Source organism: Nelumbo lutea, chromosome 4, assembly GCF_056320005.1.
Source record: "Nelumbo lutea isolate HS-2025 chromosome 4, American lotus-T2T, whole genome shotgun sequence".
NCBI classification, from domain to species: domain Eukaryota; kingdom Viridiplantae; phylum Streptophyta; class Magnoliopsida; order Proteales; family Nelumbonaceae; genus Nelumbo; species Nelumbo lutea.
This window is the reverse complement of record NC_142687.1, coordinates 18,847,025-18,919,113: the sequence shown is the minus strand read 5'-3', so window position 1 is coordinate 18,919,113 and position 72,089 is coordinate 18,847,025. Positions and strand designations below refer to the sequence as shown.

General features: G+C 38.6%; 2 protein-coding genes and 1 long non-coding RNA gene across 7 annotated transcripts in view; 1 reads left to right on the top strand and 2 right to left on the bottom strand.

The window, feature by feature from the left end:
• The window catches only part of AGO7 (Argonaute family protein), a 4,430-nt gene extending 590 nt beyond the window's left edge, over positions 1–3,840 (bottom strand). Inside the window, exons 1-3 of one of the 3 annotated variants that reach the window (XM_088982335.1) lie at positions 3,088–3,840; positions 1,162–2,395; positions 1–1,053 (exon numbers count right to left, since the gene is read on the bottom strand). The exon at positions 1–1,053 is cut by the window's left edge and continues 590 nt beyond it. In XM_088982335.1, coding sequence (XP_088838461.1) covers positions 1–1,053; positions 1,162–2,395; positions 3,088–3,427 — 2,627 coding nt within the window. In that variant the 5' untranslated portion in view covers positions 3,428–3,840. Of the gene's footprint in view, positions 1,054–1,161; positions 2,399–2,545; positions 2,943–3,087 lie in introns of those variants that run through there. The other 2 variants (XM_088982334.1, XM_088982336.1) reach the window with 2 other exon arrangements.
• A 9,028-nt stretch (positions 3,841–12,868) lies between these two features.
• Positions 12,869–61,588, bottom strand: LOC148854352 (hyperosmolality-gated Ca2+ permeable channel 2.3-like). Of its 3 annotated transcripts, none has more exons than XM_088983781.1 (12): positions 60,895–60,944; positions 59,506–59,861; positions 58,197–58,592; positions 49,480–49,635; positions 47,462–47,525; positions 46,095–46,304; positions 42,396–42,590; positions 41,021–41,319; positions 34,706–34,982; positions 31,607–31,882; positions 29,350–29,583; positions 12,869–13,351 (listed from the first exon to the last, which is right to left on the bottom strand). In XM_088983781.1, exons 3-12 carry the CDS (start codon positions 58,475–58,477, stop codon positions 13,190–13,192), a joined length of 2,154 nt encoding a protein of 717 aa, XP_088839907.1. In that variant the 5' UTR covers positions 58,478–58,592; positions 59,506–59,861; positions 60,895–60,944; the 3' UTR covers positions 12,869–13,189. The 3 variants fall into 3 exon arrangements, with proteins under 3 accessions (XP_088839907.1, XP_088839906.1, XP_088839905.1); XM_088983780.1 differs by having other exon boundaries at positions 59,701–59,861; positions 60,895–60,940; XM_088983779.1 differs by lacking the exon at positions 59,506–59,861 and having other exon boundaries at positions 60,895–61,588.
• Positions 61,589–65,505: 3,917 nt separating this feature from the next.
• On the top strand, positions 65,506–71,074 carry LOC148854351 (uncharacterized). The gene is made up of 5 exons (XR_016094768.1): positions 65,506–65,965; positions 68,668–68,748; positions 69,584–69,700; positions 69,771–69,953; positions 70,395–71,074. It is a non-coding gene; the product is annotated as an uncharacterized LOC148854351 (long non-coding RNA).
• Positions 71,075–72,089: the final 1,015 nt, after the last annotated feature.

Sequence of the window (72,089 nt, the reverse complement as noted above, 5' to 3'; positions counted from 1 at the left end):
GCAGAAGATGATGAGTCATCAGTTTCATTTGGGAACAACCTGGTGTGATGCCGCTTTTGAACTACAGTGAAGGTGATGGTAGGCTTATAACCTGGGAACCTAGAGCAGGCAGCTCTAATGGCCTGCAACTCTTCCTTGAGCACTCTATAGAACTGGGTCTCACTCACCCCATCTCTAAAGAAGATAATTCTCTTAGGAAGTTTGTTAACTTCTTTGCAGAAATCTTCCAGGAGTTCCCACACCATCTCACCAAGGTCCTGTATGATTTCTTGTCGATGGGTCTGAGATCTCATCCTTGAAATGTACTTGTTTGCTGCTGGCCAGTTCATGCTGCCGACAACAGCAGCAATGGAGGGGCTGAAATCATCCAGCGGGTGTGGATGGGTCACGTCAGCACCCATAAATATTGCAGGATCATCAGGCCCAAACAGCCTTGGTATTTGGGAAGGTAATGAATTGTACAAAGCCACAGTGCATCCTCCAACCTTGGCATTGATCTTCAGAGCCAAATTTGCCAGAAACTGAGAATTTAACTTACCAAGGTTGGGGTATAAGCAACACTGGGTCACAACCCCAATGCCTGTCTCGGCAATACGCTTCAAATCTGCATATCCTTTATGCTTTCTCTCCATTACACATATCAGCAATTGGAGGCTGTTCGATGATGCTCTCTGGATTTTCTGGAGCTTGGATTCCAATGCAGAGACACTGTTGAAAACTTGCATTGATTCAAATTGGGTTTTAACGATTGCGTTCTTGTTGAGAAAGATACCCAATTGCTCGCACCTTTGCGAGAGTTGATTTATGAATCTTGGAATGCTAGCCCTCTGATCTGGGGTGCCCCCAAAACTTATCAGAGCCCACCTTTCAATTCGTGTTCCTTCAAAAACATGGCTCTCTAAAAGGTTCCACTGCCGGTCATGGCGGGATGGGATTAGATTTGTTAGATGACCGCGGTCCCCAAGCTTCAATTTGGGAGGTTGAAGGACTCTCCCCATCAGCTGGGTCATCTCTCTTGAAACATGCAGCTTGAATTCACTTTCATGGTCGCCGCTGTCAGTGGAAAACAAATTTTTTATTGCTCAAGTTAAATTTAGGTCAAAAGCCAGAAAGAGAACTGAGGAGAATTTTTCTTATTTCTTCGACAAATTTGTTAATTACCTTGTTGGCCCAAAGGAACCTGCCATGACTCCATTGATAATGGCTTTTCGTTCTCTTGGCCTCTGGCAGCCCATCTTAAGGATCCTCGCTGTCTGATCATCCGAGAGTTTTCCAAGAAACTTCTGCCCTTCGCAGACCACACAGAGCTCCATAGGCAGGTAACACGGTTTGCTCCTGCTAATTTGCAAGCAGGGCAAATTCCTGAATTGTATATCATGGTTGTAATGATCCTTGAAGTAATCCACCAGTCTTAGATCTTTCCCATCCCTGTCCCTAAACCAGAGATTCTCTGTGGCTTCCTCAGTTAAGCTAAAAACTCGATAACGCTGATTAGTTTCTCTATGGCATACAAATATCCTGATGTTCTTCAAGGCCTTCTCGACTTCTTTTCTCTCCTCCCCGACCAAACCTCTGGTCTTCCGGTGGGAAAGGTCCCGCAGGAACTCAAGCCGCTTCTGCAAGTATGGAATTATGCCAATACTTTCATGGAAAGCTGTCACAGAGAAATCCACGTTGAGAGCGAGTCCTTGTTGGGTTGGTCTCAGACTTTGGAAGAACCCTCTCAACCCAACTGCTCCTCCTCCGATATCTTTAGCTCCTCCGATTGTGCTCGAGTAGAGTGACCTCCCCACAGGTATACACTTCTCTGTTGGGCTCTCTCGAAGGACGATATCTAATGCATGGAGGTAATCCTGAGGAAGAGGAGTCCAGTCCTCCCCCTCCTTGCTCAAGTAGTTGCTCAATTCCTGTCCATCCAATTTGGAAACGAGTTTGATGTTTACTCGGAAGAGTCTTGGTTCTTCATGCTTCTCTGTCGTCGTGCCATTGATCTCTCCCATCGGCCACAATGATTTGGCTGTGGGGATTGGTAGCCTAATGAAGAACTCAAGCTTGTCATATTGGAATTCAATGGGGCTATAGAGATTCCGTCTGCCGTCGAAGGCTGGATGAGCATCAGATAGCATTGCAGAATAGTCCTGCACGAGTTTCTTTTTGATCATGCGAGCTACTTCCTTGGAAGGATGTGGAGAGATGTCAACATCATAATGGAAAATTCGCTGAGAAGAATCAAATTGAACTCGAAAATGGTTAGCAAGCAAGGGAATTACGGCACCATCAACACCACCGGGATCTGGTCTTCTAGCTGCCATCATAGCCTGTGGTTTGCTAGCCATCTGCCCACTCTCATCTCCATTGCTTAGCTTCTCGGCTATCTGTACGAGCCCCTCTGGGACTGCTTAAACAAGGAAAGAAATTATATCATGACGGAAGAATGCGAAGTATCTAAAATGAGAAAAAAAAAGAATCACTAATGTCTGTTGAAGCAAGAACTTTAAGAAGTAATTTAAAAAGAAAAAAGAAAAAGAAAAGAAAGGCAAAAGACCTCGAGAATTTGAAGTTAGAGTTAGAACCCAGATATCTTCTTGTCAATATTCAAGTTCTCTTATTTTCAGCACTTCAGATTGGTGACATTAAAAGGGTTGCATCTCCTTCCAATAGAACTGCGTCATTCTTCCGTCCTTTATCTCCCAGAAGATAAAAGAATCGGGAAACAAGGAAAGAAAAACAAAAGTACAAAAGAGAAAAGACTTCCAATCTTGACGCAGTATGTTCTTTGGCCATCTTGAAAAGTATCTCCTTCCAAAGAATAGTAGCACGTTTTACCCCCTCGGTGACAAGAAAGAAAAACAAAAGAAAATGAAGAGGAAACAGGATAGAACGAAAAGAAAAAAACAAAAGAAAGAATTCCAGTTTTGGTGCAGCATGTTCTTGCCCATCTTGAAGAGATTCAGGCATTTGTTTTCACTTATAAAAGGAGTTCTTAGGTTGTCCTTATTACTCTATAATCAGTCAGCAGTAACTCGGTTTACAGACATAAAGAATAAAAATGAAATAACTGATCGAGCAATAAGATAAAGATACTACCTTGTGCAGCTGTTGAAACTAGGACCTGGGTATCGGAAGAGGTGGTCCGAGTAAATTTGTTTTGCTTCCTTGAAGTTTTCTGCAAATGGGCTTTCGATCTCAAGTTCTCGTTTTGATGGGGCAGTGGGGTTGCAGGTAGTGGCAGAAGAAGTATTGGAGGAGGTAGAGGAAGAAGGCCTGGGAATGCCTGGTACCGATTCTGGTAGGAAAACCCATTACGATAGGAATGATGTAGCAGGTGGTGTTGATATTGATATTGATTAGGTTCTGTGCTCCCCTTGAACCTCCCGGCCTTGGAAGAGCATTTCCTGTCATTTTTCGGCTCTTCCCTTTCTTCCATTATTTGATCGAGAGAGAAACAGAGTGAGAATGAGAGTACCAGGGATGATGACCATGAGAGATAGAAAGAGAAGTGGGGTTTAAGCTGCTGATTTTGTTTGTGGAAGAGGCTTCTGAGTTCTGAGGATGAGGAGCAGGACAATAGTAATTGAAGAACAGAAAAAGAAAGTTGGTTTGAATTTTAGACGTTGAGTTTTACTTCTGTCCAGTTCTGTAAAGTGGGTTGATGCTGTCAAATATAAATTCCGAGCGGAAAAGGGATGTCGGGGTCAACTTAAAAAGTTAAAACAGAGCATAAGGCTATACCTGCAAGCTGCAAAAGAATCCATCAAAACCGAGTCCTCCCCCGGCGGAGAGAAGGGAAAAAAAGGAAAAGGAAAAGAAACAAAAAAAAAAAAAAAAGAGAGAAAGTTTGAAAAGAAATTTGTCAAATTTGGATGTATTCAATTCAATCTGCATATCGCATGCAATGGTGGGGTCAAGATGCAACAGATCGAGGCTGTACAGACTAGCAGCCAAGGTGGTTCACCGGTGCCAACCGATAGAGTTAGAGAGTAAATCAAAATTAAAATCAAGTGAAAGCATACACAGCATTGAAGTAATTTTGTTGGAATCTTTCTTTTCTGATATCAAGCAGATGGGTTGTGTAACAAGTAACAACTGTATTTGGGGCATCTGTTTTATTGGATTTGGTGTTGCTGGTTGAGAGAAACGCCTCGATGATTTGGAGATCATCATTTGGGAAATTGCAAGGGCCAAGGGGGAATGGGGGATGATGCCCTTATTGCCTCGGTTTGGTTTTAGTTGGAAGGAAACAAAAAGTAGAAAAAGAAAAGCTATTTTATGACTTACTCTTAATTAAACAAAAGAAAGTGGTAACCTTCATAATTAAAAAAGAAGCACATCTCACCGTTTGCTCAAGTTCCATCTTACCTTACCTTCTACCAGTAAAAGACTATATATAAGCTATCATTCACTTTGCTATGGTTAATTAGTACTTTGTGATAATTAGTTTTTTTTCCTTTTTTTTTTCTTTGTTCTTGCTAAGCACTTATAATATGATGAAGAAGACCTTGTTCAGAAAGGAACCATTCTCTAACAATTGTCAAGGGTTGAATGGCTTAGATTGTCATTCTGAGAAAATGGAATCACTCTGGTGCTTGGTGCTTATGGACGCCGAAGCTCTTATGAGGAGTTGCTGTTAAGATCTTTGAAACTCTTTTTTATTATTGCTAATAATTCTCGAGGAAGAGTTAGCCAGGCTTGTAGTAATGTCTCTTTGCTTTTTTTATTAGTCTCTTCATAAAGGAAAAGAAAGAGGAGCTTTGGCCTAAAGGATAGTCATCTAGGCACATTAGGATTAGGGTTAGTTGAAATCAAAATCAAAATCTCTGGAATTGAAATCAGAATGGTCTTCCCCCTCCTCCCCCCTTCTTCTCATTTTTTTTTGGGTTCAGATGGGAATCAGAATCCAAATTGAAATCAGTGGAATAATTGGTCCCACACAATGAAAAACCCAAAATAGAGGTTTACTAAACCGCCTAAAGCCACTAAAATGTGGCCCTCTACAAAGACCCTTAAAATTAAAGAGAGAACTGTGACTTAAAATTAAGCCACTCCAATCCCTACACTTTGATGAAACAAAGAACCTTGCCGGATAAAAAGCGTATCTTCGTCTTCTGATTGATACTTGTTTAGCCCAATTTAATACTCAACCCAACCCGATGATATCAGTTCCTACTGTACGACAGGAAAACTACTTGCTGAAAAGAATATTTAAATTAGCTCCAGCCTCCAAGACTATAAGCAGCTTGTAAGTTTTAACCTAATGGGTTATAGGCTTATTATAGCTTTTTTTAATATTTATCCAATAAAAGCTTGCAACCTTGCATTGAGAGAACAAAGAGAAGAAATTGTAACATGGTTTGCAGTGCGGGGCCAGGGCTAACTCTTTTGGGAAAGGACATTGGTCGCTTATAAACTCAGTCCCCAATGCCACCATGTACTCATTATTGCATGGAAAAAAACAGGCACAATATTCTAAATATATATATATATATATGTAATATAGGATAAATTATTATGGCTAGTGACAAATACTTCCTCTAAGTCCAAAATCTTATCCAGTCCAATATGAGTTTATTGCAGATTGATCAGGTCCAATCCAATCTTATGAATATTTGGACCATTTTGGATCAATCCAATTCAATGTTTGGACCATCCAATCTGTTCAAATTGATTTTAATTTAAATTGGTACTAACTAAAATCTAGTATTGACACATGTGTCTTTATCTTTTATTAATGGACCAAATATTGGTTCAATCCAACCCAATCCAATATTAAACTATTATGGATGGACCAGGTCCAGTCCAATTCAATAAATACTTTGGACCATTAGATCTAGGCTGGTCCAACTCAATATATCTTATTGGTCTGTCAAATCCATCCAACTTGATTTTGATTTAGACGGGGTCCAACCCAAAACTGGTCCATTAACACCCCTACCCTTGACTATTAATAAGGGTGAGCATGGGTCGGTTTGGTTCAGTTCCATGGCAGAACTTGGATCTACCCTATAGGAGTCGGTTCCAAGTTTTTGGAACTGGAACCTACCCTATGAAGGTTCGTTTTAGGATCAGACCACCAAGGTTGATTCATCAAATTGGTTCAAGTAGGGTAAACCCCTAGGCCCTAGAACCAACATGGGTAGGAGTCGATTCCAAGAATTTGGAACTAGACCATACCTTGTAACAGATTGGGTAGGGTCAGTTCAAGGTCGATTCCATTTGGTTCTAGGTAGAACCTACCCATTTGCTCACCCCTAACTATTAAGTCCAATGGCAGAATGCGTTAAATTACCAAAATGTGCACTTAAAACTTTCTTTTATCTTTTTCTTGCACTTTTCTCGTAAATCCTAATTGACCAAAAATACCTCCATTTTCTCTAAACAAAATCTGCTAAAATAAAAACAATCATTTCACTAGCATAGGAAAAAAAAAAAAACTTCTCAAAATTTGTTATTTATTTCATGTCTTTCATCATCTTAAAACATAAAAAAATATCCACTCATTTCTCCAATAAATCAAGAAAAATCAAATGAAACAATGAATTTATATATATTAAAGGGAAACCTCTACCATTTCATTTGAATATTTGAATCCAACCAAAAACTTAAGAATCTATTAGAACAACTGGGAGGACTTCAATATTATATTTAAAAAATTAATAAAATCATAAATCATTCAAATAAATAAGAAGAGGATAATCTTAAAATTTAAATAATAAAAAATTTAAAGAACTGAATGAAAATATTTTTCAAAAGGGAAATTTTCTAAAACTCACCATGAGTTTTCAGCATTTCTCTTAAACTCACCACAACTTTTCAAAACATCTAAAACTCACCATGTCACTAACTTGACGTTAAACAGACTAACGGGTGTTAATATATTACCATTTTAGTATTTAGGCATGAAAAAAAGGAAAAAAGTTCAAAAAACATTTTCAAATATAAAATACATAAAAACATAGAAACTACAAAAATATAAAAAATTATAAAAATTGCAAACAAAATAAAAACTATTTTCAAATTATAGAAGCTATAGAAATTGAAAAACAAAATCAGAAAATAAAAATTGTAGAAAAACACCAAAAATCATAGAAAAACACAAAAATTGTAAATAAATAGAAAATGTAAAAAAAAAAACAAAAACTAAAAAAAAAACATTGGAAATTATAACAAAACACTAAAAATGCAAAAAGAAAAAAAAATTTAATTTAAATTTAAAAACTGAAAAGAACTATTTTTCCTCTAATTCACCATCCAAGAGTAATTTGGTCATAAAAATTGTTATTTATGCTGACATAGACACTTCTTTTAAGAAGCATTGACATTTAACAGTACACCAACATAAGATACATTTTAAAACATAAAAACTTACTGACATGGTGAGTTTTAGACATTTTAAAAAATTATCGCAAAAGTTCAAAAACGTCTTTATAAGTAAATATATTATCATGCTCAGGCACATTACATCCTCTTCAAACACAACACGACGCTGTGTCTTCTCGCCTCCCTTGGCGATCCTCCTCTGCTTATACCTCATTTATTGTTCCACAAAAGTTTCTAACTTTTACTATTGGGAAAGGTTCACTTATCCACTTTAGGGTTATGGGTCTCTTTTGTTTTTATTTAAGGGATAGAGATAGATAGGAATGTGGTGATGGGACACTTAATGGAGCCTAGATAGAAATTAGTAGCCTATCATACTTGAGATTAATTAACAACATAGATTTTCTCCTGGAATTATTGTAGGCTACTTGAGTTATAGAATTGGGCCGATTTTCTCTACACAGAGCTTCTCTTTCAACCATGAAGAACTAGAGGTATATCGTTGACATCTAAAGAAATCTTATATTGTTTCAAAGAAAATGAGTTATGGGTAGGTCATGAAATGGAGGGGGTTTATTGGAAATCCATACCTGTATTTTAGCGGGTTTGAGTAATCAATGTTTCCTTCCAATTCTTATGGGTCAGTCAGATAAAAGTGTGGACCAAGTACTGATCCCGTCGTATATGATTATTTTCCTTTGGAACCGATCCTTATTCTACCATCAAGCGTAAATGGATCAGCAGCTATATATGGACCCAACCTATGAGATCAATCTACGGTTTGGACCTGCACCTGCACCCATTTACCCCAATTTAGATATGGATGGACCTGACAGTACGGTCGGATCGGGTTGGCAGGTAAAAGCTAAACCCTAATTCTGAAATATTCAATTTAGAGTTCACCTATGGACAAGTCAATGGTTCAATCATTTGGATTAACTGAAAGTTACAGGTTTAACTGTCTGGGTCAATGCCAATTTGAAAAGAAGTGACATGACCCAACCCGAAAAAATTTTGGGTCAGGTCGATCAGGTTAAGTTGCCTTTTGACTCGGGCCACTACATAGGGGATCCAAACCCGCCTTTTCCGATCGGATTTACGGGTTGAGTTGAATTATTGCAAGGTCTAGATATTGGATCTAGAAGTGGTGGGTCTAATCCAGATCCAATCTATTTCATGCCCTAGATATGAACTATGAAGCCTTACTCTGGAAATAAATGAACTCAGCGTGGTAAGCGAAGTTTCATTTGACTTGTTAAAATAATTAGTTTCAGAAGAAGGATATATATATAGTTCCATATATAGCTAGCTAGCTATATCCTATATGGGACTATGCATCAAGTCTCGTGCCTCCACGTGTGAAATGAATGGAGACACATCGCGCTTTCTCAAACCCAATTACGAATTTAAAATTATAATCCTATCCTATTATAAACCTATAAAGAAAGGAGGAAGACAGACTCTACCTAATTTTAATATTTTACTGTTACATATGGTAGCTGCTAATTTTCTATTTCCGAACCAAGTTCGCATAGTACAGTTTTGCTTTACCCAGAAAAAAAGGAATCCAAGTGCGTGGTTTCTGCTGCCAATTTTGATAAAGAAATCGATGTATTTTTTTTTTCTTTCAATTAGGGGTGGATTCGAATCCAGTTGAATATTTGGTTATTTGATCTCAGTTTATTAAAATTGTATTAGATTTGAGTTTGATTCGAATTAGAGATTAGAGATTTGAGTTTGAGTTCGAGTTCGACTCGATTCAAAGCCCGTAAGTTTGAGCTCGATTCGACTTAGCTCAATTGCAAGCCATTTTTTAAATAATAAAAATATATATATTTTACATACAAAAAATTAAGAATTATAAAAACTATTTATTATATGTATATGTATGTATTATATATATATAAAAAAAATAAAAATTATTTATTTATTATGCTAGGCTCATGAGCCTTACAATCTGATCTTCACTGGATTCGAGCTTGGCTCAACTAGCAAGTAAGCCTATATATTAGACTTAAACTTGGCTTAAAGCTCGATTTAAATTGAATCGAGCTCAAAGAAAAACTCGGCTTATGACCACCCCTACCTTCAATTCAAAATTTTACACAGTTCAAAAATGTGAAAAGAAATCTTTTTTCTCGGTAAAGTAAAGCTCAAATACGTCAGGATTAAACGATTTTCTTTTCATTTACTTTGGCCTGGGCTATGTTGGAATTCTTTGGATCTAAATACCACGACCTGGGCCATGCAATGCAGCAACTGGTGACCTGCTATGCAAATGGCGCCGCAGAGAGTGAGCTCTGGCTCTAGGCAATCATCACAGGCATAAAAGGACTGATTGATCAGTTGGGCATCACAAGAGCTGTTATAATTTCTAATGCCAAGGATTTGTTAACCAAGATTAGAGGGACCACTGAAAACATACGTGAAGGTTCTTTTGGATCATTTCTTAACTCTATTGTCGTTTTATGTGATATAATTTAGCTCGTAGAGAAAGAACTTCTGGAACCAAGTTTTTTTTTGTCAGAACTCTCTCCCCTTTCAGTTCTGAATATGCTCTTTTGTACAAGGGGGATTAGTTTGTATCCGTGACTATTTTCAATGGATCCTCTTTATCGAAAAAAAAATAAATAAAATAAACATGAGAACTCTGCTAAACCTTCTTAAAAGTAGTTGAGAAGATTCAGATTAGAAAATATTCGTACATCTTTGAGCCTTATATTGCTCACGTTTTATAAGATATATTTATCATTACAAAAAAAGAGTATGTGTTTGGTTGCAATACAAATAAATTTGTATTAATGTAAAATTATGGCAGTGCAAATGATTTGAGTGTAAATTTAACCTCTTTTCATTTTAAAATTTAATTTATTTTGTTTGATTACAATATAAATAAAGTAAATTAAGACATGAAGCAAAATAAAGTAAAATCCAAAATAAAATTAAATAAAAATTTGTATTTTTTTTTTACATTTGCACTCCCATACATTTATACTAATACAAATAAATTTGCGCTGCAACCAAATACAGCCTAAAGATTTTAACAACATCAAATGCTCAACTATGATGCATTGCTTTCTCTCTGGTTCAAGTTTTTTGCCTAAAGATTTATCTGCATGAAGTGTATATATTGGGCTCTACATATTGCATGCTGCAGATGTTGCCTCTCTACAGTCTACACTAGAGGTAGGCATAACATTCAGATCAACTTTGTTTAATCCATGTTCTCGGAGCTCGTATTACAAGTTTTAAAGCATGCCACGTGTAATATATTCTGAGCATCAACGTGTATGAGTTCAAATCAGCCTCCCACAATGATTCTACAGTACATCTCTGCTGTGTATTGGGATATCTTCCGATGATATATCAGAAATGTCAGGAGATAATTCCCAATAACCGGCAGAGATATATTATGGAACATTGTGGAAGGCAATCTCTCAAGGTATCAGTCCCAACAGCTTCCTTGGCATGCGGAAAAATCGGAGACGTTTAAAGAGTGAAGAGTATGTGGGCATTGACGCGTTCATACTCTTGACTCCTGAAACGACAATCATGTTTGAAAGGTGCCACACTGCCACCCACCCTAGATTTGCTGCAAATACAAACATGAAGTATAATGGACAAAATACAAATGAGCACGCGAGTTTGGACCGTCAAACCTCGTAGCAGAGATTTGGAATGGATTGTATCTCACTGCCGGCCACTAGGGTTTTTTTTGAAGGGGAGGGGATTCTATAGGATCTCCAAAGGCAAAGAGCCAAAAACCCCATAAGCACTCTGCAACCAACGGGCCCAGCTATACATTATTAGGAAATATATTCTCAATGTAAGGCTGGACACTGCATGTCTTTCTGAATAAATTGTCTTGGTAATATATAAAACATTTTTTTTAAAGAAAACGATGATTTTCCGAACTCTTGAAAATCAGTAAATCACTCATTATGCAAGACTCGAACAGAAATGATTTTGATTTTTTTGCTTTTTACCCTCTAACAAAAGGGCACGTTGGAAAATAAACGAGATGTCTACTCTATTTTATGGTTTTAAAAAAAGATCCGGAAACGGAGTTGTTTTGGCCACCGGTTTCTGGGTTGATAATTTGATTGTCTGATTCGAACGGATGGTCCATTCTGACAATAAAAAATTAAAAAAAAAAGACAAAACCGTTGAATGGGTTCGACAACTTAGATCAACAGGTCATTGACTAATTTAACAGTTTTTTGCTAGGGACCGGGTTTGGGATAAAACAGAATTAATTGCCTGGATGGTTCGTGGGCTGAATGGTCCAACCATCCAGCTCAATGGCAGTTCAAAAACCATGCTCTACTTAAGTACTAGACCAACTCGGTACCTCGTAAATTTCATCTGCCAATGTTTAGAATGCAGGTTTGAGAAGAGTTTGACAATCCAAACAGACCCTGCTCCCCTGTTTTTCTTTTTATTAGTGGGATCATGGGGCTAGACAACCAGAGGGTAGCCCATCCTCATACCCATAACGAACCCGGATTTCCTGAAAGCAAAAGCTTTGAGAACAAATATGTCTAAAATCAATTCCAAGATCATCCCTATTCTTTACGATATCAATTACCTTAAATCATACAAATTGAGAAGTGAGAACCAATTCCTTAAGGCTATGTTTGGTTTGAAGGAAAAAGTAAGGAAAGATAAGGAAGCCTTTACAAATGTTGTATAGGTTTTCTTAACTTTCCCTTCCTTTCCTTACCAAAGGTAGCGTAAATGATTTTTTAAGAAATAGGTCGTAACAAATTGCTTATTTTCACGTGCCAGAGATTAGTTGATAGTGGCAACTTTGTTAATCGATTCTTTCAACCAAACATCTCCGGCCGTGAGAAGTTAGATAGGTAATTGTAATTCTCGTCAAACTTAAAAGTCAGGAATGAATTTGAGATATATTGTAATTTACCTACCCACGCTGTAATTTTTTGCCTAGGCTACGGATTCTTTGTTACAAGCGACAAGCCATTGATACCAAAGGACATACGACAGAGGATCCAATAAGCAATATGAGATTCACCTGCATGATACACATCACCTTTGAGCTACAGAGCTTATTCAAATCACACGGGCAAGCACTACCGTTATGAGACTGTTGAAGATTTGTTAAGCGCAACCCATCCTTTCACCATGGCAATCATTTGCAATCGAATCTTTCTGTTATTTGCCTTACATTGTAATGGTCAGAGCCGACCCCCTCTCCATATATTTTGAGTCACCTGCAAATGGATCAGGATCATTGACCATTTCTCTCTCTCTCTCCTTTTGTTTACTTCATACCTTCTCTCTGAATAGGCTTCTAATCCCTCTCCATGCGGTGCTTCAGCACTACAGCTCGATCTCGAAGAACCCTTCTCTCTTCTCAGAGGAGAAAAAGGTTTGTATCATTCTTCAGGCATTGTGATTTATGAGGATCACGTCTTTAAGAAGGTTAAGCTGTGGGATGCTACCGAGTACCGCCTACCGGTTCTATTTCTGTTCCGGCATTCCGTAAATAATAGTCAAAAGCAGCCAGACTTCGGCATTGTAGAGTGGCTTTAGTAGTACCCATCATGTTGGGCAAACTACGTTTTTTTCTCCTTAAAAAGCATACAACAATCTTTGGTTACAACTTACAGAGAAAACAAAAGCAATCGATCTTACTTTACTAACATGAAACATGGACATAATAGGGTTCTATCCTGTACAACGATGATATACAGAAAAGACAGCAGCAACCACATCATTCCAAGCGTGTTAGAATACACTTTTGATCGATTGTCCTGGCCACTATCATTACCACAAATCACCATGCATCTTCCACGGAAGGGGGAGTGGAGGATAGTCTGGCACAGGAAAAGGAAATCCCGTTCCAAACTCAAAATGGAGTAGATGATAGAAGGGGAGAATTATGGCTGTCACGATTTTCAGAGTACTGGATTGGCAACAAAGCTGGGTCCCGATAGGCAGTAACCAGTTTGTCAAGAAAATCAGTCATTGAAGCATCATTCTCGTCTTGTTTGTCTTTCTTTATCAAACTCTGCAGAAAAATCAATCTCAGTAATCAGTACAGTGAATGGGCCTTTAAACTAATGAAAATAGGGGTTGAGAACCTGGTAAAAAGAAATAATGCAGAATGATCAGAAATAATTATCTGACATGACCAGAAGTACGTTATTAGAATAACTACATTAAGGGCAGGGCATGCATAGAGATGAAAAATAGTTCAAAGACGAATGGCCAAAAACTACCCAAAAGCAACTACCGCTGTTGCCTAGACAAAATTAACCATGGGGGAGATTGAAAATGACCCTCGTATGATTAGAGATGGAGTTGAGCATCATCGTCATCTAAGCCTTGTCCCAACTATATGGGGTCGGCTACATGAATACTGTTTCAGTGCCCATATCCATCATCATCAGGAGTTAGCATGACCCTATTAATTATATCAAGAAAACTATGAATAGTAATGACCAACTTGAGACTTGAGAGGGAGGAAGTAATTGAACAGACTCATTAAAGGGTCATCACCCAATGATGGTCCTGGCTATACCCAATTTCTTGCACAGTGGCCTATCAGAAACTGCATTCCTATGCTTGTCGGTCTAAGATTTTACCGTTAACCCTGCAATCTGGGTTTCAAATCTATTCATTCTATTCCTTAAAATGAGCCATATGGCATCATACATCTAACCAGAAAATTTCAACAAATCTACTCCAAATAGAAGACTTACTGGACTGCAACCAAATTCATCAAGATCATAATTGACTAAAATGGGATAAAACACTCGTGGTAGTCTGGTTAATAATTAACTAAAACAAAATACCAAGTGGAAAATCAATAGAGCAATATTGATGATACAACTTTTTTCCCTAGTACCATTAAAAATGCATCATACACCACATATTTGCAACATCATGTCTCAGATCCCTCGTGTGTCACTAAAGGCTACACTATTTCAGATGTATGGTGTACTATGATGCATTTGTAAAAGGTACAAAAATATCTCCTTAGCATTTCTCAAGTAAATATTCTAGATGATCCTATCATTCTATCCTTCTTCAGATTAACCTTGTCCAAATGGCTAATAAGACAAGTCACGAGTCTCCTTTATTGCCAACTTCTAGACCTGCATCCAATAAAAACAACTGCTGAGTGAATTTAGTTCTAAATGAGAACCCTTTTTGTATCACTCGGAACATTTCCAATGACAAACATATGATGGATAGCATGTTGACCTTTGTGCAGAATAATACTATGCATCTTTAAAGCCATCATGATAGACTCCTAGGCCAAACCATCTGGACATCCACCTGATATTGTCTTCAGAGAAATATGATTAAAGCTTTCTTATCCCATCCCTTGACCACGTCTGTAATACATTCAAATTTTGTCCAATCACTCACTAAACAATGCACGTAGGGCTGTCAATGGACCGGATTTGGACTAGATCCATTCCAATCTAATAAGGGCCCACCAAGTCAAATCCGATCTAATCCAAATCTAATTCATGGGACTCCAAATCAATCCATTTGAATTGACAAGGATATTGGACAAATCCGACCCAATCCAAAAAAAAATGGTAGCAATTGATATAAAATCCAAAAAACAAATATTTTAGCAAAAAAACAGTAGAAAGTGCTGAAAAAACACAGAAATTATAGAAAATATGAATATATATTTATTTAACCAAAAATATTAGAAATTGCAGAAAATACAAATTCCAATTTTACCAGAGTAGGCAAAGTTTGACATTTTTTCGAACAGATGATGTCCAACTCAGGACTTCATATTCAACGAATAGAATCAGATTCATCAACAGAGCAATCCATGTATGACATGATGTATAATGTTAAACATCTCTTAACCAACCTGCTGGGATTGGGAAGATGCCTTCTTACCCTTTCCCTAAGCTATGGTGACCGACCTGCATTGCTCAAAGGAAAAGAGTATTCACTCTAAAGGAGAATGACACCTAGAACAGAATTGAATAATCAAACCTGTCGAATTCCATTCATTGATCTCCTTTTATTACAACTAAAGTCGACAATCATGCCAAAAATTATTTTTCAATAGATCAAACCTTCTATTAAGTCTAAAAAGAAAAAACCCTTCTATTAAAGACTTCAGACATGTTAGCATATTCCGACTGTTGTTATAACAGTCCTAACAGAAAGCTTCTTGCAATTTAACAACCACCCAACAGCTGGACCTCAATCACTTGACAGCTGGCCAAATTGGCCCACTTGCCTAAGTTGGTTATTTTGTAATATATATATATATATATATATATATATATATATATATATATATATATATATTTGCCATATATCTTAATGAAAGATCAGAATCTTCTTCCTCTGCTTTCTGGCGACTGATAGCATTTTACATGGTATCAGAGCGGCACAAGATCCTCAGGTTTTCATTTCTTCAAGATTGGTAATGGAGATTGATGGAAGCTCACCGTATTTCTTGCATCCGTCAGACAATCCAGGAGCTGTGTTGGTTTCGTCTCCACTCGTCGGAGAAAACTTCCCGGCATGGCAACGCGCGATGAAGACAGCTTTAAAGGCAAAGAACAAATTCTGTTTTGTTGATGGATCTTTGCCACGCCCTAATGCTACATCGCCGGAAGAATCGGCTTGGACGAAATGCAATGCGATGGTTACCTCGTGGATCCTCAATTCATTGTCCTGTGACATATGCAACAGCATAGCATTCATAGAATGCGCAGCTGAAATATGGAAGGAGCTCAAAGAACGGTTCTCGCAAAGTAACGCTCCCCATATACATCAACTGAAACAGGACCTGGCTCTTCTCCAGAAAGGAAATCTCACAGTCACCTGTTATTTCACTAGACTCAAGACACTATGCGCAGCTGAAATCTGGAAGGAGCTCAAAGAACGGTTCTTGCAAAGTAACGCTCCCCGTATACATCAACTGAAACGGGACCTGGCTCTTCTCCAGAAAGGAAATCTCACAGTCACCGGTTATTTCCCTAGACTAAAGACACTCTGGGATGAATTAGGAACACTCGTAACCATAGCTGAATGCTCGTGGAGCAGCAAAGATTCTTGCTGCTGAAAGAGACAGAGAAACTGCACCAATTCAATTAGATCTGTGATTCTTGGATCTGATCCGCTTCCTATTATGAGTTGTGCTTATACTCTTGCCACTCAAGAAGAAAAGCATCTATTCACCATATCTATGCGTAACTCTCCTGGTCAGCCAGAAGCAGCAGCACTAAATGCCTCTACTAGACCAAATAGACGAGGATCGGGTTCAAATGGACAAGCTAGGCAATGACTGCGCTGTGATCACTGTAAACAGAACTGTCACACCAAAGACCACTGTTATGAGCTAATTGAATATCCAGAGAATTGGGAAAATAATCGATCAAGCCGATGGTTTGATTCTAAGGGTCCACCACATCAACCTCGATTTACATCATGTGCAGCTACTGAATCCTCAGAGACTGCTGCTAGCTCTCCCATCCTAGGGTTCACGATGAATCAATACAATCAACTTCTATCTCTTCTTAATAACGACAGGTCTGAATTTGCTTCAGCCAATACCTCTGGTAAGGTTCTACCTCCTCCCAGTTGGATTCTTGACAATGGTGCTTCTGACCACATGCTTGCATCTGAGTCTATGTTTACAGCATCCCAGTGTTTGAGTCATAAGAGGCTTGTTAGCTTACCAAATGGAACTTCTATCTCAGCCACTCATAAGGGGTCTGTGAATTTTGGTTCTCATACTATAGATAATGTTCTGTATCTCCCACAGTTTAGATGTAATCTGCTCTCTATAAGCAAACTGACCAATCAGCTCAACTGTGCAGCTATATTTTTTCCATCATTCTGTATTCTTCAGGACCTTGCCCCCAAGAAAGTGATTGGAGTAGGCAAGCTCTGTGATGGCCTCTTACCATTTTACAACCCCTACACAGTCATCTTCAGCACACGTAGCTGCTTCTTCCACTGTAGATAACATAACATGGCATAGACGTCTTGGCCATGCCTCACGACAGCGCATCTCACTCATCAGTGGTATACCTGTCACACCGGGAGATTTCTGTTGTCATTCATGCCATCGTGCTAAACAAACACGAATTCCATTTCCAGTTCGAGTATCCCCCACCACTGCTTTCCAGCTTGTGCATTGTGATATCTGGGGAGGTTACCAAACTGCATCTCACTCTGGAGCTCATTTTTTTATTACTGTCGTTGATGATTTTAGTAAATGCACTTGGGTCTATCTCTTAAGAAATAAATCAGAGGCTGTGTTTTTTCTCATTACTTTTTGTGCCATGGTAAAGCAACAATTTAACTGTGGTGTACAATGCATACATTTGGACAATGGTTTTGAATTCATTTCAAAGCCTATGCAACAATATTATGCTACTAAAGTATCATTCATCAGAGATCTTCCACAGATACACCCCAGCAGAATGGCATTGCTGAACGCAAGCATCGCCATCTACTTCTCGAGCTCTTCAGTTTGAAGCTTCTCTCCCTACAACATTTTGGGGGAATGTCTTCTTACAGCAAATTATCTCATAAACTTGCTCCCAATACCGCGATTATCAGGCAAATCACCATTTGAGGTACTCTATCACAAACCTCCTGACTAGTGACTACGGGCATCTTTGTACCTTTGGGTGCTTATGCTACACACAAGTTCGTCCATTTCCAAGGGACAAGTTTGCTAGTCGAGCCACTAAAGGAATTTTTGTGGGTTATCCTCATGGGCAAAAGGGCTACAGAATTTTTTACCTTGCTACTCATCGCATTTTCACCTCTAGAGATGTGGTTTTTTATGAATCCACATGCCGTTTTCAGAATGTAAAGAGACTGGGCCGAATGGGTCCTAGTATCTTCTCTTGTAATATCTTCTCTTTATTGTTGGCTAATAGGCCTGTTATTTCTTTTTGTTTAATCTCTTTATGTTACTGCCTAGCTGGCCGCCCACTTAAGGGCATACTTGTCATTACTCTAACTTTATTTCTTAATAAAAAAAAGGATTAGAGGAGAAAGGGAAGATAATTCGATTCTTCTTCTTCTTCCTTCTCTTTTCACCATCTTCTTCTCTTGTGTTGCTGCTCTTACTTCTCTTCTTCCTTTTTTCTTCTAATCTTCAAATTTACACCTAATATTTGAGGACTGATTTACATCTTGGTATCAGAGCAGGTCTATTTCTTCCTTTTTTTTCTTTCTTCTTCTTTTCCAATACACCCTTAGATTAAGAGAGTGTATGGAGAGAGAGATTCTCTATAGTTCAAAGGATCTCTGGCCTAGTTGGTAGAGGGTTTGGAGAGTTTAAATCTGGTTGGATATTGCCAAGAAGCGGTGTTGTTCTGTTGCTGCCCAAAACCCTAGCCGATTAGAGATTTTCGAAGGTACAGGTAAAGGTGAAGGTTTGGGTGTGGCGCTCTGTGGCTGGGAGGTGTCTTGTAACTCTTAAAGGAGGGTGGTTCAGGTTTGGAAGATATTGGGAAGTTCTGGTAGGAGCGGCTGCATCTTCTCTCTTCCACTCCAACAGTTGGACATAGTAAAACCCTAGTTTTCAAGCATCTGGGTTCTGGTTTGACTTCAAGTAAGTTTATATAGACAAAATTTCTGGTTCTTTGATTTTCGTTTGATTAATGGAACCATACGGAAGTGAGTTCAAGCAAGTGCCGGTTTTATGCCTTGGCTCGGTAGATTCCATTTTGACTGGTGTAACCACAATCAAGCTAGATGGGACAAATTATCTTGCTTGGGCACAGTCTATAAGAATTTGTCTGTTGTAGACGAAAACTCGGGTACCTCACAGGTAGTAAAGTGAAACCCGAAGAGACAGACCCTGAATTTGAGAAATTGATGCAAGAGAACTATACTGTCATAAGATGGTTGGTCAATTCTATGCAACCTCATATAAGTTAGCATTATCTCTGGATGTCTTCGGCTAAGGAGATATGGGACAGTGTTACTGAGACCTATTCACAGAAGTTGAATGTAGCCAGAGCCTATACGTTGAAAAGTGATGTGAAGAACCTAAGACAGGGGGAGAAGAGTGTAGCAATCTACTACTCTATACTGAAATCCCTATGGCAAGAAATTGATGTTATGGAGACAGTTGTATGAGAGAGTAAGAATGATGTTGAAATGTATAGGAAATTGGTGGAGAGAAATAGGGTGTTTGAATTTCTCACTGGACTCAACCCTAAGCTTGACATCGTTAGGCAAAATATCCTGGCTAGAGATGAGGTTACTCTTTCCTAGGCATATGCTATGATAAGCAGTGAGGAGAGTAGGCGGCAGGTTCAGTTGCAGGGTCCACCTACAGAACACTTTGCACATGCTAGAAAAGCCAAAGGGTCCTACTGAGAAAAAGGAGCAGACATGTGAATATTGCAAGAAGCTGAGGCATACAAAGGACACTTGCTGGAAGCTTCATCCTGAGCTTCTTCCTGATAGGTTTAAGAATAACAACACCTCTAAGAAGGGCAGTTAGGTAGGAAAGCCTAAGGCAGCTAATGTTGCTACAATACCTGAAGGAGGAAATAAGGAGAATGAAGAGAAATCAACCATTGAGCAGTTGGCAGCAATGAAGGCGGATTTTGAAAAGTATGGGAGGCTACTAAATCACTTGGAAGCAACTGTTTCTTCATCTCACTCTTCTAGCAACAACACATCATCTTCATCAGCATTTGCTCACTCAGGTATTTGTGCTTCTGCAAATCATGCTTCAGTTTCAGGTAATCATAAAATTCCTTGGATTATTGATTCCTGTGCATCAGACCATATGACTAGCCTGTCTAATCTCTTCTGCTCATACCACCTTCTCTCTGGCAAAGAGAAAATATCCCTTGCTGATGGGTTTCTTGCTCCCATCTCTGGTAAAGGAGATATAAAGACCTCTGACACCCTTTATTTATCCTCTATCCTTCATGTCCCTAAACTTAACACAAACCTTTTATCTGTTAGCAGCTTAACCAAATCCATGAATTTCAGCATAACCCTTTTTCCCACTCATTGTGTTTTTCAGGACCTGCAATCTCAAAGGATGATTGGGAGTGGCCATGAGGCGAACAGAATATACTTGTTGGACACATCGGATCGAGCTTTGGGACCACCTCATGGAGTTGCCTTAGAGTCAATTTTGTCAGAGTCTGTTAACAAAGTCTTGTTATGTCACTTTCGGTTTGGTCATTTGTCATTTTCTGCTTTGAGTCATTTGTTTCCAGATATGTTTAAGGGAGTGTCTTTATCGAGTCTTCATTGTGAGTCGTGTGAACTGGCAAAGCATTGTAGAAATTCTTATTCAGTAAGCAATAAAAGATCTCTTTTTCCTTTTCATATTGTTCACTCTGACGTGCGGGGGCCATATCATTTGCCAACTATGAGGGGCTACAGGTACTTTATCCTTTTTATTGATGACTACTCTCGTTACACTTGGATTTATCTCATGAAATCCAGGGATAAAGTACTAGTTATTGTGCAAAAATTTCATGAACTCATCCTCACCCAATTTAACACTCGTATCAAAATATTCCGTTCTGATAATGCTAAGGAGTATTTTGAGAGAACCCTCTCCACCTATCTTGAAGCTTTTGGGGTTATTCATCAAAGTTCTTGTTCTTACACTCCACAACAAAACGGGGTGGCGAAAAGGAAGAACAGACACGTTCCTATAAAATTTTGGGGTGATGTTGTTCTTACTGCTACTTTTTTTATCAACTGTATGCCCTCCTGGGTCCTTAACTTAAAACCCCCTTTAGCCTTCTCTTCCCGAATGAGGATATTTTTTCTCTTCCTATCCATGTTTTTGGGTGCACTTTCTATGTGCATATTCACAGTCATCAAAGGCACAAGTTTGAACCTAAGGCTCATAAATGTGTTTTTCTGGGATATGCTTCCACACAAAAGGGATATTGCTGCTTTGATCCAGTTCGTGGCACCCGCTTTGTATCTCGGGATGTCACCTTTGTTGAGTTGACTCCTTTCTTTAGCATTTCTCCTGAGGGGGAGAAATCTGAAGAGCCCTTTGCTATGTCTCTAGCTATTCCTCTTCCCATTCCTCTTGAGTCCTATCATGAGGTGTCTACTTCTCCCATTGGGCCTACCTCCGATATTCCTATTACTCCTCCTTCACCTCATTCTCCTATAATTCCTCCTCCTCCTGTTCTCCAAAGGTGGTACCAAAGGCAGAGATTCAGACATGGGCAGGTTGTTTCCACTCCTACAGAAGAGCCTCTTGCTCCTCCCATCATTACTGAGGTAACAGGTCAGCCTTCTTCTGACCCATCTACAGCTTTCCCAGACCTTGACTATCCTATTGCTCTTCGCAAGGGCAAGCAGAAGTGTACAACCCATTGTATCTCCAAACACTTGTCTTACAACCTTCTCTCTCCCTACTATTTTCTTGCATCTGTTTCTTCCCATGCGATACCTAGGTCCGTACCGGAAGCCTTATCTCAACCTGAATGGAGGGATGCTATGATGGCTGAACTGGATGCTTTGCATAAGAACCACACCTGGGATATTGTTGACTTGCCTGAAGGGAAGGAACTAGTGGGTTGTAAATGGGTGTTTACCATCAAATATCACTTTGATGGCTCTGTTGAGAGGTTTAAGGCTAGGTTGGTTGCTAAGGGCTACACTCAAATGTATGGCATTGACTATCTTGAGACATTTGCTCATGTCGCTAAGATGACCTCAGTCAGGGTTTTGTTATCTCTAGCCGCTACTTTTGACTGGCCCCTACACCAGTTTGATGTTAAAAATGCCTTCTTGAATGGAGACATGCATGAAGAGGTCTATATGTCTTTGCCTCCAGGGGTGTATGAGAAGGAAATGTAAGGCAAGGTGTATAAACTGCAGAAATCTATTTATGGTCTCAAACAGTCTCCTTGGGTTGGTTTAAGAGGTTTAGGGCTGCACGCTACACACAAACTCAATCTGATCATACCCTGTTCTTGAAGAGAAATGGCTCTCTGGTGACTTTCTTGATAGTTTATGTTGATGATATTGTGGTCACGGGTAATGACACTCAAGAGGTCAGTAAACTAAAAAGGTTTCTCGACTCTGAAATTGAGATCAAGGATTTGGGAGATCTTCGGTATTTTTTGGGCATTGAAGTTGCTAGATCTAAGGATGGTATCTTCATTTCTCAGCGTAAATATGTCCTTGACCTCCTTGCTGAGACTGGTAAACTTGGAGCTAAACCAATCTCCACTCCTATTGATCCTAATCATAAGCTTTCTGCTACTGATGGTGAGCTTTTATTTGATAAGGGGGTGTTTCAGAGACTGCTTGGGAAGTTGTTATATCTTTGCATGACTTGGCCAGATATTTCCTATGCAGTAAGTGTTATTAGTCAATCTATGCATTCTCCCAGAGATACTCATTTAGCTGCTGTAGAAAGGGTTCTGTGTTACTTGAAAGGTACTCCAGGGAAAGGTATTCTGTTTGCTAAACATGGACACATGAAGCTGGAAGCTTTCACTATGCTGATTGGGCAGGATGTATTGATGATAGGAGATCCACCTCAGGTTATTGTGCTCTGGTCGCTGGGAACATTGTGTCATGGAGGAGTAAGAAACAGTATGTAGTTGTTAGATCCTCAACTGAAGCAGAATACAGGGCAATGGCACATGGTGTGTCAGAATTACTGTGGCTACGATCCCTTCTAGAAGAATTGGGGGTTGACTACGAGAAGCCAATGATGCTCTACTGTGACAACCAAGCAGCTATCAACATCGCACATAATCCTGTTCAACATGACAGAACTAAGCACATTGAGGTTGATAGACATTTTATAAGGGAAAGAGTTTCCTCAGGAGAAGTTTGTTTTCCATTCATCACATCAGACGAGCAATTGGTTGATATCTTGACCAAGGGAGTTCCAAGAGGGAAAATGACACACTATATAGGCAAGCTGGGCATGATTGACATCTATGCTCAGCTTGAGGGGAGTGTAAAGAGACTGGGCCGAATGGATCCTAGTAGCTTCTCTTGTAATATCTTCTCTTTATTGTTGGCTAATGGGCCTCTCTTAATGGGCCTGTTATTTCTTTTCGTTTAATCTCTTTATGTTACTGCCTAGCTGGCCTCCCACTTAAGGGCATACTTGTCATTACTCTAACTTTAATTCTTAATAAGAAAAAGGATTAGAGGAGAAAGGGAAGATAATTCGATTCTTCTTCTTCTTCCTTCTCTTTTCGCCATCTTCTTCTCTTGTGTTGCTGCTCTTACTTCTCTTCTTCCTTTTTTCTTTTAATCTTCAAATTTACACCTAATATTTGAGGACCGATTCACATCTTGGTATCAGAGCAGGTCTATTTCTTCCTTTTTTTTCTTTCTTCTTCTTTTCCCATACACCCTTAGATTAAGAGTGTATGGAGAGATAGATTCTCTATAGTTCAAAGGATCCCAGGCCTAATTGGTAGAGGGTTTGGAGAGTTTAAATCTGGCTGGATATTGCCAAGAAGCGGTGTTGTTCTGTTGCTGCCCAAAACCCTAGCCGATTAGAGATTTTAGAAGGTACAGGTAAAGGTGAAGGTTTGGGTGTGGCGCTCTGTGGTTGGAAGGTGTCTTGTAACTCTTAAAGGAGGGTGGTTCAGGTTTGGAAGAGATTGGGAAGTTCTGGTAGGAGCGGCTGCATCTTCTCTCTTCCTCTCCAACAGTTGGATCAAATTGAATATATAAAATCAAGTACAAAGTTGATGGTAGCATTGGACGATTTAAAGCCCAGCTCATCGCCAAAGGCTATACACAAGTTGAAGGTCTTGACTATCATGATACATTTGCTCTAGTAGCAAAACTAGTGACTGTACGATGCCTATTGGCCGTTGCAGCCATCAAACAATGGGAACTACACCAACTTTATGTTAACAATGCCTTTTTACACGGTGACCTCCATGAAGAAGTTATATGACCATCCCTCAAGGGTTTGCCAAAGAAGGGACTCACAAGGTTTGCAAATTACAAAAACTTCCCAATATGGCAACGCACGATGAAGACAACCTTAAAGCAAAATAACAAATTCTGTTTTGTTGATGGATCTTTGCCACTCTCATGGAAGACTGAAAAGCAAACTATTGTTTCTCGGTCCCCCGCTGAAGCTAAATATCGTGCCATGGCCACCACCACTATTGAACTCTTATGGCTGAAAAGAGTTCTTCATGACTTAACCATCAACATCCCCGTTATGCAATTACATTGTGACAGCAAGGCAGTACTTCACATAGCTGCTAATCCCGTTGAGCGTACTAAACGCATAGACATCAACTGTCACTTTGTACGCAAAAATGTCCAAAGTGGTGAAACAAAGACCTTCCATCTGCCTAGCAGCTCTCAACCAGCTGACCTCTTTACAAGGGCTCTTGGATCCGACAAGTTCCATCATCTAGTGCCCAAGTTGGGCATTCAAGTTCTTCATGCGCCAACTTGAAGGGGAGGAGTAAGCATATACAAGACTGTTGTTATAACAGTCGTAACAAAAAGCTTCTTGCAATTTAACAACCATTCAACAGCTGGACCTCAATCACTTGACAGCTGGCCAAATTGGCCCACTTGTCTAAGTCGGTTATTTTGTATGTATATATATATATATATATATATTTGCCATCTATCTTAATAAAAAATCAGAGTCTTCTTCCTCTGTTTTCTCGCGTCTGATATCATTTTACAACACACTCCAACAATTACACTAACCATTACTAATTTTATTGATTAAGGAAGCAAGGATCAGTCCATGTGCACTTGATTCTTGCAACTTGGAAGGATGTTTACCCAAGGATGACATGTATCATATAAAAATGACGTATCAAATTCAAACTGGCTTTCCGTGAATCACTTCAGTTTTTTTGGTGTCCATTGGAAAGTCTTCATCAGTCAGTAGGATTATTCTGGTTTGCTTAAGGATTCACAGTTCAGTAGTTGATGCGATCATGCAAGTAGTCGTGGTCAAAAAAATTATTCGTTACACCCCTGTGTATGTGGAATGGCAAATGTGGGTACAGGGCAACGAAGCAGCAGCCTCTCGTTTGCTTTGGCTGAGGCATCAAATCACAGCACCCTCGCTCCTCCAGCCCAAATCTGGTCCATTGGCAGCCCTATGCACTATCACATCGAATTGCTCAAACTTAGTAGAACTAAACCTTGAAACAAAATGGTACAAATAAGTGCTGACCCACTATAGAGGAAAAGAGTCCACTTCTCTCAACAGCATGTTTTGGGCTTCAAGTTCTATTCCTTGAGGCGAGCCATCCACCATCAAAAAATAAGTAGCGATCTTAAGCACAATCACCATCTAGATAGGACCCACACCAACCCTAGTCGCTACTCAAAATCCCCAAGACCCTATCTGACTGAACAGTCTTAAGATATTCCAATAATATGAATCTTCTAATAATCTAATTAAGACACAGAACAAAATACCAAGAGGGTTTCAAACGTTCTAATATGATCCTATCATACTGGTAATTAAAGGGACAATCTGGTTTGATAATCCTTTAATGCAGCAATAGATGAACCAACAAATCTTCACTCTGTTGAGGGCCTTGAGACACATGTTCACAAGGAAAGGTGACTGGATCTGCTACCCACACTCCACCCAAAAGATACTACAGCCACACATTGGGATATATATCGTACTTGTATATTGTCAATTATGGGGACTGATTCCCAACGTGTAGTTGTAGAGTCTTGTGGGTAGTGTCTGGGTATCAGATGCGGACTCCAAGGAAAGCAACTCTTGAAGGGAACAGACACCTACCTTCAAATGGATCTTGTTGGGAAATAACCAGCCACCTCCACCACCCTTACCAAAAAATAAATAAATAAATAGGAAATAAAAGACACAAATGAACAAATAAACAAATAAACAGTGATTTAAAAAGTGCACCTAGGCCCACAAGCCACATGTCAAAAGGCACATATGTTGGTGCAGGGTGCATCTTGTGCCTTAGCTAAGGTGCACACCTTAGTTAAGACCCTAACATAGACTTGTTTGGGCTTGTCTCGAGGGGATTGATACAAAAATACTTGTAGAGTTAGGAACGAAAGATGTTTAACATCACATTAGCCAAAAGCTTGAAAAAAATTATTGTGTTTGAATATGTTTTATATGTTAAGTTTGATTTATTTTTTGCATTTATGTTTATGAATTTCAATTGAGATAATAAGCTTTTTAAAACATTTATTTTAAAATTAAAGTTTACATTTTTTTAATTAGTACTGTTTTTAATATTTTCTTGGTTTATTTTTTAAGTTTCTTTTGCATTTTTTGATGTTTTTTTGATGTTCACACCTTGCTTCAAAAAGGAGCATGGTGTGAAATTTTACAACTTCGTGCTTTGTGCCTTGGGTGCAAAAAGCCCTTTGCATTTTTTTTTACAACTTTTGCTTTTAAAACACTACAAATAAATAAACTAACAAAAGCTATTCCTTCAAGTATATATCTAACTCTTATGCTCTCTAAACAATTCTTAAATAAATCTGACAAGAAAGTGTATATATTTCGACCATTAAAGTGACTCTAGAATTAGAACACCACTCCCTCTTCCAGCTCTTCATAGAAAGACCAAACCACTAAACCTTGGCTGTGTTATGCAACATAGGAAAGTATTGATGATATCCTTTGCCTATTTTGTAGGCAGCACTCCCTGTAGTTCTGTTACTTAAATGTCCTAGACTTAGAATTTGCATCTCAGGAATAATCTAGAGACCTGCACCCTTTCTTTTTCTGATCAGTAAAGAAGATTTTATCAATTATATGAAAGATGTTTAGAACATCAGGTTTAGATGTTTCAACCACCCAAAACAGCTGAAGTCTATTGACTCCTTGTTTTGTTAATGAATCCACCATCCTATTTGCAGTTCTTCTAACCCAAATGTAGGCATGCCTGTAAATCCAAGGAACTTAGCATAGGCATTTTACCCAAGTGATGATCAGCTTTGAATCCCCCTCTTCCAAGTAGAGGAAGCCAGATTGCTTTGCTAATCTTAGGCCTTGTAATAAGGCCATCAATTCAGCTTTCAGAGAGTTCCACTCCAATGGGTCCTGAGTGCATGGCCACTACCCTTCTTGAGGAATTTCTAAACAGGCCCCCAATACCTGCCGGCCCTGGATTGCCCATAGCAGTGTTTTCAAAGGTGTGGGAGGTGTATGCTTGGAGGCGAGGCTCCCCCAAAACGCCCTGAGGCATATGCCATACGCTTTTTTCATGACGCATGCTAGAGGCGTATGCCTCATGCACCTCATGTAAAAAGACAGAAAAAAAGGAAAAAAGAAGAAAAAAAGGAAAGGAAAATAAAGGGAAGGGGAAGAAAAAGAAAGAAAGAGAAGTAAAAAAGAGAAAAAGAAAGAAAAGAAAAGGAAAGGGAAGGGAAGGGAAGATAAGGGGAAAGAAAGTGGGCCCCTTTCAACTAGTGCTATGCATCTTCATTTTTCTTAATATAAAAGATTGTTATTAAAAAAATAGAAAAATGATATTTTTCTTCCTCTTCTTCCTCCTCATCCCCATCCTCTTAAGGAGACTTACGCCTCTTACATTCTGAACTACACCTCACACCTCTATGTAGTGGAATGTCTCACATCACACCTCTGTGTTTTAAAACATTGGCCCATAGAACTCCCATCAAATTTCAGCTTTAACATGTTGCTTGGTGGAGATTCCATTCCATAACTAGCCTATCTTTTTTCCTTAGAGAATTGTGCCACTTCATCCCATGTATGTTCTTACCATATCATTCATTGAGAAATTTTGGAAAATTTCCATTGTCTTTACCCAATGTGCCACTTTGATCTTAATAGTGTCTATTAAATCCTTATTGGATCTACATATTTCATTGAAAATTCTCCCATTCCTTTCTTCCCAAATAGTCCATACCACTGATGCTCCAACAACCTTCCACATAACTCTCCCTCTTTTCTTCGCTGCCTCAGAAAACTTGAGCTAAAGAGACTTACCACATCTTGAGGAGGGACCCATCTGCACCCAAAAAGGGCAGAAGTATTCCCAACCATAAAGTATGAAGGGTCAAGAAAGTAGTAAATGGGAGAAAGGTTCACCATTTGCTTTGCAAAGGAAGCACAAACGAGGAGAAAGGCACATGTTTGGCCTCCTATTTGTAGCATGCAATTATTTATCTTTCCAAGGAATACTTCCCAACACAACGCTTGGCAGGACAGGCTTATTTCAAATCCCTTTCATCAGGAAGTCCTCCCCCAATGGACATTAATGTGTGTTATAAATCTCCGAAGGATAATATCCAATCCTACTCTTCTTGGAATATGCCTCCCTAGTTAGCCAAGTCTGCTTTTGATTATCACACCTATAGGAAATCGTTCTTCTATCTAACCACACTACAAGAATAAACTTTATGAAAGGGGGGAAGTTAAATTATATCTTTTTTCTTATGTTCTTTTTTTTTTTTTTTTGGGTGGGGTGGGGGGGGCCATTAAACCTTCGATAACATACAATAGATATTTAGCTTAGAAAGGAACACTTGTGCCCATTGACAATGTCATTAGGTCATCAAACCTCCAGACAAGAACATACAAGACAGTAAACCTTGTTGTCCCCAGTTTTCTAGCTTCTAGTCTAGAGGGAGGTAGTACTTTTGTCATATTCATGATATTCAAATGAGATAATGTCCTTGGGATTACAAGTAATTTCCATTAACTTGAACTGAAAATACTTACTGGAATATATGGTGGAAGAAAATTTGCTCCCACATGAAGCAAAATTTCACTAATTACTAGCTGAGGCATGGTGTTGCCCTTAATAGATATGCCTTCTATGTCCCTGAGATCAAACATGCCTTGGGAGCTAAAAAGGTTTGGATAGGCTTACAAGCGCTCTTGAACAGTCCTAATGGCATTTTCTTGCACCCATATAAAAACTACTAGGAAAAAGCTCATCCCTTTGCATATGATTAACATTTTAACAAATGATAGTCTTCCAAAACAATTAGAATTTTATATGAACAACCAATCACATATAAAGTCAGCATATGAAAAGATAAATTACTACTTTGTAAGCATACCTCGGCAGAGTAAGCAGCAAAAATGGGTAAGAAACGTTTCTGACAATACTCATGGAACAGAAGTGTGAGAATAAGAAGAGGAATAGTTAAGCTTGATGCCATAGGAAGCTTCTTTAGACCAAATATTCCAATCGCAATAGCTTGCATCAGTATCAAAGAAAATATTGTTGAATTATGCACAATAGGCCAAAACTTTCCACCAGTCTCAAACTTGGGTGTATAAACATTCAATAGCTGCATACCAGATTTGCTTACAATTAGCATTTAGCACAGGGTGTATTTAACAAGTTCTATGGTGTTTAATGACAAATGACTATCATATAATCAGTATCAAAGAAAATATTGTTGAATTATGCAAAATAGGACAAAACTTTCTCATCAACTCTTTGATGAGAAAAGTACAAAATGAAAAGAAAGTGAAAAGGCAGAAGAAAACTTGCTATACTAGATCAACTAGCAAAGCATGAGAAACAGAAACGACTACAAAATCAAAACCCATTATACTAGTAACAACTAACAATAGAAATAATTTGCAATTTCCCCCCACACCTTGTTATAAATGGTTTGGACTCTCTAAACATGTTTTCTGATCTCTGTCCTAAACACCAAGGCATATACATATTTTCTGGTTGTTGTCTTGAACACTAAGGCTCTGTTTCTTTCCTATGGTTATTTGCATCCAGTTTGTATGCATTGGATTGGTTGTGCTCCATGTTTGTTACATTAAGTTATATTCAATAATGGTTCTCATGGTAGTCTTATTGTAGGGTGATCCATATGTTTTGTTACTGTAATAATGAATATCAAGAATAAAAAAAAGAAAAAAAGAAAAGAAAAAGAGAACAAGAGACCATAAAAATCTAGCATGTGTCAACTCAGCCAAAGCAAAGGCCCTCATTTGTGATGGGCCCCAAACCAGAGATACAACTTGGGTTGAGAATTTGTTAAACTTTCAAGGGCACTAGCCCCAATGTAGTTGAAACTCCAAAACCATCCAAAAATGGTTAATATTCGCTAGAGACAACTTAGCAAGGAAGGGTATACTGCTGGTCCACCATCTGTGTTCTATGTGAGGAGCAAAATGAATCAGTCAACCATCTGCTGCTACGTTGCAGATTTTCTTCTAAGGCATGGTCTACAACTGGGAATTTGTTTGAAGTACAAAGCTGCTGCCCAGAATCAGTGGACTTTGTGAAGGGCTGGAGAGTTGAAGGTCTCACTAAGAGGGGAAAACTGGCATGGAACAGAGAGATCAGACCAGATTGTGACCTGCTCTAATACTATGTCAGAGTCAGATCTGAAACCGTAGAACAGAGAGAGCAGCAGATTTGTGGGTGTGCCAAAAGTGTCAGTCGACACCCAAGAAAAAGATAATTATATTAAAAGGTAAAAGGACCAATCTGTCCTTAATATACAGACTGAAGAAACTAAAGTACAACAAAGAGTAAAAATACAAGAACAGAATGTTTAGGAACAACCTCCAGAGAATTTGGGAAAACGTTCTTGGCATGATGTGAACAAACTGTTTGTAGATAGGAATTATATTTTTGGTTTATGATAACCTTTTTGTAAAGTAGGGTTTGGGGGTGGACTGCATAGGCAGCTATTGTAAATCCCTGTGTACAGAAACTTGTTTACATGCTTTTTGTCTATTTTAATGATACTATAACTTCACCTTCTTCAAAAAAAAATGGTAGCTCACTTCTGGAGCCACCCGTTTTTCTTTTGTGTACAAACTAGCCCAAAAGAAGTGTTCCCTTAACACCCCTTGCTTTGCTAAAGTATCTGCCATAGAATTTGCTAATCTATTGACCCACTTAAAAGGAAGCCTCAACTTCTCTTGCTAGCCTCTTGATCTCCCTCATTTGCTGCCTGTACATCCAAGGGCCCTCATTATTATTCACCATTCAACCCACTACCAGCAAGGAGTCTCCTTCAACCTCTATTTGATTTATGCAGCTACCTTACTAGTTTTAGACTAGTGGATTAAAAAATGTCACTTCAATTTGATCTTGACCATTAGTAAATGACCAGGTCATGATTTAGATGGTCCAAACTAATTTAATATCACCCACTAATTACAGGATCACTGTATGAGGAGAAAATCAAGGCATGAATTGTCACCACAATGTCACATGGAAACTTTGCACTAAGAGGTACTTAACCCTAGAAGCGAATATGGACACCCATTTCAAAGTGAAACCAGGAATACATTTATAATATGAATAAATAAAACACTGAATTGTATCCAACTAACCTGGTTCCGGTAGATGATATATCCAAGACAGTAATAAACCAAGAGGAAAGGCAGAATTAATGGAGCCAGAAAGAAATATGTTATGCCAAGAAGCTCAAAAAAGAGAATTCTAGGAATCTCACTGCGATAAGGAATGGATGGAACATCAAACTCATCTGCATAACTTCCTGAACAATGTCTTTTTATAAAATCCCAAATGAGAGGGATCATACGAAATAGTTCTGATGATAGACTGGTCCAGCCAGATGTGACAACATAAGCAATGAAGAATGATGCCTGCACCCAATAACATACATATTAATCTTGAATCTTCGTAAAATGATAATTTATATCAGGAAAATAAATTTTAATACCCAAATCCAGAAACATCCATTTACCATGTTGTTTATCGTAAGTAGCACTAACCATCTTTGGACATAGTGTTAGACAGTTTTGTATGCCCTTAGCTTCAATCAAAATTGATGTACTTTATGAGTTTATTGTAAATGAATAAAAGTGCATATTTGATTCATGTTCCCTTGGTATGTTTCTGTGTAATACCCTTAAACTGGACACTTATTGAGACTCGTGTTAGTTTAGAATGTTCACAGCCAGTGGTTCGGTCTGGGGAGACCTATCCTGATAAGGCTGACACTGTGGTGCCACCAAGTCGGTTGAGGTGGCTTGTCTCAGCTACCGGGGTGAGACCCTAAGCACATACAGTGTGGGATTAATTGAATCTTTGAATTGGACCAGATTTCCAATACTGCCCTGGACCTTGGAGATTGATGGGCAAAACTGGAAAGTTACACCCGACCCCTAGACTCGATTATGATACTGCACTAGGTGTCGGATCGGGGTGTCTTTGATGTACCAATCAGTGAGATCCTTAGCGGGGGTCAAAACCTAGATATGTTGGGACAATCCGAGAATTCATCTGAGTGGGTGATCATAGTGACAGGATCAGCCCCTTTGTCGGACAAAGGTAATGATCGGGGATGCACTCTCACTGTTGGAAACCAAGACTGCCGGCAGCCGATTTCAACCGTTGAGATTTGTTTTGCAAAGTATATTTTATATGAGATATAAAAGTATATATATTATGGTTTCTAAAATGTTTGCAAAAAGGTTTTAATTCCCAGGATCCATATAAGTGGAGAGTGCAACACTGTTCCTTGCAGCCGAGGGAGAGGTCCTCTCTTGTCGGGCAGTGTATGATCATTAAGGGCTGAGAGGTTAAGTGTAAGACCATTGAGGATAATACCTAATGAGCTAATCTTGCATCTGCCCACAGTCCCTGGGTGTTACAAGGTGGCTTGGCCCAGGGACCACTTAGGGTAAGTGTTGGGCCCATAGAGCCCATTTGATGGGTTTCAGGGGGTGCACTATCTTAACAGTGTATTCGACCAGGCCTTGTAACAAAGGCTGGGCCGAACCCATGTGGTTGATGTGTAGATCAATGCTTGGGTCCCACGCCATACAAGGAAGCCCAACTGGGCAGCAGTCAGGAAGGTTAAGTGAGCACATAAGCTTAATGGGCCTAAAGCCCATTTCGAACTGGGCTATTTATTTAGTTAATTAAAGGGGCGAATTCTGAGATGGATTAGCAGATAGGATAGGGTCTTAATCCTATCCACTCAGAGAGTCCAGATTTGAATGTGATTCAGATCTAGAAACCTCCTAATGGGATTAGGATAAAGCTAATCTAATCTGCAGATAAGATAAGGGTTTATCCTTATCACTAGAAGAGAAGGCTGATCCAAATATGATTTGGATAAGCACCTCCTAATGGGATTAGGAGCTAATCTTTTAAGTTAACAAAAGAAGGAGGGGGTGGCAGCCTTGAGAGAGACCAAGAAACACATCAGATCCTCTTTAGTGCTGAAATCAAGAAGAGAGAATTCTGCACCCTGCGAATACTCTCTTGCCGCATCCCTGCTCTTGCCGCCCTGTTTGCCAGTTCGATCTCCAGCTGTGGGAGAAGTCAAGATTGGATCTTGACATCAGTTCTTTGAGAAAGGATTGAAAAGGAAGCTGTGCTCACGTTCCATCCTACTGTTTCTTGCGAAGGACAGAGTTCTTGGGGAAGAACACTGCTGATTCTGCTCCATCCTACACTGCGTCATCTTCAGTGGGAGCAGTCTTTGGATCCTTCCTTGGGCGTGAACACCTTCGTTGGGAGATATTACTTCTCCGTATCAGGTATTATTCTCTCCCATTCCTTTTGGTCCAGATCTGGTTCAGTTTAAGGTTCAAGATTGATCCTTGAAAATATGATTTTCTAAATAGGGAATGTGATTCCCAATTGAAGGGAGAGAAAAATTTTTGAAATTCGCCCCTTATTCCGCAATCTTTGGGCGTCCATGGGAGGACCTCTCATCCCTTCACATAGTTCTTATTCATGTTTAGTTTGTTTTCACTTCTCAGGAATGTTTGTAGTTAAAAATCATTAGTAGCCATTAGCCACACTTATCCTTCTTACATAGTTTAAAAGATTTCTACAAAGATCCAAAGATTATTTTGTGAGATTAGAAAGGCTTTTGGGGCTGGAACAGGCAAGTCCAAGTTTTTCTGGTTTCCTGAAATTCAGCATCAACTGATCATCTTCCAACCACCAAGAAATATTTAATTCCTTCAGTTGTGTCCTTTAGCAAAGATATCACCTAAAAGAGCCTAACCCCCAACATAGGCTGGCCACTGACACCTAACCCCAGCCCAAACAATTGATTGCTTCTCAAGATCCCTTAACTGTCCCCGTAAAAGCATGTTTGTCTATTTCAGACATATGTTTTGCCAATTAAATAATAGACAGCTTATCACACTAATCTTGGAACAGAAGTCTCTTGGACATGACTCCTTCAGTAGCCTTTGACTTCCTAATCTTCTGAACATGGAGAATGGCAGGTTATGAGGCCCTAAGCATATCTACAGTCTTGTAGCCCCAGACTAAGCACTTTCTTCCAGAAACATTGCTAATAATTCAGGTCCATGACTACAATATCACAAAGTATTCATGAACACTAGGAAAATGAGAACATGCTAACCAGGATAAATTGAAATAAATTGTGTATCCACCTTGATTAAAAAAGTTCTACACGATAATTGGAAATATGTATTCACCTGTGCTGGAACGGCTACAGCCAACTTTTCTGGAATATTCTTGGGCTCAAGGAAAACATTGATTTGATATAGCACTGATCCAGATAATACATTTGCAAAGAAAATGTTCCATATGGTAAACCAGAGTACTTTCTTACAAGCACTTATTTCTATCTGGCTATGGGAGATATATCCTTGCATGGAGGAAAAGATCTTCATGATGGGAGGAACAGTTTGCAGAAACAACAGAAGAATGAGACTGGGAAGATATCCTGTAATAAGTTGACTAACAAATGTTCTGCACATTAATGAGAATCACTAATGTTAGTATTCTGAGTCATAACTTCTCGTGTCAAACAGTTCCATGCTTTCTTACAAAACATAACCAACGCAATTAGAGAATTTCACAAACTTTTCTTCTGTTGGGTAATATGGATTTATGCAGGACCAAAGGCTTCCAAGTTCCAAGAAATGAGAAGAGAGACTAAAAGCTTCATTCATTCTATTCTCAAGTTCCATAAAAGGGTAACAAATCCATTACATAAAATCTTTTAGACATCTAAAATCAAAAGAGAAGAAAACTAAAGGCTTGTCGGGATTATCCAAATCGAGTGAGATCAAACCCCAACTAATAAAGGTACTAAGAATGCCTCAACATGTCATTGAAGGGGTGATTGGATGGTTGAGGGAACCGGAGAAAGCAAGGTCGGAGGAGATAAAGAAGTTCAAAGGGCTGGTCAGTAACATGAATGTAAGAATTCAGTGGCAAAGGACAGCTAATGGAATGGAAAACACTTCTAGTTAAACAAGGGGTCTCTAGGGAACACTTACTTTGGGCTCAGTTCTAACCTGTTGTATTTCTGGAGAGGTTGCATCTCTCACCTCTCACTGGACCATTGTATCTCTGCTGTTGTTTAATAAAATTTTCTTACTATTTACCAAAAAATAAGAATGCCTCAACATGTCTTATAATATAATCTTAAATCTCCAAGGCTAAAATATAGGTGTCTTAATACCAGTGTTTTAATAGACACTGAAGTGTACACCTGGAGGTGCACCTCTAGGTGAGGCACTAAGAAAATAGAGATGCTTGAGGCATACACCTCCAGTATAGAGGATGTTCCTCCATCTACTGTGAAAGATCTTTTCATCTTCACTTGCAAGTGGCTATGTGTTTTAGACCTTCCACCTGCGACCCCCCTTTCCACCTGGTCTAGAACATCATCCTCTTGCTCCTTCTGTAAGTCAATTTTCTCCCTCAAATACTTCCACTTCAGATGCTATTTCTTCCATTCCTTTTCGTCGTTCTACATGTATTTCTCGACCTCTTGATCACTATGGTTTTCCTTCAAGCCATAGTTCTTTCTCTGTTGTTTTATCCTCTATAGGTATTCCTCATTCATACCAGCAAGCCATCAAAAAATTCTCATTAGAAAGAAGCCACGGATGCCGAGATCAAGACTCTTCATGAGAATGATACTCAGAACCTTGTGCCTACTCCTCCATATGCCTTCATCATTGGGAGCCATTGGGCTTACATTATCAAGCTGAAATCTCATGAATCTCTTGAACGATACAAGGCACAATTAGTTACCTAAGGATAGCTAGGAGTATGGCATTGATTATGAAGAAACATTTTCCCTAGTTGCTAAGATGACCGCAATTTGTGTTCTCTTAGCCTTGTCAATTGTCTGATCTTGGACCATTTGTCACTTTGTCAGTTAGATGTAAAGAATGCCTTTCTTTTTGGTCAGTTAAAGGAGACAATCTACATGAAGCCTCCTCCTGGATACTAAAACGATTCTTCTCTAATCTATCACCTGAAAGATCCCTATGCGGATTGAAACAAGCTCCTCGTGCATGGTGTGAATGCTTCTAAGATGTTGTTGTTGGATATAGCTAGAGTTCCTTTAATCACTCTCTCTTTGTTCAGAGATGATCTTAGGGTATTACTATTCTTTTGTTGTATGTTGATAATATGTTGTTAACTGTGAATGATGATGAAGGTTTTCATGATTTGAAGTTCTTACTTCATAATTCCTTCCACATGAAAGACTTGGGCTCTCTCACCTATTTCTTGGGCCTGAAAGTTCATCATAGTGATCAGGATTTTTCCATTTTTCAACATAAATATGACTCTAACCTTGGTAAACTAACCAACTTTACTAAATGTTAAGTTATGTAAATCTAAAGGTCCATTACTTCCAGATGCTACCTTATATGGCCAGCTTGTGGGGTTTCTCATCTATCTCACCATGACTCGGTCAAATATTTCACATGTTGTTCAGGTCATTAGTTAGTTTGTTTCTGCTCCTCTTTAACCTCATATAATTGTTGTGCACCCATCATTCATTATGTTAGAAGCATGACTTCTCAAGGACTTTTCTCCTCCTCTCCCATTCAATCGAGAGCATATGTTGATGCAGATTGGGCCAAGTGGTTTGTCTTTATGGGTCTTTATGGGTAATTCCCTCATCTCTTGGAAGTGTAAAAAACAATAGACAATCTCCAAGTCTTCCTCTGAAGTGAGTATAGGGAAATGTCTTTTGTTTGTAGTGAGATTGTTTGGTTACAATCTCTCTTCATGGATCTTGGTACTTAGCTTCCTACTCATAGTTTTCAAGGCGCCAAGGCGAGGCTGGGCATTGGGGGGGCACCTTGTCACCTAGGCGATGGATTTTTTTATATAGAAACATAGATCCTAGGGTAGTTCCCCAGGTACCATAGTCATATTTCCTTAATAATTATTCATAATTTTCATAAGAAAAGTATAGAGTTCATGTTAAAGTATAGAAAATGTGTTGATTAGACAAAATTTTAAGTTCTTCCTTACTTACTGGTTCAGGTTTTAAAGTCTTTGAGGGTTCAATACAGCATTTAGCAATGTTTGTATTGATTAAATCCTAACAAATAAGAAAATAATAAAAACAAATTACTATATAAACACACAAAATGAATATTTTAGTTTAATAGTGCCTATTTTATAATTATAATGTCAAAAAATAAAGAATAAAAAAGCATTTTATAATACATAGTACAAAACTGCTTGGCGATTAGGCGAGGCAAGCCTCAAAGGGTGCCTTGTCGCCTAGGCGCCGCCTTGACAACTATGTTCCCACTCCTACTCCTCTCTATCCAAATAACACAAGTGCCAACAAGATTACATCGACATGCAAATTGTTGACATATTCACCAAGGCCATGACTAGGGCTCGACACCTCTTTCTTGTGGGCAAAATGATGCTTATGTCTACGCATTAGTTTGAGGGGGAGTGTGGAAATTCTAGCACTTGTATTTTTTTTCTCTTTCAGCCCTCTATGAGCATTCTTGTAATTGTACATATCCTTTAATATAAAAGCTCTTTGTGATGGGGTTAACCATTCTTGACACCCCTAAATCAGTTCTAAGTTTTCTTCATAATTCGGTAAAGAAGGCTTACATATGCCTCATTTGTCCTTACTTCTAAGCTAATTTTTTATAATAAAGATTGTCATAAATAAAAGTGAGGGAATCATTATACCATGTTCCCCATCATATATTAACAATTTTAAAGAAGATGAGAACCCAACAATTTGTTTATTGTAAAATATAATAAAATGTTGCAAAAAGAAGTGGGAGCACCGATAGCTTTTATTTCTTTTAATGCATTATATTCATTTGAAAATGAGATTACATATTTATTTATATTAATGTTGTTATTGTTAATTCTGAAATTTTAGTTTGCAACTTTGCAAGTGATATATTGATGGCTAACGATACTTATATATATATATGATGATACTTAACACAATGACATTTCAATGCAATGGTTCTATCATTATTAGAAATTGAAAAATATGAAATTTTTTTATTTTTTACAAGTTTTCCTATTTTATGGAATATCTACTATAATTTCTTATTTATTTTATCTCATTTATAATTAATTTTATTAATAAAATCCATGCTTGGAAGGCTTATTCCTCACGCCTTATGATAGTAGAATGGCTCCACATTTTAAAACATTGTAAACACATACTATTATTAACTTCAAATCCAAAGCAATAAGATGCCAAGCAAAGTCAGGCTTTCTGCATCTCAAAGCATGGATGTAATAGCATTCTGATCATTTGTTGGATAACAAGAAGCTTTATAAGAGAACAGTAGGAACTACAAGGAAAGAGAAGGGCATGGAAAGAAAAGAAACACCTACAAGCAGAAAGGAAAGGGAAAGAATTCCTAAACCTACTGCAGGTAGACCCACCCAGCCCCTCCGCCATCTGCAAGGAGAATAAAAAAACACACAAACCAAAACAAAGAGAGGAAAAGAAAAGGAAGGAGATCAAAACACCACATCAGACCCTGAAATCCTAATACAACAAATTGACTTCCTTGTGCATCCCTACTATTTTGTGAGGCACCAATGGTTATTCTCCATTGGTCATGTTAAGAGTATCACTCTGTTCTAAGTGCAATAAAGAAGTGCTACATGAAGGAGACAAGGGGTTCCTATTCTACAGCCTGACGTGACACACTACATGAAAAGTTGGCATGCCACTTTTGTAAAAAGATAATATGTGAAGTAGAACTAGTAAGAGATGATTTAAGCACTAATAATTTAACGGAGGATACGGCTTTAAATAAAACTGATTGGCAAAACAGGATTCATGTAATCGACCCCATATAATTGGGTTAAGGCATGGATGATGATGATGATATGAATATGCAAACTAAAAAGATAAAATATTTTCAAAAGCCTATCATCCAATGCCACACTCCTAACTGGATGAACTGTTTTGTGTCAGATACATCAGTTTTCAACACTCCATTGATTCTTGATGGACGTCAAGACAACATTTTCCTTTATCTACTTATTTGACATATACGAATGGCTAATATACACAATAAATGTCATTTTTCTAGAAACCATTATTAACAAAGATAAAGTTCTAGACCTTTTTCATAGGTATATATGTTAGAATTTGTAAGAATATGGGCTGTTTTAATAGTTCATGCTTTTCGCTAGACATTTCTTCAAGTCCTTAGCCGAGGCAGACTTCCAGACACACGTTGGGTTCTGATTCTCATGTCCATGTCCGTGCTGTACTGTTATTAGCTTTACTGGTCAGAGTGTCATGCAATTAACATCAAGGTCATAACCTTTTTGACTAGTTGTCTTGCTAATCCTGGGCATGAAATGGGAAATTGTACTTGGGTAGATCAACCTAGTGAAGAGATTGAAAGAAAATCTTTGAGGACCATTGGGGATGCACTACCTCTGGATCTTGGTAGTTATTTTCTTTATACCATAAAAGGCCGTACCGTTTAGCCTTTAAGTCCTACGTAGAACTGTTTAAATTCTAGGCATCTTGGATATAGCCTACAATATGGTAAGATAACCTTTCAAATATCAAATTCAATGTTTAATTCATCAAAATTTAACAAGCCAGTAAAGCGCACCCCATAAAATGAGCCTCACCTGTGAGCCATCATGCCTGAGGTGCGCTTTTAAAACACTAATTAATCCTCTCTGTCCAGATGTCGCTGTGATCAGGAAACTTTCTTAGAACCGCAGAGTGCAAATGCTTACTTCAAAAGAGTCTTCCACCTAGGATCTCTATCACTTAGGACTTTCCTAAGACCATGTTGAGGTAAACCAAAAGAGAAAAACGGCTGGTAAAAAATGTTGATGAACAATCATGCAACCCCTTCCAATGCAACCGGCTGGTAAAAAATGTTGAGGTAAACCGAAAGAGAAAAACGGAACAAGACCTATTTCTCCACTTTTGGGAGGAATAATATGATGATGTGAAGTATCAAAATACAGGCCCATGGTAGAACTAACAGTCTCAAAATGCATGCCCATGGTAGCACTCCCACCATTGCTTGCATCTTGTGTTCTAACTTGTATCCTTGGCACACAGTAGACATCAAGTACATGTTTCATCTTCTATAATATCTCATACAAGACCAGTTAAGCACCCACGGCACATTTGATCAACTGATTGCCCGTTATGAACATCAGAATGAAAAGAAAACACCATCAATTCTTGTTTGACTTTTCAAATAATTATCTGGAGCAGTTAAACGCAACCATTATACAGTAGTAAAATACCATCAGCAAAAGAAGATTCAACAGTTCAGGAAAAAGAAATGAAGATTCAACAGCCAAAGAAAAAAGGCAAGATTTTTTCATAAATAGATTGTATCTTTGAACTTAAAGTGGATCTTTTTTTTTTTTGATGAATAATAATAAGTTTATTGATTCAGAAGCAAATTAGAGTGAGTTCATACATCATACTTAAAGTGGATCTTTATCATACTTGATAAAAAATAAGGTAAATATTTAAAATCACTTACATGGTCAATATGCCTTTCAGAAAAGGCAGAAAGGTCTCCAACTGATCTAGATTGGTAAGAGTTTGTACAAATACAACTGGAACAAGGAATAGAATCGTGAGGAGAATACATGCAACAATGACCCCCAGATTTGAGATCCATCTTTGCATAAATGATGTAGAAAAGAAAGGCCAATAAACATCATGAGGCTCTGGAGCCTGCTCTGTAACCCACTCTATGGGATTGTCAGACTGTTGGATGTGCAAAGCATTTGCAGCACCATACCGGGACTTGAAGGACACAAAAGCAGATGGAACTTCCTGTTAATTTGGAAAGTTAGATCAGAACAACAGGGTTATCAGATATAACATCCACATCTCAAATTTACCTAGATCAACAAAAGCTATCAAAGAATCAATCTCTGCTTTAAGGATGTCAATTAAGTTTTCAATCTAAACACTTAAGTTGTTAGGTGAGGTCCCTGCATAGGTTTTTATTCTCTAACACACACGAAAGCTCGTCAGGCTTGAAGCATGGACAACAGACCCACCCATACCTTGTGCTGAAATTTAATTTATTATAATGGGGACGATGAGGATCAAACACTAGACCACTTGATCAAACAGGCTCTGATACCATGTCAAGAAACCATTCAACCTAAAAGCATAAACTGTTAGATGAGGTCCCTGAATATGTTTTTGTTCTTTAACAAAGATGAAAAATATAACATTCTTCAATCCTTTCCAGGAAGAAACCTGAATCGAGATGGCATTACATTGTCTAATGGTGAAGTACATAGAGTGCTGAAATCATGAATGTTCCTATTTTAGTCAGAAAGTATCACCATACTAACAGAAGGGTGCAGGTACCTCTAGTTCCATCAGACTACATTTTCCAGAATGTTATAAGGCGATATCATGAAACATTTCGTGTTATCAAATGGAAAGCCATGTTCGATTCAAGAAAACACAAATGACAGGCATGGTTATGAAGAACATAAATCTTGACTGACATGCATAGGATTTGATTGCACTTTCTCATATTATCCCATTAAGCAGTGCATTTACCTCAGCAGGAGATACGTATCTATCAATTAAACTACTGTCAAGACCTGACCACAAACAGGAAGCCAGATATGGACCATGAAAATAGCAACGTCAGGATATAACAAACCAATGAAGAGAATAGCACAAAACATGGACCAGAGATGAATATAATTGACATTTCTCTTATATGCAAGAATTTATATCCCAGGGAACCCTCAAGCCGGGGAAGATTAAATGAATTTATAGAACTTGAGTATCCCAGATTTTGTGGGTTTTTTTCTCTTCTTTTATTTGCATGTGTGATAAATAGATAGAGAAAATATATATAAAAAAAAGGAAAAGGTACATACCTCCCCAGCCACTGAAAGATTTGATTGCTCCATTCGTACGTGTTCTTCTAGATCTTCTAACTTCTTTTCGTAGTGATCAATAGGGTTAACCTTACGTCCAAACAGTCCCAAGAATCCATCACGCATTAACTTTTGTTGACTTGAATCTTTTGATCTCAAGTGGAGAAGCCTTTTATATAGCATCTTTGCATCTTTCTGAAAGGGATAAAAACATAATATGTTGTTTAAAACACTAAAAGTCAGATATGTCAATTTATACATGACCAACAAGATAATCATCACAATTTATATGTGAGGTATTAAGATTTTATTCAAAAGATCCAAATTTTGTGTTGAAAATTTCCGACAGGCCAAGTGGGAGCAGGTTAGCAAACCTAAGGAACAAGGGACCTTAGGAATTGGGAACATCCTATTAAGGAACACAGCTCTACTAGGTAAATGGTTTTGGAGGTTTCCCTTCGAGAGCTACAGACCATGGCACAAAGTGATCGACAGCATTCATGGGGTGGATGGAAATTGTTGGGATGCAAAAATTTCCCCTAACAATTCTTCAGCTTCTCCTTGGAAAGCAATTCATGAAATCTACCCTACTTTCCTCAATTCCATCCGGTTCGGTGTGGAACAAGGTAATAAAATTCTGTTATGGGAAGATCTATGGGTAGGGGAAACCCCACTTGAAGACCAATTTCCTTATCTCTTTGCGCTATCTAACCTCAAGGGGGAAGCTATATCCATGTTGGGAACATCGTGTCCGAATGGTGTGAACTAAAACTTGGGCTTCAGAAGGGGACTAAGGGAAAATGAGTGCGATCTTTAATCCTATTGCTGGACCTTCTAGGGCAAATCCGCTTGGACCCTTCACTAGAAAATTCTAGAATCTGGGTAGGCTCTCCAGAGGGTCTCTTTTCTTGCTCTTCTTTCTTCAGAGTACTTGCTTCCCCCAACCCCCTAGGCGGGGATTTCCCTATGAAATAAATTTGGTGCAAGAATATTCCCCCGAAGATTCAAGCCTTCTGCTGGAAAATATTCCTTGATAAGGTAAACACTTGCGATATGCTGTAGAGAAGAAGGCCATACATTTTCCTTTCTCCTCGTGTGCTCTTTGTGTATGGAAAGTGGTGAGACCCTATCTCATTTATTGATATCCTATTCTTTTATGCTTCGAATTTGGGAATTCTTTAGTACTCTCTTTGGCTACAGGTGGGTTTCCCCTCAAGATGTGGAAGGACTCTTCAACCGTGACTTCTTGAGACGAGGAAAAAAAAGAGGGATGATAATGTGGAAAGCAACAAAGGCAGCAATTTGTTGAGTAATATGGGAAGAGAGGAATAACAGGGCTTTCTTGGAAAAAAGCAGAACAGTAGAGGAAGTGATTGATAGCATCAAGGTGAAAGTAGCTTATTGGGTAAAACCCTTGGATAGCTTTCAAGCCTTCTCAGTCATAGACATTCTAAGAACCTGGCCTAAAGTAGCACAGTCATCGAGAGTAAGAGATAAAGTAAGGCTAGAGTGGAAACCACATGAAGGCAATAAAGTGAAACTGAATTTTGATGGGTGCTCCTTTGGAAATCCAGGCATTTTAGGAGGAGGAGTATTCAAAAATTCTGAAAGGAGGATATTGGGTATGTTCTCAGGACCAATTGGACCAAAAACTCACTGAAGGCTGAACTTTTGGCATTACTACAAGGGTTAAAATTAGCCAAACAGTTAGGATATAGACATGTTGAAGTGGAAGGGAACTCAAAAGTAGTAATTTCCTGGGCAGGAAACAGCACCCATACCCGTGGGCATTTAAACATGTGATTAGGGAAGTAGAAAAGATTGCAAAGGAGGTTGAGGCTGAATTTAAATGGGTCCAAAGAAGTTCTAATGGGCTAGCTGATGTTTTAGCAAAACAGGGGACATTGAGACAACAACTATTTTGGGCTGCACTGTAATGAGGGATAGAATAGAGTGATTAAAGGGATCAACGGTCCCATTACTGTTCACAATCTGAAATTTAATAAAATACATGCTTACTATCAAAAAAAAAATTCCGACAGGCCCCCTACCATTCCCTCTTGATGTATGCCCACAATATCATGTGCTAAGGGGTGGGGGTTGTCTGCATGCACATATGAGAGAGAGAGAGAGAGAAAGATGCAGATCATAAAACCCCTTGAGAAACTATTCTTAAAATGTTTAAAGTCAATTATTAGTTGTTATATTTCTTTTGTTTTTTCTTTAATTCCAACAAGTATGTAGGAGCAGTTTTTTGTCATTCTTTCGGTTTATAGTCACAAGGTTTTTGGCCTATTAGAGTTCCCCCCCCCCCCACATGCATAAGTTGTAAACAACATTCTTGGAGAATAAGGATAATATTGAATTATTTTTTCTGAGGCAAGCTTGAGTTGTGTGATGAAACTACATATAAGACTAGTTCCTGCCTTCATGGATCCTAGAGGTGACTTGTAGGAACTCTGTTGTGATCCGAAGGCCTATCTTCTTCCTTTCTTATTTTTCTTTTAAAGATTGTTTATTGGTGTTTTTTACAGTTGGAAAGAGAACTGAGCAGCACAAAGGGATTAATCCATGAAACCGAGGTTTAAAATGTTGGTGTCAATGGAAATATCACTCATTCAAATATAGGAAACATGTTGGAAACATTGGAAGTGTTGTAAAAATTATACACAGTGGAAACATTGTGAAATATGCAAAAATATAGACTCCTATGTTATGCATTAATAGAAGTTACATAGAAAGACCCTTTTGAATTATTATCTTGCTCCAAATCATCAAACAAAGCAAAGTAACTAAGGTTGATAGGTAAAATATTATATCACAATGTCGTCGTCCTATAAACTTTAAGAGTCAAAACTACATGACAGAGTGAGCTCAAGCAAAATTTAAGCTTAGAATGTGAAAATGATTCTAATAGATCAACCAAATAATTTATTATGCAATAAAAACTAAAATGTAACTTCATGTTTGAAGAGAATTTCGAGCTGCCTCAAAGTAGTAACCATGTCCATTAGGCAGGCAATAAAACTGCTACTCAACATATCTAAAACATTGTTGTCTCTTGTCCTCCACATAGCACCAATAGTTTTCATTTGGAAATATGTCAATTCCAATAATATGTCAGCACCTATAGAAATGGAAATGTTAGGAAATATATCAACATTTAAAACCATGCATGTAAATATGTAATAGAATTCCTCTAATTCTCAATTTTTCAAAATTGTAATTTCTGACCTCTCTAAATTAGGGCTTTAGCTATAAATAGCTAAACCCCTTTGAATCATTCAGCCTCTAAAAGTCATTTCAAATCACCCTTCATCCTATTTAGTTATTATTATGAGTTCAACTACTATCCTAGCTTCCAAATCACCAAATAAGCACAACTTAGAGTGGATTTTGCTTTGTGCACCAACCGGCACCTAGTAACATAATTCCCCTGGTTAACTGCATCTGAGTGAGTGAGAGGAAGAGAGAGAGAGAGAGAGTTTTTCTTTGTGCACCTAGTTAACATAATTCTCTTAGCCCTTGTACAACCTTTGTGCACCTAGGTAACATAGTTCTCCTAGCCCTTGCACAACCCCTTTCCATCAGCACACTATCCATTGGTAGTATAAGTCTGAGATTATCCCAAGTTAGCAAACAAAAATGTGAAAAAAAAGAGAGGAAAAAGACCAGTAAGACCTCCAAGAAAATGCTTACAATGAGACCTTGAAGTTTCTTTGTTCGGTGGACCACTAAATTTGATAGATAGGTAGCAGGATGATACTCCGTAAAAAAGCTCTCAACACTATCGCCAAAGCTTCTCCCAGAAGATGCAGGGATACTACGAACTAAAATGGTGAAGTGGTGCGGTTGAGGTTTGGACGAATAAAAGTAAGCAAGCCTCTTTGAAGAAATATATTTGTATTCCTGCAGAATTAAGTAGTATATACCATCAAGTCAAACTTATCATTCATAGTTCATCAAATTTGCTTTGATTCACTCTAAAAAAAGACTATTTATGCACTATATTATGAATGCCAACATGATACATGCAAAGGGAAGATATATGTGCAAAAGGAAGATGCATCATCATCATCATTTAAGCCTTGTCTCAACTATATGAGGTTGGATACATGAATCATGTTTTGTCATTCTGTTCAGTTTAGTGTCATATCCATTGTTAAATTATGAGCACTTAAATAATTTCTTAGAATTTAAAAAACTACTTCAAGCCATGTCCTTTATGGTCTGCCCCTAGCACTTCTAGCCCCATAAACTTGCAACAAATGACTTCTTACAGGTGTTGTAAATGGCCTTCTATGCATGCGATAAAACCATCTTAGTCTAATTTCTCTCATGTAATCACCCTATTGGAGCTACTCTCAGGTTCCTTCAAATGACTTCATTCCAACCCTATTGTTTCTGATTTTCCCATTCATCCATCTCAGCATACAAATTTCTGCAACATTCATTTTTTTGGAAATGTCTGCCAACACCCTTCTCCAAGGGCATTACTTGCCTTGCAACTGTTTTATAGAAATGGAATATAAGAATAAGTAATTTGGGTGTTTTTTTGGTAATGGAAGAATTACCAAAAAATAATTGGGTGTTCTATAGCATAAATAAGGAAAAATACAAGGTAGAAGCTAGAAGTTGATAGAAATATAATGGAAAGTAAACTTTTTTTATTGCAATAAGAGAAAATCATTAAAATAAAATAAAAAAAGATACAAGTTACCAAACAAAGAAACAACACACAGTAACTTCCAACTACCTAAGAACCAATATCTAACAGAGACAAAAAACCGTCACAGACCTCATAATCATCCCAAATCCCAATTTACAATGTTGCAAGAACCTCGGTAAGACAAATTAAATATCCATATCACCACAAACATCAAAGAATTACTATAATTTTACCAGCCACACTAACAAATCTCTCATCAGATGAAAGAAGCCTTCCCCCACCAATCACATTAACCATCATCAAAAGAAAAACAAGTACAGAAATAATATGGATCAAGTCATGCTATAGAACAGAAAATAGAAGCCTTTCAAAGGAACTTTACACAAAGAATACTTACATAATAAAGAAGATAGCAGACAACTCCAGTGAAAACATATATAGAACAGAAATGAATCCATAGCCTGTTAGAAAAGGCAAAAGTTAGTGATGAGAGTATATTCATCACTTTCTTAGTTAAAGAAACATGAGGAAAACTACAAGGTCTCAACACATTCAAGTGTTTCATTAACCATTGTATTAACAAACTTTGGAATGAAACATTTAGAATAGATAATGTATGAGAAGGAAACCCAGAATCCTTATAAACAAAATAAGGTAAAGTAATGGAGTAAGCATAGCAAATTATTAGATCCATAAGTATGCTCATGCTGGTTGCATTCCAAATGTCCAATGCCATTGCATTTCTCATATCTCCTAGTACTTTCATCTACTTTTTTCCTTTGTAACGAATTTCATATTTACCAAACAACGAAAACTATAGTTCAATTAAATGAAATATAAATATTCTTAATGAATGCCAAAGCAAAAAACTTGTCACCAAAGACAATAAAGATCATGTAGCTCTAGATAAAAGATTAACACAAACAACTATAGTTTACCAAATGCACCAATTAATTAACTCAACTTTAATACATGTTCACTCAGGGGGAAAAAAAAAAGCAAATAATGATGAATTAGATAAATCCAACCTTTCCATAGATGAATAGGAGCTAGCTAGATCCAGCATCGTCTAATACAGACATAGATATCATCTTTTGGACTTGGTAGAATTGTCATTACAATCCTGAGGGTTAAATGGCTTGACTTTATGTGTTCCATCAGTCCTAAAGGGATAAATGGCCTGATTTGTCGCATTCCATGAGTCTTGGGACTTTTCACATATTATCTGGGTACATTAAACTTAACATGAATAACAAGGAAGGTTTATCTTTAAGACTTCCATTGAATAACAGGAACACCTTTTTTGATGCATAGAATGTTAACGTTGTACAAGTCTTGTACTGGGACCATGTCATCTCTCTAACTGGGACAATATATTCCTCTTCCTGGTATATAACTCATATCTTATACACTTACAGGAAAAAAATAATAAAAAATAAATAAAACATGAAAAGTGAAACAAGCATAAATTTGCTAATCATTTCCCCATGAAGATGGTTTATATGAAGCCTATATATCCCCTTCATAGTCAATTTGTTTGTTGTGACTGCTTGCTTGATAAGATTATGGTAAATAAGCTTATCATCCAACTAGAAAATCCTTCCCAATCTCAGTCCTCTCAATCAAGATGCTGGAAAGTTATGCTAATGTCTAAACCAGTAAATGTGGTGCAAGTTCTCAACTTATCTACAGACCTCAACAAACCTAATTTGATGTTGGAGGATAATACCTTTCAACATCTTCTGGAAAGTTATGCTAATGTATAAACCAGTAAATGTAGTGCAAGTTCTCAACTTATCTACAGACCTCAACAAATCTAGTTTGATGTTAGAGGATAATACCTTTCAACATTTTCTGGAATATATTTTGGAGGGGAAATTAAGAGAACTCAAGATCAAGGCCAGGCCTAGTGAAGCATGTTGGATAAATGTCAAAATCTGCTATCTTTTTGGCTTTCTAATTTTAGTAATCTAAAGGGATTTTTTTAACTCTTTTTTATGCAGACTGGGATGCTATTTCTTCAACTCCTACAAACAATCTACATAAATGTTTCTGGTAACAAAACGCTCAGTTGCTATCTTGTGTTGGTTTTATAGTTTTGGCAATAAAACACATCACATTCTCAGATGTACTAAATCATCTCTATCCTATAGGTAGATGATGTGGACACAGTTCAGATAAAGTAGATTAAATTTCATTTACATTTTTCATTAAGATAAATTGAAAACAGAAGCATAAACAGTCTTATATAAGTGAAAAATATGAAAGAAAATAAATACAAAACAAACAAGGCAGGATATGCTAATAACAACTTGAATCATGACATTCAACTCCAAGAATTAACAAAAATCACTGTCAGTATACAATCAAACCACCGTGAAAAGGCATCAAGATCAAAGGTTTAGCTTTATTTACCTTTTTGATCCATTATTTACATTAGAGATGCTGAATATGTCCAAAGACTTATTTGGCAAATCAGAAAAATCAATATCACTTAGTTGATTACCCACATAGTTCACTGGAAGAAGAATGAGAATTCCCACAATGCCACCACAAGAAAACACCCTTAAACTGCAAACAAGAAGACAGGCTTGATGAGTATAAGCCAGCATAGCAGATAGCACCTTATCTCTTCTATTAAAGACAAGCAAAAGAAATACTGTATGCTTCTGGAAAAGACCAGTTCCTTTTTTTCAGTAACCTTAAAATTGTGTTAAGAGAAAAAGAGTAGAAGATATACAAGCCACCCCCCCCCCCCCCAATTCCCCAAGGATAACCAGCAAGAGAAAGAGCAATAAAACACAAAACTGACCAAAACTAGATAGAAATGGAGAAAAGGAAAAAAGAATGAAAAATCCCTGCTTAAGAGACAATACAAAGATTAGCTCATTATCTTGAATCCCACATGCAAGGCAACCTATGAACTCCATTGCCAGCCAAGCTATCCACCATCAAGTCAACTGGCCTTGAGATCCATCTGAATGAACTGTATAAATGGATGATATCATGATGCAAAAAAAGGGCTTAACCAATAATGGAACAAAACAAAAATTAGTTTGGGATCCGGATTCCCACATAAAAGACAAACCTATTGGCCCACTGCTATCCAAGCAATGTCAAGTTCAATGACCTTGGGATCCAAAGCTTAACTAAAACAACAATCACCAAACGGTCTAAAATAGCAGTTCATCATCAAATCAGACTAGAAACAAACCTACAACCTGTAGGACCTCTGAAGGGCCCTCCAACACCTGACTGACCAGGATTCCCAAAAGAGAGGTTGTTAAAACTTAATTTGACAGAAGTCAAAGAACCATGAGGAAATTAATCCTGAATTCCTCATGTCCATGAGATAATGATCTTGCAACAACTTGCCAACCCTGACAACCAAGTCAAAATAAATTCCCAGAAGTCCATATCTCACCTGTAATCCAATCAACCACCCTAACAGTAATCAAATGAATAATCAGATGATAGCCTGGAGTTTGTTCACAAAGATTATGGAAATAGAAAATAAGTGTATGGTAAAATCATATTAGTAGGCATATTATATATGATGACACAAAGTTGTAGATTAAATAGTATCACAAATTAAAATCGAGAAAGGAACTTCAATACATAATTCCAACTAATGTTGAAATTAAGATAACACTCTAGAAAATTAAAAAAAAAAAAAGCATATCATGAAAACTAACTGTCTGCTGATAAAGATTAATCTCTGATTCTTAAGCATGGAACATCCAAGAAATCTAGATATAGGGCTGTAATGCTTTATAACAGAAAACAAATACAAAAGTACATCATATCTCATTATCTTCCTAGAGGTTGACAGCACTTCCATCTAGTTCATGTCACAAGCTTTTGAGTCATGCAACAAAAAGACTCCCAATTTCCAACTTATAACTTGATAATGCTTTTCACTCTCAAGTTCACATTCATGACATTAGCTTAATCATGTGAAACCTTAACCAGGAATTGTTCTACAATGCAGGGATAATAAATAGATATTTCCAGAAATAAAGCTCATTATTTAAGTCTTAATAGTCTACATATTTGTTTTAGTAATTGGTATATACAAAAAAATGTGTGTATACACACATTAACAGTCACAAATTCATTATAGAAATCTACAAGGTGATCTCAGCTTTACATTTATCCTGTTTTACTTACAAAATCAGACTTTATGTTAACCTGGAGAATCGCAACCAAAGGACATTCAGCAATGCTACTCCAGGCATGTATACCCTCTTAACATAGATTGGAAGCTTCTATCAAATGAAATTCCAAGATATGATAGAAACTAGGCAGAGATGTTGAATACATGTATTTTCATACTTATATATCTTTGAAGAGACAGTATGTCATGTGAGATATCTTATCTTCGCTTATTAACTAGTTGGGTTGTTTAGGAAAGCTCCCTACACAACCAAGAAATCTTTTTTAAGATGGACTACAGAAGTTTTATTACTGAAAATCAGAAAATGATACATAAAAGTGCAGAAAGTGGTTAGCCTCAGCTAACCACCCAAGATTTTGAGATTACAATTAAATTCCCTTTACTTGATCATACCCAATAAAAATGCTCTCTGCCCACCCAAAACTTCAAGACTTCTCAATCTATGCCCACCCCTTTCCTTGCCAGCACATCTACTAAACCATTTGCTGATATAGGTTACTAGGAATCCAATTGAATTAGCTGCTGCAATTCTCTTATGATATGTCTATATTTCCATTGACCCTTCTTATTACTCCTAAGCCAACCAGTTACCACCCCTGAGTCACCTTCAACAATAACATTCCTGAAACTTAACAATTTGGCCCTCCCAAGGCCTTGGAGGGCTGCATAGACTTCTACCAAGGTAGAGCCTCCTATCCCTATAGGCAAGGTTCAAAGTATCAATACGATACGCATTTCGGCCGTATCGTATCGGTACTTAGAAACGGCCAAAACATATATATTTTTTTAGTTTTTTTTTCAAAGTTTGGTTTTTTAGGAAGCTTAAAACGTGTTTTTTATTATTAAAAGAAATTGGGGGGCTGTTTCGGACCGTATCGTTTTCAAAAGATACGATACAATATGCCCCTGTATCGGGCGTATCGTATCGATACTTTGAACCATGCCTATAGGTCCTGAATAAAGTGCCAAAATATTTCCTTCATTTCTGGAAACACCATCAATTCCTTACTGGCCAGTACCTGAGATTCCCAATGCTGCAGCAATCAAATGTTAAAGGAGATTAGTAAGTGGAAAGAATTCAGACCACTTTCTATGCAAAGGAGGCAAATGAGTTAAGGATCCAATAGGATTGTTCATGTTCCTCTCCTCAACCTATATAAAGGAATAAATTTCAGCCCAGAACATTTTGCTACTTTTTCAAAATAATCCCTTTTTAGAGGCAAAGTTTTATATTAAAAATTAAAACTTTGCATTGCTAATATTAGTTGAGAAACCACCAATACAAGGTGGGGTACATGGCTGATGTCAACGAGGAAATCAAAACATGTGGCTTGTTGGAATAATGTTAGAATAACTTAGTTGCAGTTGTTAGGGCCTGTTTGTCTAATTAAAGTGTTTCTTTATTTCGTTTTTTATTTCTGTTATGTCAGTTATTGTACTCAGGGGCACAAGGGTCTTTTCCCTTGTTATTTCTGTCGCCCTATATATATTAAATAAACACTGGCGCCGCCAGTACTGTTGCATTGCAAACTCTCTCTTTTCTCTTCTCTTCTCTTCTCTCCTCTTCCACCTATCTCTGGCCGGCTACACTGCCAAGATGGTATCAGAGCAGGAATACTGATTAAAAGAGAGCAGATCGATCAACCCTACTGTCAAGAGAAGATCGATCATGGGCCGAGTGAAAACCCTTTGAATAGCTACGACTGGTACAGTTCTTCCTCTATTTTTCTCCTCTTTACTCTCCTTGATCATGGACCGAGTGAAAACCCTATGAATCTAGGGCGGCTGAATGCTATCGAACCTGTGTAACCCTAGTTGTCTTGGATGGTGTGATCCTGTTGATGTGTTAAGACAACTGTAGGTCAATGCTGACCTGTCTTCTCAATGGTTTGAGTTGACTATAAGCAAGAAGGATCTCTCCTGCTGATTAGTGGTTGTTAGCCATTCTAGAATTCTAATAGGCAGGTCTGGAACTGCCGATTATTACCTCAGTTTTGTCCAGAATTTGGTACGGTTTGTGCACAATCTGGTTGGTAAACCCTAGTGTGTGGGTGTGAACTGAGTGGAGCATTGCTTTGTGGAGTAAGGAGGGGTCCTAAATCCAGTGTGTGGGACTGAGTAACTGCTTGACCATGTCGACTGAGAATTCTGCTACTTCAGAAATCTCAGGGAGCCACAATGGAGTGAGTGGGGGAATGGATATGAGCTTTCCCATGGCTGTCATTCCCTTTGATGGTCTGAATTACCTTGAGTGGTCTAGGGGGATAAAACTCTACATCACTGCTAGGGGGCGAATAGGATACATCAATGGGAGAGTAAAGGAACCGAAGTATGGAAGTGCTGAGCATGATAGGTGGGACCAAGAGAACAGTATGGTGATGTCTTGGCTCTTGGTTTCAATGCTGCCACAAGTAAGGAAGACCTTTATGTGGGCTGAAACTGCTTGTGAGATATGGGAACAAGCGAAGTCCACTTATTCAGAACAGAGACACTATGCCAAGATATATCAACTACAAGCAGAATCTTCTACTTGCAAGCAGGGGGAGAGGAGTCTCTCGATGTACTATTCTGATTTGACATCAATATGGAAAGAACTTGATCACTATCAAAATGTAAATTGGAAGTGTGATGAAGATGCAAAAGCCTATAAGTCACTTGTATCACAGCAACGTGTGTTTGCCCTTCTCCTAGGGCTGAATCAGTCATATGAGTCCATCAGGGTACAGATCTTGGGTAGTAAAGACTTGCCATCAGTCCAGGAGGTGTATGCCTTGGTGCAGTCAGAAGAAAGCAGAAGAAGTGTGATGAATGGTGTAGAAGGGGAGTCAGTTGCCCTAGCGGTCCGAGGAAATTCAGATACAAATGTCGGAGGTGGTTTTAAAATGGGTGACACTCAGAAAAAAACAGAAGATAAAAGCAAGCTTTGGTGCACTCACTGCCAGAAGGCACGACACACTAAAGATACATGCTGGGATCTCCATGGAAAACCTAAATGGGCACAGGATTTGGGTAAGAAGTCAGCACCGGATCAGGGCAAGAAACCAGGCCAGCAGAATCAAAGAAGGTATAACTCAGCTAATCTGGCATCGACAGAGACTAGTCCTTCCGTAACTCAGGAGAGACATCCCGGTTTTGACCCTAAGGTAGATATTATCAATTCCTTCCGTGAACATTTGGAATTGTATGGTAGGACTCTCCGCCAGGTGGATTCTGGGCCTACTCCTTCTACCTCATTTGCATCTACATTAGGTAATGCCACAGCCTTCCATGTGTCATCTCATACTACTGATTCACCTTGGATTATTGACTTCAGAGCCTCAAATCACATGACCAATAAGTCAAATTTGTTCCAGACATATAACCTTCTCTTTGGGAGAGATAAGGTAAGACTGGCTAATGGTTCCTTTTCTACCATAGCTGGCCGAGGCACCATATCTCTCCCACTTGGCCTTACTCTACCAAATGTCCTGCATGTTCTGAAATTACCTATTAATTTGTTGTCCATTAGTAGTATTACTCACTCTTTGAACTGCTCAGTCACCTTTTTTCCGTCTTCATGTGTGTTTCAGGATTTGACCTCGGGGAAGACGATTGGTAGAGGAAGCATGGTGGATGGTCTCTACATGTTGGAGAATAATGTTGGTCTAGTGGTGACTGAGTCCACAAGTTCGGCGAGTAAGAGTCAGGCCTATTTATGGCATAGTTGTTTAGGTCATCTTTCTTTTGAATCGTTAAAAGTTATGTTCCCAAAGATTTTTGAGTCCTTGTCAGTGAGTCAATTACGATGTCAAACTTGTCAGTTGAGTAAGCATTGTAGAAGCTCTTTACCTTTAAAAAATAAAAGATCTGAATTTCCATTTCATATTGTTTATTCTGATGTCTACTTACTGCGGCTGGCTATAAGTATTTTGTTACGTTGATTGATGATTATTCTCGATACACTTGGGTTTATCCTATGTGATCTCGAGATGAAGTGCCACAAATTGTGAAAGATTTCCAACGCATGGTGTTCACTCAGTTCCAAACGGAAATTCATATTTTCCAGTTGGACAATGCAAAGGAATATTTCCATAGTGATCTCACGAAGTTCTTTGCTTCGAGTGGGTCACTTTAGCGAAGCTCTTGTGCCAGGACACCCCAACAAAATGGTGTGGCTGAACGAAAAAAATCGTCATCTACTCGAAGTTGCTCGTGGCTTGCTGATTCATATGAATGTGCCGAAACAGTTCTGGATGGATGCAGTATTGTGTGCGACATATATCATCAATCGCACGCCCTCTCGGCTACTAGAGTATAAGGCCCCACATCAGCTCCTGTTCCCTACAGCCCCGCTGTCCACCATTCCGATGCGTGTCTTTGGGTGTCATTGTTTTGTCCACAACCTATCACCTACTCGTGGTAAACTTGACCCTCGGGCTATTCCTTGTGTTTTTCTTGGTTATCCCTCATCTCAAAAGGGGTATCGTTGTTATGATCCCATTGCCCGTAAGTACTATGTTTCCATTGATGTCTCATTCTTTGAGAGTCAACCGTTCTTCTCGGTTTCTCCTCAGGGGGAGAGAAGGGTTGATGAGAAACAGGCGACAACTCAGATTCAACTACCTCCTTTACCCGATCCTCCTCCGTTTCGGGTTTTCCATCGTCGTCATAAGAGCCAGCAGAGTTCAAGAGCCGTGGAGCCGGACACTATGCAACCAACATCATCGGATTCACCCGAGGCAAATCCGTCTCATCAGCCAGGTACACTTGCTCCCATTGCACCTTTAAATGTTGATTCACATGTCCCCAATGATCTTAATATTCCTATTGCTAAGAGAAAGGGTGTTAGATCTTGTACCACTAATCATCCTATCTCTAACTTTGTGTCCTATGAGCATGTTTCACCCTCATACCGTGCCTTCCTCTCCTCTGTGGACAGTGTTCCCATCCCTAAGACCGTGGCAGAAGCTTTGTCAAAACCTGAATGGACAGATGCAATGCAAGAAGAAATTGATGCCTTACATAAAAATGGTACGTGGGAGTTGGTAGATCTTCCTGAGGGGAAGGAACCAGTGGGGTGAAAGTGGGTGTTCACAGTGAAACACAAAGCTGATGGAACTATTGAAAGGTACAAGGCTAGACTGGTAGCAAGAGGCTTCACGCAGGTATATGGAGTGGACTATGCAGAGACTTTTGCCCCTGTAGCGAAGATGAACTCCATCTGGATTCTCCTTTCCTTGACAGCAAATCTTGACTGGGATCTTCATTAATTGGACATCAAGAATGCCTTCTTGAATGGTGACTTGGAAGAGGAAGTGTACATGACCCAACCCCCAGGGTTCTGTGCCAGAGGCAGTGAACAAAAAGTGTGCAGGTTGAAAAAGTCCCTATATGGATTGAAACAATCACCTCGGGCTTGGTTTAGTAAGTTCCATGTAGCAGTCCAACAAATGGGATTCAAACAATGCCAATCAGATCATACCTTGTTTGTAAAAAGAGGTGAAGGTAAAATTGCAGCTCTTATTGGGTATGTGGATGACATAATGATCACAGGAGATTGGGAGGCTGAAATCCAGAGACTAAAAAAATTCTTAGCCACTAAATTTGAGGTGAAGGATCTAGGCTCCTTACAATACTTCCTTGGAATTGAAGTTGCCCGCTCTCACAAGGGCATCTTTATTTCCCAACGGAAGTATGTACTAGATCTACTAGAAGATACAAGCAAGTTGGGGGGTAAAACCATCTGATTCACCTATTTAACCTAATCACCATCTGGGAGACAGTCAGGGAGAGTTTTTGAAAGATGTAAAGATGTTCCAGAGACTTGTGGGGAGACTTCTATATTTGTCTATGACCAGGCCTGATATTGCCTATGCAGTGGGTGTCTTTAGTCAATTCATGCACAGCCCGATGACAACTCACTTTGAAGCTGCAGAGAGGATCTTGGGATATCTCAAAAAGTTTCCTGGGGCCGGTTTGTTGTTCCAGAAACACAGTCACTTAAAAGTGGAAGTATATACTGATGCAGATTGAGCAGGAGCAGTCAATGACCGAAAGTCCACCAGTGGTTATTGTGCCTTTGTAGGAGGAAACATTGTCACATGGAGAAGCAAAAAACAAAGTGTGGTGGCTAGATCCAATGCTGAAGCAGAATATAGAGCGATGGCTCATGGGGTTGCGGAAATCATGTGGATAAGAAATCTGTTAGATGAACTGGGTTTTGAAGTAAACAATCCTACTTCACTCTACTGTGACAATAAGGCAGCCATCAATATTGCTGCTAATCCAGTTCTGCATGATAGGACGAAACACATTGAAGTGGACAAACATTTTATCAGAGAGAAACTTGAAAGTGGAGAAGTGTGCACACCATATGTCAACTCGGAAGAGCAACTTGCAGATATCTTCACCAAAGGTCTTCATCATGTGCGGCACAAAGATTTGTGTGACAAGTTGGGCATGATTGACATCTATGCTCCAACTTGAGGGGGAGTGTTGGAATAATGTTAGAATAACTTAGTTGCAGTTGTTAGGGCCTGTTTGTCTAATTAAAGTGTTTTTTTTTATTTCGTTTTTTATTTCTGTTATGTCTGTTATTGTACTCAGGGGCACAAGGGTCTTTTCCCTTGTTATTTCTGTCGCCTTGTATATATTAAATAAACACTGGCACCGCCAGTACTGTTGCATTGCAAACTCTCTCTTTTCTCTTCTCTTCTCTTCTCTTCTCTCCTCTTCCACCTATCTCTGGCCGGCTACACTGCCAAGATGGCTAATCCAGAAGGTGGGGTTCAATATGTACCCAATCCAGAAGGTACACTAAATGATACTCCTCAAGCCTGGCCTCACATTTTCCCATATCAAAGCATTTTTCTTCAAAATTTTCATATATGTGCATTTTATGATTCTTTCCACTAATGCAAGCAAAAAATTACTCACTAAATTGTAAGCTACAATGATTGGAGAAATATAAAGCTACCTGAATATGAAAATACGCATTAAGACCACAGCATCCAAGCCTGTTGTTGACAAGATTTCCTCCTCTGAAAGTTGCCATGCCCTTCTTACCCAACCAGGAGAAGGCAATAACCTCTCTATGTTGGAACAACTATTTTGGTGAGGTTTTCCTTCAGCTACCAAGCGTGGTCCATACACATTGGCATTACTTGGCTGCTTCCTCAGTATGGAATATAATGTGAAAAATAAAATGCAAAGGCCAAGATTGATTCCCACAGAAGTTAAAAGAGCAGAGACAATCATTACTTCAAATTATTATCAAAAGGAGGTCAGAATACAGTAATAATACTATTAATCCCTCCTTGCAATTGACACAAAGAATACCACTGCCCAAATTCAACTTTGAAAAGATGAAGACCTGCAGAGAAGAGGGGAAAATGTTGTTAGAAGAAAATCACTTAATTGTATCTTTCTCTTCTCTTAGACTAGGATCAGTAATGAAAGCAGGTAAAAATGATTTTAATGTAAGAAGTCCCAAAACAAACAAGGAGCTACTAGGGAACAATTATTCTGGGGTTTGTCCTACAAGGAACTTGTATAAATTCTAATGGGTGGCTAGTGAAACTAGGCAAAATGATGGAGTGTTCCTGGCACACCACTTTGTACACACTATTTTTTAAAACATATAAATAAAACTTTACAGTTAACTGATACAAAAGAAGCCCTTAAAACAAAATAAACCATCAGTAGGAACCTAGGGACATTCTAAACAGCTAAAATGATGGAGTGTTCCTGGCACGCCACTTTGTACACACTATTTTTTAAAACATATAAATAAAGCTTTACAGTCAACTGATAAAAAAGAAGCCCTTAAAACAAAATAAGCCATCAGTAGGAACCGAGGGACATTCTATACAGCTAACAAGATAAAAAGAAGTCCATTCAGATGTTTTGGTCATAAAACTGAAACCCCATAGCTCCACCAGTGAGAATGGGAGTTCTTTCTTTCTCTTCCTTTCTATTATCAGTTAGTATTCTTTTCTAATTAATCCTTACAATAAGAATAATAAGGATAAAAGAGGGAGTAGAAACACAAAATCACACACACACAAAAAAAAAAAAAAAAAAAAAAATCAAAGTTGGGATACAAAGGGATGACTCTGAAGAGGAAACTATAAGAAAACCTAAAACAATAATTACACTAAAACAAGCTGTCCAGGAACATCAGGCCACTATTTTAAACTTCACTTGGCTAGGCTATCTGCCACTGAGTTAATGGACTTTGGAATCCGTGTGAATGAGGTGTTCACCCTGGAAGCCAAGCCACCTACCTCCCTAACGAATGTCTCAAACACAAGGTCCGTACACCACTGAAAGTCTGAAACATGAAACAAGTGCAGTTGACCAATAACAGCCTAGGTTTTCCATCCACCTCAACCCTCTGAAAACCCAAGATAAAGGAATTCAAAAAGCTTTTCTCTGATGGAGCTCTCCATTTCTATTGGACTATAATTGACCATAATTACCAAGGATGAGCCCAAGAGGAGTCTCATTTGATTCTATATTCCTTTTACCAAAAAGAACCAAGGTCACCAATAGAACACCAAATTTGAGCTTAGTAGCGCTCCGGATGGATGGGTTCGCTCCTGGAAGGTCCGAGCCTGCTGATAAAAGAGCTCGTTATAGCCTGCCACCACCAAGCAATAAAGTCCAGTTAAAATCTTAAACTCCTACCCCATTAGCATCCAACGGGCAACTCTGCCCGTGACAGGGTTAAAGATAATCTCCTCTGACACCCCTGGGCTGGTAGAAAACATTCTGGAGTTTCTGGCCTCACAGATATGTATCTTTTCCCGCCTATTAGGAGGCAAGATGAAGTTGATCTCAAAGAGATCCAAATGTCAAATATGTCGTCAAAAACAGCCACTACACCAATAAACGGAGCGGCACGAAGTAGTTTCAAAATATTGTGGCAAAATCCCGACGATGCACATTAGAGGAGACAACTCCCAAGTTGGCATATTGCAGGAATTGATTTACACACACCACTTCCCAACTAAAGTGAACAGACCTGGACAAGATGGCTTATCCAGGAAAGCCGAATGGTTTATCATCGACACCGTTAAAGAAAGAAGAACAAGAGAAGAGTCCTCCCGAATTAAAATCCCAAAAAATGAAATAATGAAAATTATTATAAAAGCTCAAGACACTTTTATTTCATCAAGTAGAGTAATAACTCCTTTCCTTCTAGCATTTCTTCTTCCACTAAAAAGATCAACACTCGTCCAACAGCACAAATAATCTTTATAGCCAGATATAAACTTGACGATCTGAAAACTAGTTGGCAATGAATTGTAAACATAGGAGAGGGAAAATTTGTTGCATGAGTTATTCCAAACCATCTTCTAGAGACCGTTCTGATCAAAAGTCAGAGTTCAGTAGTTAAAAGCATTCTGCTTTATAGATAAATACCAAATTTGAGGCCAGCTGAGTGTTCTTAACCAAGAAAATTAAAAAAAATGCGAGTGCCGAAGCAACGACCAATGATGACGAATAGTTAACCAGGAGAGAAACAATTACAAGTGGAACGACAACGAATAAAAGAGAAGAAATCCAAACAAATGGAAACACCATCAAAGAAGGAGGTCCAAATTATACCGAAAAATTAATCATATTAATTAATAACATTTCTCAAAAAGAAGAGAAGATCGAATTCGAACCTTGTTTGGTTTACAAGAAGTAGCAAAACCAAATGTTGAAGCAGCTGAACTGGTTAGGACGTCTGGTGGGTTGGCACCTTTAAGTAGAGAGCACGCAGTAAAGGAAGGGATATTGAATTCTGGGCGCCGATTTGAAACGAAATTACTAGAAATGCCCCTGGAAGGATTTGTTACTGTGAATAAAGGAATAGGGAGATTTTTGGTAACAGGATTTCTCTTGCAGGTTGCAGGTTGCAAGTTGCAAAAGGACAATGTAATTACTGCGAATACGGAGTATTTGTTGGTATTACCAACCAACACATGACAGGAGATAGGTAATTAGAGAAATGCACACAGCAACACATTCCACATGGATACTGCCTTCAGTCTTCGCTAACCAACCGTCAATCGCACCATCTGTTCTTGATAAAACGTGGTGGATTCTCTGCATCATGCAATTGCAAAGAACCCAGAGCCAGGATCGCTCGTTTTGTGGGAGCCACTACTACTGCATAAAATCTTAAAATAAGTGGAAAATTCCATTTCATTACTCAATTCGAGAGTCCGGATCATCCGTTCCAGCCCACTACCAACATGATATTACATGACACATTTCATGGCGGATCTCACTTTCATAGTGGGTCTCAGATTTATGATGAGATGTGGTAGAGGGTTGGAATGTATTTTATCGATAGAAAATCTTAACTCTTAAGATGTAAATGATTGGAATGTATTTTATTGGTAGAAAATCAGTGTTGAATTAGTACCGAATTTTTAAATATATGACTGCAGTACCCAAATTTTGAAAAAGTGTCAAATTGGTTCAAAACGTTAATCATGTAAAACAACGAAAATGCCCTTGTTCATGTATTTAACATGCTTTTCATTCTTTACTACTTTAAATTCCCTTGTTCATCTAACATGTACAATGTATACGTTCTACCCAGTTGTCATGGTCTAACATAGACTAAATCTTATTTACACTTGGCAGGCTTATATTGAGTGGTAATATTATAAATATATTAGAATGAAGTTTCAAAAAAATGATGTTCCTATTGGTAGACCACCAAAAGTTTAACATACTCTTTGAGAATGGGTGGTCAATCTCTTCGGGTGCCTAACCTTGGCACTCCTAGACCAAAACTCCCTTGTGGAGTGGCCCTGGTTAATGGCTAGCATGGCTATCAAGGTTCCTCATAGGCATACACATGTTCATGGGGATAGTGCATAGACCAACACTACACAACGCACATCAAGGGGATGCTTTCCATGCGGATATGGCCTAAGCAAGTCCCTACACCTCGTCAGCCCCATGCCTAAGCTATTCGAGCTACCCCAATGCCCACAGCACACGGGTGTGTTCAAGCCCAGCGGTTACCTTTCATCATCAACACAACATGTGCCTCGCATCATTGGCACCACAGTTGCCTCACATTATGGCCTTCCCCCTTTGGCATGTAAGTGGCACCTCCCATGGACCGACAAGAGCCACAGATAGCTCTAGCCATGCACAACGAGGTTATGATCCAGTGCCATTGACCTCGATGGAGCCATTCATCGGACCACGCATGACCCTTACACACACATCAAGCTTGTCCTGGCTGCACATGGCTTGGACGCCGCACGGGTTTCTTCCACTACAAATCTACCCTGTGACATAGTGGCCTCACCTAGCTATTTCTAGCTACTTTTCTACCACTACACATCAAACACCAGCAAACGCTCATCAGATGGAGGACGTTTGGATAGAGTCATGCATTCCCCCAATCTCTACTGTCTTTGTGTTCGCTATTTCCTCCACTTTCATACTCTCACGCACCAAAAGGATGCAGACACCCTTGGCATGTATACGTCTATGGTTAGTCATCATAAATATGCAATCCCTACTATACGTCTATACTATCAAATTAATCAAAACCATCTAGAAAATTCTAAAAATAAATCAACGTAAGAAATCAAAACCATTTGTTAGGAAACACATACGAGTGGCTCTAGAATTCATCCAAGCAAAAGCACTTCTCTCCGCCGAAGACGTATCCCAATTCAATATTGAATCAACAGAAGCCCTTCTCATTCTCCCACTATTTTTCTCCACATTTTTTCTCCTAAAACCCTTCAATCACCTTCAAATTATCTCTCGGCATCTCAGTCCACCTCTATCTCTATCTCTCTCTAAGGATTCCCTTATTTGTCTCTTTCACAAGATTTTAAAAGGTTAAAGGCAGAGGCAATGCGATTGGGTGCTAAAGAGGCGAGACGTAGGCCTCAAGGCAGTTTGAGGCGTAAGTCTTGAATTAAAAACTTACAAATTATGAAAAAATAAATAATTAAAGTTTTATATAATTATTTGTCACTTAATGTATCAATGGTTCAATAATTGTTGATTGTTCAAATCTTTTTGAAGGTTTCAGACAAATCTTTAAATGAATTAAACTCATTTTCGTGGCTGTCATGATAAAACACCATTGATGGTTGTGACAAGAGCTGCTCATGGAAAATGGCAAAACGGATCCAGATTCAATATTATATTATGAGTTTATGACAACATGGCAACATGTATCCAAGCACCTCATTAGTTATCAGTTATCACAACACTTACTATCCGAAAGTGAAATTAAAAGAAAGTAGCACGCCAACACTTTTGAGTCTCTGACCTCCCACAAATTTGTCACCCCACCAAGCTGATAGTTTGTGACAAAAAAAAACGTTGAAAAGGAGGAGGAAAACCTGTACACAAGATTCAATAAGAATAAGGAGGAGGAGGAAGACTTGTATGCAATCAAACAATTTGATTTCATCCAATATTCTTGTCTTTTTGAATCTTGAGCTCGGCCTAAGAAGTAGAACATAGAAGATAAAACAGAGAACATTAGAAGAGAAATGAGTTCGGTCTTCTTGATTTCAATTGAAAAACAAAAACAGAGAAATGGGATTTTGGTCATCGGAAACCCTACATTTTGAGGTTTTTACTTTTTTTTTCCAAATTTTTCCATACTAAAATCCAATTTTCCCCACCCAAAAACCCTTTAACTTAAGGCTACCACCTCAAATAAATTGAGGCGAAAGGCCAAAGGCCAAAGGCCTATGCCTCATTAAAACTGAGGCTTATGTCCCTTGCTTTGAGACTAAGACTACTGAGGCTAGGCGAAAATTGGCCGCCTTGCCTCACCCGCCTTTTAAAACCATGCTCATTCGAAGGCTTTCAATGAGACAACGGCTTAATAATCAGGCAAGAACACTCCTCCAACTCTTGCAGTTGCATTTGGCACCGTCAAAGCAATAAGCGCTTCATTAAGCGTCAAACCATAAGACAATCCCAACGAACTTTTGCCAAGCCACTTAATGAAGTCGCAATCCTATCACCGATGCCCGTCTTGATGAACCCCTGAGCAAACAACTGACGATCAATCAAATAACCATGCTACAGGGATAGATAAGCCACAGAGAGGTCTCGGAGAAGCGCTCAGACTTAGAGCTATATCTACTACTCGTCTCTCCCCCAAATGATGTTTTGAAAAAGCTATTTTCCTTTTCCTTCTATATTTTGTTCTTCTTCACTTTGTGGCAGTAAATACATTTTACTTTTCCCTCAGTGTAGCCCCAAAGAACATCATTTTCTTTTTTCCCTCTACATCTTGTTCTTTCTCAGAGCATGGACTTGTTTTTCTTCTTCTTTTTTTTTTTTTTTATCTGTCAATGAACCTAGCCGAAGAAGAAAAGCTGAGGAGAAATGCTATCAAGGGTTAATGGCATCATTGGGTCGGGGATGGGGATGGAGGGCAAATTTTATCCCTAACAAGGATGGGGTTAATTTCAGAATCGAGGTCAAGGATGGTGAATATGATCCCTGCCCCAAACCAATCCCGTTGCCATTCCTAAGGAACCGTGAGAGAAAAAGATGATGTTTTATGGACCAAGAATGTCGGAGGAGGAGGAGTAGACAATAAAGATGAGATAGGCTCTCTGTTTATGTTCAAGTCCATGCTTGAGGATGATTGGTACGTGAACAACAATGGAAACCCATCTCATCATGACCTTCAAACCATCCAAATCCATCACAAAATCAAAGGCATTGCTTTCTCTTCCAACCAAGGGAATTTATGATTGGTATGTGTATGGGGACGACCCCTCCCCATACACTACATTCATTAGTATCACTTGGTCATCCTCGTCACCGGAATTGCCAAACTTGTAATGGCAAGTTACAAGAACCCTCTTCAATTCAAAGTACCCTTCTCTTTCTTCCCCGTAGTAGTAGTAGTAGTTTTCCATTGCCATATGAAATGGGGAATATCCTTCAATATGATATTGAGGATATCACATGATGGCTCAATGTTATTATGAGTCTTAAGGTAGAAGATAATGAACAATATTTTGTTTTTAAGGATAATTTTGACATTTTGAAAACTTTTAACTTGTACATACCATCACCTAATAAGATAATTGACGTTAGAGACTAAATTGACATTTTGGATTCTACATGACACGTCTGAAAATTTAGATACTAAGTTGACACTACCCCCAATTTTGAGGGTAATAAAATGGAACTTTCCATAAAATAAATAGGGAGGGATCCACTGTATTATGATAGGTGGCGCCTCTTTCAAAAATCAAAGAATTGTTTCTCCCGGTAATTATGTCCTATTCTAAAATGCAAAAATGAAAAATCAATTGGTTGGAACCGTAGCCACAGTTCACAACCATCCTCCATGGTCGACCAAGGAAGACATATTTTGACCCTAAGTCGAGAGCTCTAGTGCACGTGGCTAGTAACATGATACACATACAAACAGCGGAAGGAGTCCAGAGTAAAATTCCTATTCCACTCTCTAGAACTTTATTTCTTGAACCAGAAGACGGATGGGCGGCTTTCCAAATGCAGGAACTGGAACCACAACTTATTAAGGAGAAGTCTCAGGAGATCGTCATCAGAAAATTGCCTTTGGATCCTTATACTCCCTCATCGTCAGGCCACAAAGCTGCAAAGAAAGACACTAGCGGGGTTTTCCCTTGGGAAGAAACGTTTGAGAACCTTTCCCCTTCGGGGAGTGAACTACTACTTGCGGTACTACTTTTCTACAACCACTGTCAGGTGAGTCATCTATTTGCGTCTACTGTCGATCTTTGGTCTGTTTCCTATACTGATTGTGCCTGTTTTTATTGCACCTGTGTTTTTCTAATACCCACGTTTACTATCCAAGCTCATAGCTGAAAATACTAAAATGAGGTTTTTGATCTGGAACATACGTGGGTGCAATGACCCACACAAAAAACGATATTTGAAAAAACAAATAAAAGAGAAAAATCCAGACTTAGTTTTCCTATTGGAAACTAAAGCGGAATATCAAAAAATGGAGAAACTTGGGAAGACTCTAGGTTACGGAGAGGGATGCGGAATAGAAGCAAAGGGTTTAGCAAGAGGGTTAATGTGTTATTGGAAGACAGGCATGTTCATTGAAATCGTCACAATTACAGAGAGAAATATCATTCTGAACATAAAAAATGGACCATCAGAGTCTCCTTGGTAGATATGTTTAGTGTATGGTTACCCAAACAAAACTAAAAGAGCCAACTATTGGAGGGAATTCAAAGAGCTCATTGGGAATAAAGACAATTGGATGATGGTGGATGAATTAAACGACATGACAGAAGCCCAAGATTATCAAGGATATAGTACCAGACCGTGCCAAACCTCCAAACACCTAAGCAATTTAATCCAAGAGTATGCTCTTCTTGAGATTGAAACAAAGGGGGTTAAGTACACCTGGTCAAATGGGAAAAAAGGATGGCTACATGTAAAAGGAAAATTAGATAAGGGTTTGGCAACCCCTTGGTGGCATGAAAGATTCCCGGATGCTAAAATTAGAACTTACAAAAATATCTTCTCAGATCATGCAATTCTCCTTGCTGACACGAACCCACATATAACTTCTGGCCCTAAGCAGTTTCACTTTCTACCTATGTGGGCCGAGGAGGAATGCGGTGATATTGTTAAAGAAGAGTGGCAATTAAGAAATAATCCAGGAGGTGTGTGTCAGAAGTTAAAAAAATGCAAAGAAAGGCTTGTTAGGTGGAATAGAGAGAGATTTGGAAGAATTGAAGAGAAATTAAAAGAAATAGAGGAAGAAATTCTGAAAATGGAAGAAATGGGGGAATCCAGCGACATCACAAGAAAAATGGTCCTGAGAAGAGAGTATGAAAGGTGGCTGAGAAGGGAAGAACAACTCTGGAGGCTGAAATCTAGAGAGCTCTGGCTTAAGGAGGGTGATAGCAACACAAGGTATTTCCACCAGATGACAAAGTTTAAATGGAACAGAAACTCACTAGAGTTTTTAAAAAAATGAAGAGGGGAATAATCTAACATTGGAAGAGATTGCACTAGCTTTTAAAAAACATGCAATTTCGATAAGTGGACCCCAGTCAGAGGAGAATGTTGAATTGCATGATCTGGTTCAAAGCAAAATTTCAGAAGCCGAGGCTGCCAATTTAACAAGATTACCATCGGATGAGGAAATTGAGGGAGTTGTTAAATCCATGAGAGCCTACTCAGCACCAGGACTAGACGGCTTTACTCCGTTCTTTTACCAAAGGTACTGGGGGCTATTAAAAGAGGACATTGGCAAATTTGTTAGGGAGTTTTTCACTTCAGGCCAAATGCCACCAAATCTGAACTCCACTAACCTTGTCTATATCCCCAAGACCAAAACCCCAGAAAAAATCCAACAATACAGACCCATAAGTGTTTGCAATGTTCTATACAAAATTATTGCCAAAATTCTGGTCCTAAGAATGCAACCTCTCCTTGATAAAATAATTGCCCTAAACCAATCAACATTTATAAAAGGGAGACAAGGTGTTGATAACATTCTGGTTGCAAAGGAAGTTGTCCATAAACTAAGAAAACAGAGAAAGGGAGTAGGTTGGGTGGTTTTGAAAACTGACATGTCAAGTGCTTATGATAGAATGAGAAGGGATTTCATTAGTAAAATGCTGAAGGAGATGGGGTTCACAGATAAATGGTGCCAATTAGTTGAAACTTGTATAAATACTCCCTCATTCTCTATCAAAATAAATGGCACACAAAAAGAGTATTTCCAACTGAATAATGGGATTAGACGAGGGGATCCTCTATCGCCATATTTGTTTATAATAGGGATGCAAGCTCTGTCTAGCCTCATTGAAAAAGCAGAACTGAACAAGGAATTACAAGGAATCAAAATCTGTAGAGGAGATACTGCTATTAGTCATCTTCTTTTTGCTGATGATTGCCTAATAATGTGCAAAGCACTCCCTCTCAGGTGAAAAAAGTGAAAGAACTCCTGAAAAAATTCGAAAATATTTCAGGGGAGAAAATAAGGGTGCGTTTGGTTCATAGGAATAGGGGTCCGGAATCGGAATCCCATTCCCATTCTAGGCGGAATGGGAATCCCTCTTATGGGGGAATGGCCATTCCCGACCCCTCCCCAGGGAATGCGATTCCCATTCCGGATATGGATATCTTTTTTTATTCTTTTGACAAAAATGCCCTCCTCATTTTCAATCCAATTGAAGAGATTGGGAGAGCCGAACAGGGAGAACTCCATTGCCATCTTCCATCGCCGAATAGAGAGCCGAACCAACCTCCGGCGAGGTAAGACCACTGTTAAACCATTATCCTCCTCCTCCTCCTCCTCCTTCTTCGAAATCAACGGTAAGCTGAACCAAACTCCATCGCCATCTTCTTCTTCCTCTCCTCTTCCTCATTCTTTCCTTCTTTTTTTTTTTTCACTAACTGACTGGTTTTCTCTTTTGCAGATCTGCTCCTACTCTTTTTTGGGATCGATCTACTTCTTCACTGTTACCATTAGCGGTTTTTAACACCAGATCAGACAATCGGTGAGTATAGTTGGGATCTGCTCCTATTTTTTTCTGCGATTCATTCTTTGGAACCCTTGTTCAATATGATTAGTTCAATATGCTAAAGCAGATTCTCATTCTTTGGAATCCTTGTTCCCTTCTCATCCCTTTCCCCCTTATTTTTTAATCATCAGTGAATCGCCTTAGCTACTCCATACATTTTATTTGTTTCATGAAATGTTAATTTAATCGATCATCCAGTTTAAGTAATACACTAATACTCATTATCAGTTTGATCCCACCAACGGGGAATATTACCTCTGAGTTGTTCTAAAATTTATCCATAAACAACACTTCTATAACAACCAATTGTGGATCTTCATTGGCCATATAAGAGTGATCAGTACTCTTCTGTTGTTTTATCTTTGATCTTGTATCTCAGTTGTTTTCTGTTGCCCAAGGATAAATTCAAGATCTAAAATCAATGGGTAAATGGTGAAAATAAAAGGAAAATATAAAATAAATCAACTCAGTATTATATCTAGAGATTTATATGATTTGACTTATAGCACACATCCACCAGTGACAGAGGAGAAGAAATCCATAATAGATAAAAAGTAGCTTTCTGTGTATACAGCTTCCATCAAGCCTTGGCTCCTAATACATCCAAACATCTGCTCACAAAAATAAATTAATAATAATACACCCAAACACCCTCTCTCGATCTGTTGTAATAACAACGGATGCCATTATTTCTCTCCTCTGATTTATTAGTACACTTGTTGGGATTGTTTTGGCCAATTCATGGGGTTGAGTAATGATCAAACCAGCTACAACTACTAATTATGTTTTGATTTCATGGGATCATTTCTAGTATACAGCTACAACAAAGGGTGCAGACAAGAATGGTCCAATTGCAATCCTTTCTAGTATAGGGATCATTTCATTATTTGGATGGGCATACATATTGGCTCTTACTTTCAGCATTCAGGTATTATTTCTGAACTAATATCCAATTGTTATTTTCCATATCTGATACAAGATTGCTATTTTCAATCCAGGATCCAAGCTACTTATATGATGTAAACAACGAAACTGCTGGAGCATTTGTACCAGCCCAAATACTTTATGACGCATTTCATGGGAGGTATCATAATGCCACAGGAGCAATAGTTTTACTCTTTGTTATCTGGGGATCTTTCTTCTTTGGTGGCCTTTCAATTACTACTAGTGCAGCCAGAGTGGTAAGTAAATTATCTCTTTACCTTACTAGGTTGTTTATACCTTTGCTTTTGGAAATATTCCTATAAAAAACCATAATAGTCCAAGCCTGAATATTAGATCCTGATCTGAAAACCAATTTCTCCATAATGCACATCTTATTTTCATTGGCCTTGACGTTGACCTTAAACTTTTGCTGCAAAGTACTTTAGTTTAAGCAGAAAAAAAGGAAGTAAAAAAAATGTTGGTCATGGGCTTTTCAATTCAATCAATTTATTGTCTGACATTATTTTCTTTATATGTACTTCTACATCATTTTGAGTATTCTTATTTTGGAGAGATGTAAACTATTACTCCTGTTAGAAGACCATGATGCTTGTGTCATGTCTGAATGACTTTTAATCTAATACCACTTATTGAATGAACTTGTCATCTCACCAACATTTCACAATTGCATGTTTCAGGTATATGCTCTATCAAGAGATAGGGAGTTCCATTTTCATCTATCTGGAGAAGAGTGCATCCGAAGCACAAGGTTCCAGCGAATGCAGTGTGGCTGTGTGCAATCATCTGCATTCTTCTTGGACTACCTATATTGAAGGTTAACGTGGTCACTGCAATAACTTCCATATGCACAATAGGATGGGTTGGTGGATATGCTGTTCCAATTTTTGCAAGGATGGTCATGGCTGAGAAGAACTTCAAGCCAGGGCCATTTTATCTGGGCAAAGCAAGAAGGCCAATTTGCTTGATTGCCTTCTTGTGGATCTGTTATACCTGTTCAGTCTTCTTATTGCCAACTTTCTATCCCATCACCTGGAACTCATTCAACTATGCACCTGTGGCATTGAGTGTAAGTTTGGGTTTAATAATGCTTTGGTGGTTTCTGGATGCAAAGAAATGGTTCAAGGGTCCTGTTAGAAACGTTGATATTCCTAATGGGAAGGTTTAATTTCTTCATAAATTTGCTTCTGTTTGTTAACGTTCCCATCAAATGAATGTTTTCTTGATTAAGTTAATGAATTGATTACTGATTGCTGATAAAAAAGTTCCCACCAAATGGAGAAAGTCGTAGGGTCCAATTTTCTGTTATTGTAGTTGACAGGTCTTTCTTGTGATTCTTTAAGGCATTAAAAGGGGCAGAATTGGAAACTTTGGCTGATTCCGATTTCAATTTCTAGTTGAACCAAACAGCAGGAATCGGAACCAAACAGAAGAAATCGGATTCTGATTCCGATTCCTGATTGAACCAAACAGATGCCAGATGCCAGGAATAAATCATTCTGATTCCGATTCCCGGAGGATTCTGATATCAATTCCGATTCCAGCTGCGAACTAAACGGACCTTAAATCTCGCTGAATCTGGTGCTATGTTTAGCAATTGTGTTAATAGGAAAAAGAAAAAAAAGTCATGCTGCAGCTACTTCAAATGAAAAGCCCTTGAAAGCCCACGAGAGGTATCTAGGAGAAAAGTTATGTTTTCAAAGTAAAAATGTTGCAGTTGCACCCCACCTAGAGCTGATGGTGAAAGTAGACCCCAAATTGGCAGCTTGGAAAGTTAGATTCCTATCACAGGCTGGCCAATCAAAATGGAGAAGGTTGAAAGAATTTTTTTGTTTTTTTTTTTTTTTTTGGGGGGGGGGGGGTTTCCTCGACGAAGACCAGCATGCACACCATTGCTTGGCACAAGCTGTGCAGACCAAAGAATGAGGGAGGGTTGGGCTTCAGGAGGATGGGTGATTTTAACAAAGCCCTATTTCTCAAACAAGTCTGGAGATTACTTACTAGCAATCGGGGATTGTGGGTGCAGATTATCAAGGAGAAAAAATGATTCCCCATGGTGGAAGAAGGTGGCTGCATTATTGGGTGAGACGAAAAAATGCTTGTTTTGGCAGGTTAAGGATGGTACAAGGGTCCAAATAAGCGACCCATGGATTCCTACTCTCCCGGAGGGTGTACCCCAATTCAAAAATGGTGTACAGGAGCCTACAAACCTAAACCGGGTTTGTGATATCATTCTGGAAAATGGAAGCTGGAACATTGAGCTCCTAAGGAGTTTGTTCACAGAGGAAACAGTAAATCACATCACCCAGTTGCATAGATCGACTCAGAATAGCGAAGACAAACTGGTTTGGAAAGAGTCTAAAACAGCCACATAC

What these genes read in the sequence shown, in the direction of transcription:
- LOC148854352 (XM_088983779.1), bottom strand. Translation starts at nt 58,477, where the DNA reads ATGATTGTCTCTGCTCTTTTAACTTCTGTGGGAATCAATCTTGGCCTT. An exon ending in GTAAATAATGGATCAAAAAG is followed by an intron (nt 47,526 to 49,479) that starts GTAAATAAAGCT and finishes CTTTTCTAACAG; the next exon opens with GCTATGGATTCATTTCTGTT. An exon ending in ATCTTTCAGTGGCTGGGGAG is followed by an intron (nt 41,320 to 42,395) that starts GTATGTACCTTT and finishes CCAAATTAACAG; the next exon opens with GAAGTTCCATCTGCTTTTGT.